Source organism: Chenopodium album, chromosome 19, assembly GCF_948465745.1.
Source record: "Chenopodium album chromosome 19, dcCheAlbu1.1, whole genome shotgun sequence".
Taxonomy (NCBI): Eukaryota; Viridiplantae; Streptophyta; class Magnoliopsida; order Caryophyllales; family Amaranthaceae; genus Chenopodium; species Chenopodium album.
Genome location: NC_137852.1, coordinates 15,437,863 through 15,509,951, shown reverse-complemented (window position 1 = coordinate 15,509,951; position 72,089 = coordinate 15,437,863). Strand labels below are relative to the sequence as shown.

The 72,089-nt window shown below is 36.8% G+C and overlaps 3 protein-coding genes, 1 non-coding gene and 1 pseudogene across 4 annotated transcripts; 1 reads left to right on the top strand and 4 right to left on the bottom strand.

The window, feature by feature from the left end:
• Positions 1 to 26,744: 26,744 nt before the first annotated feature.
• On the bottom strand, positions 26,745 to 27,308 carry LOC145594099 (uncharacterized). Its single transcript, XM_081650436.1, has one exon. The coding sequence runs from the start codon at positions 27,306 to 27,308 to the stop codon at positions 26,745 to 26,747; it is 564 nt and encodes a 187-aa protein (XP_081506562.1).
• Positions 27,309 to 29,499: 2,191 nt separating this feature from the next.
• LOC145594098 (uncharacterized) lies at positions 29,500 to 30,246 on the bottom strand. Its single transcript, XM_081650435.1, has 2 exons — positions 30,080 to 30,246; positions 29,500 to 29,977 (listed from the first exon to the last, which is right to left on the bottom strand). The coding sequence occupies exons 1-2, from the start codon at positions 30,244 to 30,246 to the stop codon at positions 29,500 to 29,502; spliced, it is 645 nt and encodes a 214-aa protein (XP_081506561.1).
• Positions 30,247 to 31,545: 1,299 nt separating this feature from the next.
• Positions 31,546 to 31,977, bottom strand: LOC145594097 (uncharacterized). The gene has a single exon (XM_081650434.1). It carries the CDS (start codon positions 31,975 to 31,977, stop codon positions 31,546 to 31,548), a length of 432 nt encoding a protein of 143 aa, XP_081506560.1.
• A 19,199-nt stretch (positions 31,978 to 51,176) lies between these two features.
• Positions 51,177 to 51,275, top strand: LOC145596204 (small nucleolar RNA R71; annotated as a pseudogene).
• A 2,762-nt stretch (positions 51,276 to 54,037) lies between these two features.
• TRNAD-GUC (transfer RNA aspartic acid (anticodon GUC)) lies at positions 54,038 to 54,109 on the bottom strand. The gene has a single exon. It is a non-coding gene; the product is annotated as a tRNA-Asp (tRNA).
• Positions 54,110 to 72,089: the final 17,980 nt, after the last annotated feature.

The following is a 72,089-nucleotide window of genomic DNA, read 5'->3' as shown; positions in this document are numbered from 1 at the left end:
GAGGTAAGTCAAGGGTCGAACCCAAAGGAACGGTAATGTCTAAGTGCTTCCAATTATATACCTAAGCTAGGTCGAAGACAAGAGATAAAAGGTGGCTCTAACAACTACTAAAACGAGAAAACCAACCAAATATAAGAGCTAGGGATTAGGATCCGCAAATAATGGCAATGAACGATGCAAATTGGAATGGAAAGTCGACTAAGTCAAGCAATGTGAGGGAAAGTCAATCATGCAACCAAAAGAGCATGTCAAGCTATTCTCCTAGAGGTCTAACTAGCGTCAACTACGATAAACTCTAGCTAGGAAACATCACAAGACACCTCAATCGTGTAAATGCAAGCCACAAATCAATGGTCTGTATCAATGTGAACTTACAATGCAATCTAGTGCAATAATCAAAGTTAGCTACTCTCTAATTAATTACACACATGCACATGATCAATTAACCAAGTTTAATCACATCATCAACTCCATCAATTATCCCCAATTTACATCAATTCATTACATCAAAGCTTCACCAAATCCCTAACCAAACAACTACTCAAACATGATCATCAAATCTACCAATACAAACATCAATATCCAAAATCAATCATCAATTCATCAAAATCCAATCAAAATCAACAATCAAAACAATGAATATTAAACAAAGCAATAAATGAGATAGAGTTTAGAAATGCTCATTGATGATAGAGTAAATCTCCAATACAATTGTCACATTTGAATCTTCAATCTCTCAATCACCATTGAAATTCCTCACTTTCTCTCTCTAAAATCTTCTCCTAATATTAACCCTAAACTAGAGAGAGAAGCTCTCCACTAAGCTAGGAAAAATGATCTAATTGTAATTGTTACTTGTTGCTACAAAAATAGAAGGGAAAAACTATATATACAAAGGAGAAAGTCGGTATTGATGCCCAAGAAGAGACCCACGCAGGTGCGGGCGCTCGGAGGAGAGAGAACGGTGCGCACGGGAGCACACCCAGGTATGTGCGCCCGCACATACCAGATGTGCGCCCGCACACACCAGATGTGCGGCCGCACAAGACTGATGTGCGGCCGCACACGACTGATGTGCGGCCGCACACTCCTCATGTGCGCCCGCACATAGCTGCAGCGCCCTCCTTTCTTCTTTGCCCTTGCTCACGAGGTGCACGCATCCTAGATGATGATGATGGGGGACAAGGTAGGCAGCAACTTCCTTGAATTTCTTGAAGAAAATGAGCCATGAGGAAGGCATTTATAAGGCCTTGAAGCATGCCCCTTTTATCCCTCTTTTGACTTGAAACTTCTTGCACAAGCTTTAGGCATGAAAACAATGAAAGATCATGGAGAGGAAGCTCGGGAATCCTTGGACAATCAATCACAACCTACAAACAAAGGAGAAAAAGAAAATAAAAGGGAAAAAAAACAAATAAACTAGAAAAAGCACAAAATAGAGAAACTAACTACAAAATGCATAAAATGAAGAAAACAAGAATAAAACTAAGGAAAACTAAAGAAAGGAGAGATAAAATGGAATAAAAATCATCCAAAAAGGAACCAAATGAGTGCCAAAAATGTCACTCATCATTTCATCCTCTATCTTTTTGGTTTTTTTGAAGCAAGGGTCAATGTTTGGTGATTGTGGTGTATGAAGTTGGGGTTTGGTTCGATTTGGTACACATATTTGAGTCGTTTTTGTGAATAATGGTAAATGCTTTTGTAAAAGCCGTCCGAATTGAGAAAGAGGCAAGGACTAATGCTTTAAAGGTGTATGAGAAATTTCAAAAAAAAAAAAAAATATTACTCCAAGTGTCTTTCACCTCTCTTTGCATTGAGCACAATGCTTCCTTTAGCTTGGGTGGGGAAAGCGTTAAGTGTTCACGCTTTTTGGTCTTATTTTAGTAGAGTATTGCTTTGAATAAGCTTGGGGGTGTTAATACATTTTTGTTTGGTGATTACTTAAGTTTAAAGTTGAGATTTGGCCAGTCTTTGCTTCACATTTTAGGAAAACCACCAAATTTTAAATTTTTAGCCTACCTTAACCCTTCTTGCCTTACGTTACAACCTTGGGGAAGACCTTTGGACCTAGGAGTTGAGTCTTTCATTGGTGGAGGGAATCATAGGTCGTGGACTAAGAAAAGGGGATGCGAAATCAAGATGTCGAGTAGCCTAAAAACTTCGATCTTTTTCCGGTTCCTTCGCGGGATCTATGAGATGCTCACTAAGGGGAGATATGAGATTAGTAGGGGGAACGCGGTAATACTGTTTGGGATGAAGGTGGAGTGTGATAACTAGTTCCTATGCTTAGCATATTTATGTTTCAATCAACCTTAGGTATCTTATAACGTGCATACCATAATTCACTTTAGATAGGTTGCTATTCATTTGAATTATAGTCTCTTTGTAAAGTCCATTTCGTAAAGATTTTTTTTCCTTTTTCCTCTTTCTTTTCTTTCTTTGGTTTGCCTCTTGGGGGTTTGGTGGAGAGTTATGGGTAAACTCTTAGGATACCCTTACGAGAGCATCACTCGTCCTCTAGAGCGATCTAGGGGTTAAAAATGGCTTGTTGTAACTAAAAACAACCGTGATTCCTATGACAGTGAGTCCTAGTGTAAATTCTTACCCCTCTTTTTCTTTTTATTTGTCCCTTCTTATTCCTTCTTGGCCTTTGTTTTGCTCGGGACGAGCAAAAGTCTAGCTTGGGGGAATTTGAAGAGTGTCATTTATGGCAGTCATAGGGTAGTCTTTTAGGTTATTTCTTTCCCTTTTTGTTGTTTTCTTCTCTTAGTTTTGGTCCTTTTTCCTTTAGTTTCTCCTTTTTCCTCTTTTCTTTATGATTTTCGTTTTTTATCGTGTTTTCCTTTATTTTGCTCTTTTTCCCTTTTATTTCATTCCTTTGTTTACTTGTGTAGGTATTGTGAGATTCACCTTGGCAAAGGATACAATTCGGGACCTCAATGATCAAGCAAGGAAGAAGCAATTGGCTAGAGAGGGCTTAGAGAAGCCTTGAAGAGGCCTCAGAGAAGTCTCCAAGGCATTACCACCAGGCCGCGGGCGCGGGTCATCAAGCCGCGGGCGCGGGCCTATGATGCTCAAAATTGCCAAAAGTTGGCAGGAACTAGCCGCGGTTGCCCCGAGGGCTTCCCGCGGACGCGGGCAAAATGGAGAGGCCTCTCCACTCAGAGAGACTGCGGCCCCCAGATCAGCCTTTGGGAGCAGGGGATCTTGCCGCGGGCGCGGATCATCTCCCCGCGGGCGCGGGCCCCTAATGCCGCGGGCGCGGGTGCTGCCCAGACAGCCCGCGGAGGGTTCCGTACCCATTTTTCCGCGGGCGCAGGGCTATCGGGAGAGGGCGCGGGAGCTGCCGATTTCTTCTTAGTTTATAAATAGAATTGTATTTCCCTTTTGAATCCAACTTTTTGATAATTTTTCATTAGCTTAGTTTTAGAGAGAGAAGTTCGAGAGAAGTTAGAGAGAAGTTCTTGATTTTGGATTTGTAACTCAACATTTGATCAATCAAGTTTGGATTTCTTCATTTTCAATCATCAATATTAGTGAGAATCTCTTCCTTCATTCATCTCTTACTTACTTTCTATTTGATTTTTTTTGCTTGATGCTTGTTTTTCTTGGATTTGAGTTTGATAATATTAAATACTTTGATTTCTATTAGATTTTAATATAGAATGATGATCAATACAATTTCTAGTTATTTGGTTTTGAATCTCACCATGATTAGTGAGTAGATTAGTTGCTAGGGAAAGGGGGAAGCATGTTTGATTAATGGAAATGCTAGTTGATGCTGTTTGATTGGTTGATTTGTTGCAATTAAATTGGTTGACATAGTTTTGCATGAGATTGATTAGATTAGGATTGACCACCCTATAAGATTAATCTAGATTGCATTGCAACTCTTAATGACATGACCAATTGATTTGAAGGTTGCTCTAATTGATTGAGTTTGCTTGTGATTCTTCTTGGTTTGCCTTTCATAGTGACCACTAGATTGGCCTATAGGAGATAGCATTTGAACTCTCTTGATTGCTACTATTGTTTGTCCATTGCAATACTTGAATTAATTGATTGAGCTTTAATCTAGCATTATCATTGATCTTGCATGTGAAACCCATATCCCTAGTGTTTAGACCCTTGATTACTTGTTGAATTTGATCTAGTTCATTTTAGCACCAACCATAATCTCATTTTCGACTTCGAGGTAGCTTGACTTAGACTTTAGTTTTCATCATTGCATTCCCTTGGGATCGACCCTTAACTTTCCCTATATTCATATAAGGTTGGTTAGGTGTATACAAATTTAGTTTGGCTTGGGGAAAGGGTAGATAACGACATGCATTTTCCTCTTGTCACTTTTTTTAAAGACAGAGTTGAGAATGATTCCCCACCACCACGGATGAGTGGTGAGGACATTTGGAATCGAGTATCTTTATTTCCAAAAACTGTTGAGCAAATAAGGGGTGATGATAATGATGAGTGACATTTATGGCACTCATTTGATCTCTTTTTGGATGAATTTTATTTCATTTTATAGCTCTTTGCCTTAGTTTTCCTTAGTTTTGCTCTTTATTTCTTTACATTTATTTCTTTACTTTGTGTTTGTTTTCCTTTGTTTATAGGTTATGATCGATCATCGAAAGATTTCCGAGCTTCCCTTCAACATTTATCATCACATTGGATGCCTTGTGCATAGCATTTTGAGCTTCAAGTCTAGAGGAACTCGAAGGGCAAGTTTCAAGACCGGTACACGCATGCGGTGGGGGCATTATCTATGCTTCAAACCCGCCAAAATGCTCATATACTTGCTGCCTACTTTGATGTTCATCACCATCACCAAGTTGTGTGAACAAGGGGAAGGAAGAGACCCTCCTAGGTGCAGGCGCACAGGGGGTTTGAACGAATTTGACTTTCATTTGATTCTAAAAGCTTTGTTGAAAGTGTTTGACTTTAATTTGAATCAATTAGCTTTGTTGAATGCATTTCACTTTCATTTAATTAAAAAAGCTTTGTTTGAATGTGTTTGACTTTTATTTGACTCAATTAGCTTTGTAGAATGCATTTGACTTTCATTTGACTCCATTAGCTTTGTATGAATATGTTTGACTTTCATTTGATTCTAAAAGCTTTGTTGAATGTGTTTGACTTTCATTTTACTCAATTAGCTTTGTTGAAGGCATTTGACTTTCATTTGATTCAAAAAGCTATGAATGTGACTTTCATTTGATTCAAAAAGCTTTGTTTGAATGTGTTTGATTTTCATTGACTCAATTAGCTTTATTGAATGCATTTGACTTTCTTTTGATTCAAACACCTTTATTTGAATGCATTTGACTAAATTAGCTTTGTAGAATGCATTTGACTTTCATTTGACTCAATTAGCTTTGTATGAATGTGTTTGGCTTTCATTTGACTCAATTAGCTTTGTTAATTCCGTTTCGCTTTCATTTAATTCAAAAAGCTTTGTTTGAATGTGTTTGACTTTCATTTGACTCAATTAGCTTTGTTTAATGCATTTTACTTTCATTTCAGTCAAAAAGCTTTGTTAAATACAGTTGACTTTCATTTAATTTAAAAAGCTTTGTTTCATGTGTTTGACTTTCATTTGACTAAATTATCTTTGTTGAATGAATTTAACTTTCATTTGACTCAAATAGCTTTTTATGAATATGTTTGACTTTCATTTGACTCAATTAGCTTTGTTAATTGCATTTCACATTCATTTAATTCAAAAAGCTTTGTTTGAATGTTTTTGACTTTTATTTGACTATATTATCTTTGTTGAAAGCATTTGATTTTCATTTATCTTTGTTTGACTTTCATTTGATACAAAAAGCTTTGTTTGAATGTGTTTGACTTTCAATTAACTAAATTAGCTTTGTTGAATGCATTTGACTTTCATTTAATTCAAAAAGCTTTGTTTGAATGTGTTTGACTTTCATTTGACTCAATTAGCTTTGTTGAATGCATTTTATTTTCATTTTATTCAAAAAGCATTGTTTGAATGTGTTTGACTTTTATTTGACTCTATCAGCTTTGTTGAATGCATTTGACTTTCATTTAATTCAAAAATCTTTGTTTGAATGTGTTTGACTATCATTTGACTCAAGTAGCTTTGTTGAATGCATTTGACTTTCATTTGATTCAAAAATCTTTGTTTAAATGTGTTTGATTATCATTTGACTCAATTAGTTTTGTTGAATGCTTTTGACTTTGATTTGATTAAAAAAGCTTTGTTTGAATGTGTTTGACTTTCGTTTGATGCAAAAAGCTTTGTTTGAATGTGTTTGACTTTCAATTAACTCAATTAGCTTTGTTGAATGCATTTGACTTTCATTTGATTCAAAAAGCTTTGTTTGAATGTGTTTAACTTTCATTTGACTCAATTAGCTTTGTTGAATGCATTTTATTATCATTTGATTCAAAAAGCATTGTTTGGATGTGTTTGGCTTTTTTTTGGTAACTAAAGGCTTACATTGAGCAATAGTAAGCTTTTTAGAAGAAAGAGGCACTCCCAGATATCTAAAAGGCAAAGAACCCCTAGCAACCCCCAGAACAGACTGAAGATCAACTTGATCCTGCTCACTTATCCCACCAAAATAAACATCACTCTTATCCAGATTAGCAGCCAAGCCAGAAGCACCAGAGAACTTCTGAAAAGCTTGAAAGATCAATTGAATAGAGACAAGATCAGCTCTAGAGAAGAGAAGCAAATCATCTGCAAACATCATATGAGTAATCTCCAATTTTGCACATCTTGGATGAAAATTAAAATCAGGATTCAGAGTCATCACTTTTAAGCACCTTGACAGATATTCCATACAAATAGCAAAGAGAAAAGGGGACATAGGATCACCTTGTCTCAGACCCTTTTTAGCAGAAAATGGGAGAGAAGGATACCCATTAATCAAGATTGAAAAGGAGACAGTTGTAACACATCCCATAATCCAAGAAATAAATCTGTTAGGGAATCCTAATTCAGCAAGAATAACTTCCAAAAATTTCCACTCAACAGAATCATAGGCTTTCCTGAGATCAATCTTAAGTAAGCATCTAGGGGTAATGAATTTATGAGAATAACCTTTGATAAGCTCAGTAGCAAGAAGAATATGATCACCAATATGCTTACCAGGAATAAAGCCAGCCTGAGCATCATTAACAACACCACCAATAACCTTTGAGAGCCTAGCTGTAATAATTTTAGATATAATCTTATAAACCAAAGTACAACAAGCAATAGGTCTGTAATCCTTTGCATAAGAGGGGTTAGCAACTTTAGGGACAAGAGTAATGGTAGTACAATTCCATTGCCTAGCCATCTTACCATTAGAAAAGAACCCCAGAACAGCAGCATACACATCAGTTTTAACAATATCCCAAGATTGCTTGAAAAATACAGCATTGAAACCATCAATTCCAGGAGCTTTATCATTACCAATACCCTTTAGAGCAAGATCAATTTCACTGAAAGTAACATCAGCTAGAAGAAGATCCTTAGTACTTTGATCAACCTGAGGGCCAATTCTCTTTACAGCTAAATCAACTCCAGGGAGAGAGGAAGAAGCAGAACCTAGTAGAGTCTTATAAAAGTCTAGGATTTCAGCAGCAATGAGACCAGGATCCCTAAGCAGAACCCCTTGACTATTATAAATAGAGTCAATTCTGTTCTTGTTCTGCCTCTGCTTCATCACAGAGAAAAAGAAATGAGAGCCAGCATCTCCAAGCTTGATCCAATCAATTCTGGATTTTTGCCTGTAAATACTACTTTGGATATGAATCCAATGCTTCACCTTGTCAATAGCAGTTTTCTCAAGAGCCTGAAACTGAGTATTAGTCCAATCTCCAGCCAACTGATTTTGAATATCACTAAGATCCCTATAAGCTTGTTCCAAGTTTTCAGTGACATTAGCAAAATGTCTGATATTCAAAGCCTTCAAACCTAACTTGACAGCCTTTAATTTATTCCAGACAGATAGCATTGGGGAATCAAGTTGCCCACAAGAGTCCCAGGAATCCCTAACTGTCTTCTGAAAATCTTTATGATCAGCAAGGCAATTAAGAAATCTGAAAGGCCTACCCTTCCCTGGTTCAGCAGTAAAAATATCAACCAAGAGAGGACAATGATCAGAGAGGGAAGGAGGGAGATAAATGATTTCAGTTTGACCATAATCATTGATCCAAGCTTCATTAACAATTCCCCTATCAATTCTAGTAGCAGTTATACTAGCACCTTCACCCTTATTAGACCAAGAATAAAAGGAGCCTTTACTCTTAATCTCAGTGAAGTCCATTGAGTCCATACAGTCCTTAAAGTCCTTCACTTCAGCATCAGTCACAGGATTGCCATTGTATCTGTCTTCAGAACAAAGGACAAAATTAAAATCTCCCATACAAATCCAGGGAACATGAGACATCCCAAAAGACTGCAAACCAAGCCACAAAGGTTTCCTATCATGAACAGAGTGCAGCCCATACACAAAAGTACACAGGAGAATATGATGCAAATCTTTAGAACTAATCTGAACATGAACAAATTGCTCATGATCAGCAAGAATATCAACATTAACCTTATCAGCTTTCCAACCAACCCAAATTCTTCCCTTCACAGAATGATTATAGTTACAGTGCCATGACCAGAATCTACCAAATTTCTTCTGAATAGAATTTTGATTATGAATTTTGACTTTAGTTTCTAGAATAGCAATGACATCCACATTATGATTCTTTAGAAGCTGCTTAACAGCAGCTACCTTATCAGGGTCATTAAGTCCCCTGATATTCCATGAAACCACAATCATTTAACCAGAGAGGGATTTCCATCACCCCCAATAGGATTCACTCCAATAATTTCATCTTCTAGGAGTGCAGAATAAGCATTATTAGTTCTTGGGATTTTCTAGGATGTGTTTGGCTTTCATTTGACTCTATTAGCTTTGTTGAATGCATTTGACTTTCATTTAATTCAAAAAGTTTTGTTTGAATGTGTTTGACTATCATTTGACTCTATAAGCTTTTTTGAATGCATTTGATTTTCATTTGATTCAAAAAGCTTTGTTTGTATACGTTTGACTATCATTTGACTCAATTAGCTTTGTTGAATGCATTTGCCTTTGATTTAATTCTAAAATCTTTGTTTGAATGTGTTTGACTTTCACTTGATGCAAAACGCTTTGTTTGAATGTGTTTGACTTCCAATTAACTCAATTAGCTTTGTTGAATGCATTTGACTTTCATTTTATTCAAAAAACTTTGTTTGAATGTGTTTGACTTCCATTTGACTGAATTAGCTTTGTTGATTGCATTTTATTTTCATTTGATTATAAAAGCATTGTTTGAATGTGTTTGACTTTCATTAGACTCTATTAGCTTTGTTGAATGCCTTTGACTTTCATTTGATTTAAAAATCTTTGCTTGAATGTGTTTGACTATCATTTGACTCAATTAGCTTTGTTGAATGCATTTGACTTTCATTTGATTCAAAAAGCTTTGTTTGAATGTGTTTGACTATCATTTGACTCAATTAGCTTTGTTGAGTGCATTTGACTTTGATTTGATTAAAAAAGCTTTGTTTGAATGTGTTTGACTTTCATTTGATGCAAAAAGCTTTGTTTGAATGTGTTTGACTTTCAAATAACTCAATTTGCTTTGTTGAATGCATTTTACTTTCATTTGATTCAAAAAGCTTTGTTTGAATGTGTTTGACTTTCATTTGACTCAATTAGCTTTGTTGAATGCATTTTCTTTTCATTTGATTCAAAAAGCATTGTTTAAATGTGTTTGACTTTCATTTGACTCTATAAGCTTTGTTGAATGCATTTGACTTTCATTTGATTCAAAAAGCTTTGTTTGAATGTGTTTGACTTTCATTTGACTTAATAATCTTTGTTGAATGAATTTAACTTTCATTTGATTCAAAAGCTTTGTATGAATGTGTTTGACTTTCATTTGGCTCAATTATCTTTATTGAATGCATTTGACTGTCATTTGAATCAAAAAGCTTTGTTTGAATGTGTTTGACTTTCATTTGACTCAATTAGGTTTGTTGAATGCATTTGAATTTCATTTGATTCAAAAAGATTTGTTGAATGAGTTTCACTTTCATTTGACCCATTTAGCTTTGTTGAATTGATTTGACTTTCTTTTGACTTAATTAGCTTTGATGAATGCATATGATTTTCATTTGATATAAAAAGTTTTGTTTAAACGTGTTTGTCTTTAATTTGACTCAATTTGCTTTCTTGAACGCATTTATCTTTCATTTGATTCAAAATGCTTTGTTTCAATGTGTTTGACTTTCATTTGACTCAAATAGCTTTGTAGAATGCATTTTACTTTCATTAGACTCAAAAAGCTTTGTATGAATGTGTTTGACTTTCATTTGACTCAATTAGCTTTGTTAATTGCATTTCACTTACATTTAATTTAAAAAGCTTTGTTTGAATGTGTTTGACTTTCATTTGACTTTATTAGATTTGTTGAATGCATTTTACTTTCATTTGATTCAAAAAGATTTTTTTAAATGCGTTAGACTTTTCATTTAACTCAATTAGCTTTGTTGAACGCATTTGACTGTCATTTGATTCAAAAAGCTTTGTTTGAATGTGTTTGACTTTCATTTGAATCAATTAGCTTTGTTGAATGCATTTGACTTTCATTTGATTCCAAAAGCTTTGGTTGAATTTGTTTGACTTTCATTTGTGGCAATTAGTTTTATAGAATGCATTTGACTTGCATTTGACTCAATTAGCTATTTATGGATGTGTTTGACTTTCATTTGACTCAATTAGCTTTGTTTGAATGTGTTTGACTTTCATTTGAATCAATTAGCTTTGTTGAATGCATTGGACTATCAATTGATTCAAATAGCTTTGTATAAATGTGCTTGACTTTTATTTGACTCAATTAGCTTCGTTGAATGCATTTGATTTTCATTTGATTTTAAAATCTTTGTTCGAATGTGTTTCACTTTCATTTGATTCAAAAAGCTTTGTTGAATAAGATTGACTTTCATTTGACTCAACTAGCTTTGTTAAATGCATTAGACTATCATTTGATTAAAAAAGCATTTTTTGAATGTGTTTGACTGTTATTTGACTCAATTAATATTTTTGAATGCGTTTTACTTTCATTTGACTCAATTAGCTTTGATGAATTCATTTGATTTTCACTACAAAATTGAGAGCATTTTAGCTACAAATTTTGACAACAAATTTCAAAATTGTTGCTAAATAGCAACTAAAAGAGTTTTTTTCGTTGCCTAATTAATAGCAATCAATTACGCTTCTGTTTTCAAACGATTAATGGCAATATATCTCTTTTTTGTTGCTATTGAAAACAAGTTGTCTGACTAGTTGTTGCTAGATTTCATCAAATTTTGTCTTTTTTCCATATATCAACAAATTCTGACAACTAATTTTTTATTGGAAAAATTACCCGGAATAATCCTACCTTTGGGCCGTCCGCCAAAAATAATCCCATCTTTGGATTATTTTTAAATAATCCGACCTGTATAGCTAATCCGCTCTCAATGGTCCCAAGTGACCGATAACCGGTTAAGTAGGTAAATGTTTTTTTTTTTTTTATTTACACATGTCACAACCTGATTTGTCCAAGATTAAAAAAAATAAAAATAAAAAATAAAATCAAAGTTTCAGCCACCACCATCCCCGCCACCACCCAAACCCAGAACCACCACTGCCACGAAAACAAACCACAGCCAACCTAGAAACCACTGCCACGGCTCCCCCAAACCAGACTTTAAACCAGATCCTGGAACCACCGCCACTGACCAAGACCAGCAACGAAAACAATCCCACAACCAGAGGGGTCGGAATCACGACGGAGGAAGAAGAGGGAGATGTCGGAATGGCGTGAAGGAGAGAGTGCCAAATTCGCGTTAGGGGGCTGGAATCGGGACGGAATTTGGACGGGGCAGGGAAGGGGGACTGGGATCGGGACGGGGGAAGGGGTTTTTGAGGGTGGTTGGTGGTTTCAGGGTGAGGTTGGAGTCGTGCTGGGGTTGGGTTTGGGTTGGGGCTAGAGTCGCGGTGGGGTTGGAGTCGCGGTCGATGTGGTGTTTGGGTTGGACCCTAACGCCGGCACAGGGGTGGGTTCTGGTGGCCGGAGCCGCGGTGGGGGGGCCTCAGGCGGTGCTGGGGTAGGTGTTTTTTTTTTTTGGATTTTTTCTTTAAAAATTGTTATTTTTTTTTTGTTAAAAATTTATTTTATTTTTTTTTTAGACCAATCACAGGCCGCCACGTGTCAAGTAACTTGTTATAACAAGTTACATGACCGGTTGGGACCATTGGTGGCGGATTGGCTACAAAGGTCGGATTATTTAAAAATAATCCAAAGGTGGGATTATTTTGGGCGGATGGTCCAAAGATGGGATTATTCCGGGCAATTTTTCCTTTTTTATTTGTAGCGATTTAGATGACAAATTTTTTATTTGTTGTCATTTTGCAATGCCATTTTACAAAACGTTTGGCAACAAAATTTCCAGTTGTTGCTATTGGGGACACTTGTTTTACTATTTATTGCTAAAATGACATTACATTTGAATTTGTGGCCATTAGAAACAAGTTGTGCTATAGTTTGTTGCTAATTTATTAAGAGTCATTGAAGTAATTTACATAATATGTAGTAATAAATAAAACGAAAATAAGTCGTTTTGTTCTATACAAAAGAAATATTAGAAGGAATTAATAATCGTTCAATCACTTTTAGCAATCAAACGAAGGCGATAAATAATTTATATTATTTTATAAGTTCATTAGAAAAAGCATGTAGAAAATGGGAATGCTTCTTACTATTTTGCCCGAATTTGCTTGATTTTGGTACGTTCTACAAGACATTAAAACCTTATGAATTGCTTTGTTTTTGTGATTTCTTTTGTGAGGAGGTTATGAATACATATATTTGACATGACTCAAGTCTTTTCAAGTTCATTAGAAAGAGCATGTAGAAAATGGGAATGCTTCTTCCCATTTTAACATGAATCAAGCCTTTTGAAGTTATAAATACATATATTTGACATAAATCAAGCCTTTTGAAGTTCATTAGAACGAGCATGGAGAAAATGGGAACGCTTCTTCTCATTTTGCCCGAATTCGCTTGATTTCGGTTCTAGCAGACCTTAAAACCTTATAACTTGCTTTGTCATAGTGATTTCTATGCTTAGGAAGTTACAAATACATATATTTGACATGATTCAAGCCTTTATAAGTTCATTAGAAAGAGCATGTAGAAAATGGGAACGCTTCTTCCCATTTGGGCCGAATTTGCTTGATTTTGGTTCAACTAGACCTTAAAACCTTATAACATGCTCTGTTTTGTGATTTCTTTTCTTAGGAATTTATAAATACGTATATTTGACCTGAATCAAGACATTTCAAGTTCATTAGAAAGAGCATGTAGAAAATTGGAACGCTTCTTCCCATTTTGCCCGAATTTGCTTGATTTCGGTGCTACTAGACCTTAAAACCTTATAACTTGCTTTGTATTAGTGATTTCTATGCTTAGGGAAGTTACTAATACATATATTTGAAATTATTCAAGCCTTTATAAGTTCATTAGAAAGAGCACGTAGAAAATGGGAACGTTTCTTCCCATTTGGGCTGAATTTGGTTGATTTTTTTACTTCTACAAGACCTTAAATCCATATAACATTCTTTTTTTTTGTGATTTCTTTTGTTAGGAAGTTAAAAATACATTTATTTTACATGAATTAAGCCTTTTCAAGTTCATTAGAAAGAGCATGTAAAAAATGGGTGCTTCTTCCTATTTTGCTCGAATATGCTTGATTTCGGTTTTACCAGTCCTTAAAACAATATAACTTACTTTGTTTTTATTATTTCTATGATTAGAAATTATAAATACATATATTTAACATTATTCATGTTTTTTTCAGTTCATTAGAAAGAGCATGTAGAAAATGGGAATGCTTCTTACTATTTTACCCGAATTTGCTTGATTTTGGTTCTACAAGACCTTAAAACTTTATAAATTGCTTTGTTTTTGTGATTTCTTTTGTTAAGAAGTTATAAATACATATATTAGACATGAATCAAGTCTTTTCAAGTTCATTAGAAAGAGCATGTTGAAAATGGTTACGCTTTTTCCCATTTTGAACGAATTTGCTTGATTTTGGTTCTACAACACCTTAAAACCTTATAACTTGCTTTGTTATTGTGATTTATATGCTTAGAAAATTATAAATACGTATATTTGATATGATTCAAGAATTTATAAGTTCATTATAAAGAGCATGTAGAGAATGGAAAGGCTTCTTACTATTTTGCCCGAATTTGTTTGATTTTGGTTCTACAAGACCTTAAAACCTTATAACTTGCTTTGTTGTTGTGATTTATTTTGTTAGGCAGTTATAAATACATATATTTGACATGAATCAAGACTTTTCAAGTTTATTAAAAAGAGCATGTAGAAAAAGGGAATGCTTCTTACTATTTTGCCCGAATTTGCTTGATTTTGGTTCTACATAAATCCTCATAACTTGCTTTGTTTTTGTGATTTGTTTTCTTATGGTGTTATAAATACATATATTTGACATGATCCAAGAATTTATAAGTTGATTAGAAAAAGCATGTAGAAAATGGGAACGTTTCTTTTTATTTTACCCGAATTTGCTTGATATTGGTTCTACAAGACCTTAAAACCTTAATACATGCTTTTTTTTGTGATTTATTTTCTTAGGCAGTTATAAATACATATATTTGACATGAATCAATCCATTTCAAGTTCATTAGAAAGAGCGTGTAGAAAATGGGAACGCTTCTTCTCATTTTGCCTGAATTTGCTTGATTTCGGTTCTACCAGACCAAAGAACCGTATAAATTGCTTTCTCTGTGTTATTTATTTGCTTAGGCATTTACAAATACAAATATTTGACATGATTCAATCCTTTATAATTTCATTAGAAGGAGCATGTAGAAAATGGGAACGCTTCTTCCCATTCTGGACGAATTTGCTTAATTTTGGTTCTACAAGACCTTAAAACCTTATAACATGCTTTTTTGTGATTTCTTTTCTTAAGAAGTTATAAATACATATATTAGACATGAATCAAGCCTTTTCATCTTCACTAGAAAGAGCGTGTAGAAAATAGGAACACTTCTTCTCATTTTGCCTGAATTTGCTTGATTTCGGTTCTACTAGACCTTAAAACCTTATAACTTGCTTTGTTTTTGTGATTTCTATGCATAGGCAGTCACAAATAAATACATTTGACATGAGTCAAGCATTTATAAGTTCATTAGAATGAGCATGTAGAAAATGGGAACGCTTTTTACCATTTTGCCCAAATATGCTTAATTTTGGTTCTACAAGACCTTAAAACCTTATAAAATCCTTTTTTTTTGTGATTTATTTTTTTATGAAGTTATCAATACATATATTTGACATGACTCAAGCCTTTTCATGTTTATCAGAAAGAGCATGTTAAAAATGGGAATGCTTCTTACCATTTTGCTCGAATTTGCTTGATTTTGGTTCTATAAGACCTTAAAACCTTATAACTTGCTTTTTTTTTTGTGATATCTATGATTAGGCATTTATAAATACATATATTTGAAATGATTCAAGCATTTATAAGCTCATTAAAAAGAGCATGTAGAAAATGGGAATGCTTCTTACAATTTTTCCCGAATATGATTGATTTTGGTTCTACAAGACCTTAAAACCTTATAACATCCTTTTTTGTGATTTATTTTTTTAGGAAGTTATAAATACATATATTTGACATGAATCAAGCTTTTTCAAGTTAATTACAAAGAGCATTTATAAAATGGGAACGTTCTTCTCATTTTGACCAAATTTGCTTGATTTCGGTTCTACCAGACCTTAAAACTTTAAAACCTTATAACTTGCTTTTGCTTTGTTATTAATTTTATTAGGCAGTTATTAATATGTACTTTTGACATGATTCAAGAATTTATAATTTCATTAGAAAGAGCAAGTAGAAAATGGGAATGCTTCTTACTATTTTGCCCGAATTTGCTCTATATTGGTTCTACAAGACCTTAAAACCTTAATACATGCTTTCTCTTTTTTATTTATTTGCTTAGGCAGTTACAAATACATATATTTGACATGATTCAAGACTTTATAAGTTCATTAGAAGGAGCATGTAGAAAATGGGAACGCTTCTTCCCATTTTGGCCAAATTTGCTTGATTTTGGTTCTACAAGATCTTAAAACCTTATAACATGCTTATTTTTTGTGATTTCTTTCCTTAAGAATTCATAAATACATATATTAGACATGAATCAAGCCTTTTCAAGTTCATTAGAAAGAGCGTGTAGAAAATGGGAACGCTTCTTCTCATATGATGTTAATTGGTAACAATAATTTTCATTTTGATGACCTTAAATAGTTAAATGACCTAAAAGAATGTCATTCTTCTAAGTGACTTACTTACTTTGTTTATGCTTTTTGTATCATTTATTTTTTAGTGAAACTGCTATATAATGAGAGAGGATCGAGCATGGATGTATTATATTTGCTAGAAGAAAAATTCCATTTGCTACCACACAAGATAAATGTCAAATATTCCTTAGTCCAACACAAGACAAATGTCAAAATTCAATTTGCTACCACACAAGACAAATGTCAAACATTTGCTAGAAGGAAAATTCCATTTGCTACATTTGGTTAGAAGAAATATTCCTTAGTCCAACCTTTGCCGAAAAGGTCAATGAATTTATTACATTTGCTACCACACATGACAATTTCGTGATAGATGGTGTGATGAAATGTCCATGTGCACAGTGTCAAAATATTCCTTATCAAGATCTTGATACCGTTAAGTAGCATCTCTATAGGCATGGTTTTTTGCCTAACTATTTCCAATGGGTTTTTCATGGTGAACTGCACTTCCAAAGAGAATCCCAAAGTAGCAGCTCCATATCCACCGAGGATGCATTGAACCCATATAGAAACATAGTATTAGATGCCTTTTGAGTAGAAGGCGGTTTAGAAAATATTGAAAAAGAGCCACATGCTAGTTATAAGAAGTTCTTTGACATGTTGAAGGCAGCGGAAGAGCCATTGTATGATGGCGGCAAGTTGTATGTATTGTCTGCTGCTGCAAGGATGGCAAACATCAAGTGCGAGTATAATATTCCACATAAAGATATAGATGGTGTTGCTTCCTTAATGAAAGATATGTGCCCAGATGAAAACAAGATGACAAATAGTTTTTACAAGACTAAGAAATTACTTGAATGGCTAAAACTTCCGCACCAAAAGATTCATGTATGTCCAAATGGATGTATGTTATTTTGGAAGGAATACAAAGATCTCAAATAATGTATATATTGCAAAGGTGACAAGAGGAAAATGCATGTCGTTTTCTACCCTTTCCCCAAACCAAACTAAATTTGTAAACACCTAACCAACCTTATATGAATATAGGGTAAGTTAAGGGTCGGTCCCAAGGGAATGCAATGATGAAAACTAAAGTCTAAGTCAAGCTACCTCGGAGTCGAAAATGAGATATTGGTTGGTACAAAAATGAACTAGATCAAATTCAACAAATAATCAAAGGTCTACACTAGGGATATGGGTTCCACATGCAAAATAAATGATAATGCTAGATTAAAGCTCAATCAATTAATTCAAGTATTGAAATGGACAAACAATAGTAGCAATCAAGAGAGTTCAAATACTATCTCCTATAGGCCAATCTAGTGGTCACTATGAAAGGCAAACCAAGAAGAATCATAAGAAAACTCAATCAATTAGAGCAACCTTTAAATCAATTGGTCATGTCATTAAGAGTTGCAATGCAATCTAGGTTAATCTTATAGGGTGATCAATCCTAATCTAATCAATCTCATGCAAAACTATGTCAACCAATTTAATTGCAACAAATCAACCAATCAAAGAGCATCAATTAGCATTTCCATTAATCAAACATGCTTCCCCCTTTCCCTAGCAACTAATCTACTCACTAATCATGGTGAAATTCAAGAACAAATAACTAGAAATTGCATTGATCATCATTCTATATCAAAATCCAATAGAAATCAAAGTATTCAATATTATCAAACTCCAATCCAAGTAAAACAAACATCAAGCAAAAGAATCAAATAACAAGTAAGTAAAAGATGAAAGAAAGAAGAGAATCTCACTAAAATTGATGATTGAAATTGAAGAAATCCAAACTTGATTGATCAAATGTTGAGTTACAAATCCAAAACCAAGAACTTCTCTCTAACTTCTCTCTAACTTCTCTCTCTAAAACTAAGCTAATGAAAATTATCAAAAAGTTGGATTCAAAAAGGAAATACAATTCTATTTATAGGCTAAGAAGAAAACGGCAGCTCCCGCGGTCTCTCTCGATAAGCCCGCGCCCGCGGAAAAATGGGTACAGAACCCTCCGCGGGCTGCCTGGGCAGCACCCGCGCCCGCGGCGAAGTCCCCTGCTCCCAAAGGCTGATCAGGGGAGCCGCGGTCTCTCTGAGCGGAGAGACCTCTCCAAATTGCCCGCGCCCGCGGAGAGACCGCAGGGCAACCGCGGCTAGTTCCTGCCAACTTTTAGCATTTTTGAACTATAAGAGCCCGCGCCCGCGGCCTGGTGGAATGCCATGGAGACCTCTCCGAGGTCTCTCCAAGGCCTCTCTAAGCCCTCTCTAGCCAAATGCTTCTTCCTTGCTTGATCATTGAGGTCCGGAATTGCATCCTTTGCCAAGGTGAATCTCACAATACCTACACAAGTAAACAAAGGAAGGAAATAAAAGGGAAAAAGAGAAAAATAAAGGAAAAACACGATAAAAACACGAGAAACATAAAGAAAGAGGAAAAAGGAGAAACTAAAGGAAAAAGGGCCAAAACTAAGAGAAGAAAGCAACAAAAAGGGAAAGAAATAACCTAAAAGACTACCTTATGAGTGCCATAAATGACACTCATCAAAAGGAAGTCATTATAAGACACTTAGAGAAAGTGGCAACAATTTTCCTCATAGTTCTCTTATTTACTTTCCTAAAGGCCAGAGATTACAAAGATTTGACAAGGGAATAAACGCGTCGTCAATTGTCTATCCCTAGATCAAATATAATTTATACACCCAAACAAACCTAATACAAGTATAAGGCAAGCATAGGGGTCGAACCACAAGGAGACATGCATAAACACCATATTCATTACTTAATACTTAAGCTACCTTAAAACAAGAAGTGTGAATAACTAAGAGAATAAACTAGAGATTAAGAATGATTAAAAATCAATATAACTAAGCACCAAGGGAAGTAGGTAGATGTAGTTGCCATTTGATCATGCAATAACACGGAAGCAAAGCAATGGTAAACTAAGCATGCAAGAATATCGAATTAAAGCTCAATCTAACCGCCTTCCGGGGTTAATCAATTTCTCCTAACATAGCCTCTATGTTTCCACACTTGAACAATATATTAGAAGGTGCAATCAAAGAACTATTGATAACAATGAACCTCAACTAAGTCAACTTCCGTTTCTTGTTAGCAAAGATTCACCTTTAATCAACTAACAATGTGCACTTGCAGGAAGATTAAAAAACATACAAAGACTTTAATCACCATTAACAAAACCCCAACATCATAAGCATGAATCAATAAACAACTACACCATCCCCACACCCTTGGCTAGGTGACTACTCACAAACCATATTGAAGACAATATCAATCATCAAATCAATAAGCATCAACATGATCAATAAGCAAAGAAGGAAAATCAAAATAAGCAAACAAAACTAAATACAAAAGTAAAGAAAGAGAGTAAGAGATTCCTCATTAATTGAAGATGAAGATTTACAAAGATTCAATCAAGCTCCTTCTTCAATATCCAAGTTCATCAATGGAAATCCACACTTTCTCTCTCTACTAATGAAGTTTCTCTCACTAGATTAGGGCTAAAAAATGTTTCTAAGTAATGATAGAAGATAATACAAACTGGAATAGGAGGCTATATATATGAAGCATGAAAGACGGAAATAATAAGCCTTCGAGAGCCTTCTAGCTTGCAGCTGCGCCCTCTACATCGTTGGTTTCGGGGATGCTAAACCTAGACAGCCGCGCCCGCGGCATGGACATCCGCGCCCAAGGCTCCAAGGAGATGGCATCTCCTTCTGAAGAGAGGCCGCGGCACAGCAACAGGTCTTCAAGTCAGCTCGTACAGCCGCGCCCGCGGCTTAGGGAGAAGAGCCCTCTCCTGAGGCGCGGCGCGGCATCTACTGAATGATTGAGAAGCTGCCCTGCTCAGGTCCCCGCGCCCGCGGCATCAGGCTCCGCGCCCGCGGCTCCCCTGCTCTTCCAATCTTCCATCTTTGATCAACATCATCCCCCATCTAAGTCTAGCCAAGCCTTCAATGGTTCATCCGGAAGGGCCAAAGTCCTACAAAACAAAAGAAAAAGCTAGAAAAGACAAGAAGGGAACGAAAGAAAGAAAACACGAGAAAAGCAAACAAAGAAAAGGAAAATAACGAGCGGAGGAAAAAGGGGCAAACAAACTACAAGTGGGAGGAAAAACCCGTAAAAGGAGCACTAAACCGTGGCATAAATGCCACTCATCAAATTCCCCCACACTTGCTTCTTGCTTGTCCTCAAGCAAAGGAAGCCTAAGAACAAGAAAACACAACACAACAATCATGACATGACAAGGTTTGAGAAAATCAGTCAAGTACCATGGTGAGAAATGGTCGGTTTGGACTCAAGTATAGGGACACCAATCAAAGAATACTTACCTTTCTAAATTCAAGAGGGAAAACACGCTATAAGATGCTCAAGGTTGAAAAAGACAAACCTAAGCTAAGCATAGAGAACTAAAGACAAACCCTAGCCCCATCCAAGACGGTCCACGTTCTCTCCGCTGGCTTCAATTCATCCCCTAGTTGGCTCCTCATGATTCCTCGAGGGAAACGGAAAAAAAAATAATTCTATGTGGAACAATGAGGCAATCCCGACATCTCAACCATGCGTACTCTCTCCATAGGGTTGAAATCCATCTCCCTCCACCGTTTCCTTGACCACGCCCCTCTAAAGTCCAAGGGTCTTAGTTACGGTTGTAATGTCATGGCTAAAGGCGCTTTGTTTAAATGTGTTTGACTTTCATTTGACTCAATTATCTTTGTTAAATGCATTTGACTTTCATTTGATTCATTAAGGTTTGTATAAATGTGTTTGACTTTTATTGGACTCAATTATCTTTATTGAATGCATTTGACATTCATTTGATTCAAAAAGCTTTGTTTGAATGTGTTTGACTTTCATTTGACTCAATTAGCTTTGTTGAATGCATTTAATTTTTATTTGATTTAAAAAGCTTTGTTTAAATGTATTTGACATTCATTTGACTCAATTATCTTTGTTGAACGCATTTGACTTTCATTTGATTTAAAAAGTTTTGTTGAAAGCATTTGACTTTCATTTGATTCAAGAAGCTTTGTTTGAAAGTGTTTGACTTTCATTTAACTCAATTAGCTTTGTTGAATGCATTTGAATTTGGTTTGATTCAAAAAGAATTGTTTGAATGTATTTGACTTTGATTTGACTCAATTAGCTTTGTTGAATGCTTTTAACTTTAATTTGACTCAATTAGCATTGTTGAATGCAATTTACATTCACTGGATTCAAAAAGCTTTGTTTAAGTGTGTTTGACTTTCATTTGACTCAATTACCTTTGCGGAATGCATTTTACTGTCATTTGAATCAAAAAGCTTTGTTTAAATGTGTTTGACTTTCATTTGACTCTATTAGCTTTATAGAATGCATTTGACTTTTATTTGACTCAATTAGCTTTTTATGAATATGTTTGACTTTCATTTGACTCCATTAGGTTTGTTAATTACATTTCACTTTCGTTTAATTCAAAAAGCTTTATTTGAATGTGTTTGACTTTCATTTGACTCAATTAGCTTTGTTGAATGCATTTGACTGCCATTTGATTCAAAAATCTTTGTTTGAATGTGTTTGACTTTCATTTGACTCAATTGGCTTTGTATGAATGTTTTTGACTTTCATTTGACTCAATTGCATTTCACTTTCATTTAATTCAAAAAGCTTTGTTTGAATGTGTTAAACCTTCATTTGACTCAATTAGTTTTGTTTAAAGCATTTGACTTTCATTTGACTCAATTATCTTTGTTGAATGCATTGGACTTTCTTTTGATTCAAAAAGCTTTGTATTAATGCGTTTGACTTTCATTTGACTCAATTAGCTTTGTTGAATGCATTTGACTTTCATTTGATTTAAAAAATTTTATTTGAATGTGTTTGACTTTCATTTGACTCAATTAGCTTTGTTGAATGAATTTAACTTTCATTTGATTCAAAAAGCTTTGTTTTAATGTGTTTTGACTTTCATTTGTTTAAAAAAAGCTTTGTTGAATGAGTTTGAATTTCATTTGACTCAATTAGCTTTGTTTAATGCATTGGACTTTCAATTGATTGAAAAAGCTTTGTATGAATGTGTCTGACTTTCATTTGACTCAATTAGCTTCGTTGAATGCATTTGACTTTGATTTGATTTTAAAAGCTTTGTTTGAATGTGTTTGATTTTCATTTGGTTCAAAAAGTTTTGTTGAATGAGTTTGACTTTTATTTTACTCAATTAGCTTTGTTGATTGCATTTGACTTTCATTTTACTCAATTACCTATGATGAATGCATTTGACTTTCATTTGATTCAAAAAGCATTGTTTGAATGTTTTGACTTTCATTAGACTCAATTAGCTTTGTTGAATGCATTTGACTTTATTTGATTGAAAAAGCTTTGTATGAATGTGTTTGACTTTCATTTCACTCAAATATCTTTGTTGAATGCATTCGACTTTATTTGATTCTTGGATGAATGTGTTTGACTTTCATTTGACCCAATTATCTATGTTGAATGCATTCGAGTTCCATTTGGCATAAAAAGCTTTGTTTGAATGTGTGTGACTTTTATTAGAGTCAAAAAGCTTTGTTGAATGCATTTGATTTTATTTTATTCAAAAAGCTTTGTTTGAATGTGTTTAGCTTTCATTTGACTCAATTATCTTTGTTAAATGCATTTGACTTTCATTTGGTTCAAAAAGCTTTGTTTGAATGTGTTTGACATTCATTTGATTCAAAAAGCTTTGTATGAATGTGTTTCACTTTCATTTGACTTTGATTTGATTTATAAAGCATTGTTTGATTGTGTTTGACTTTTATTTGACTCAATTAGCTTTGTTGAATGCATTTGACTTTCATTTGATTCAAAAAGCTTTATTTGAATGTGTTTGACTTTCATTTGACTCAATTAGCTTTGTTGAATGAATGTAACTTTCATTTGATTCAAAAAGCTTTGTTTTAATTTGTTTGATTTTCATTTGAGAAGAAAAATCTTGGTTGAATGAGTTTGAATTTCATTTGACTCAATTAGCATTGTATGAATGTGTCTGACTTTCATTTGACTCAATTAACTTCGTTGAATGCATTTGACTTTAATTTGATTTTAAAAGCTTTGTTTGAATGTGTTTAACTTTTATTTGCTTCAAAAAGCATTGTTGAATGAGTTTGACTTTCATTTTACTGAATTAGCTTTGTTTAATGCATTTGACTTTCATTTGATTTTAAAAGCTTTGTTTGAATGTGTTTGACTTTCAATTGGTCCAAAAAGCTTCGTTGAATGAGTTTGACTTTCATTTTACTTAATTAGCTTTGTTGAATGCATTTGACATTTATTTGATTAAAAAAGCATTGTTTGAATGTGTTTGACTTTCATTTGACTCAATTAGCTTTGTTGAATGCATTTGACTTTCATTTGATTCAAAAAGTATTATTTGAATGTTTGACTTTCATTTGATTCAATTGGCTTTGATGAATGCATTTGAATTTCATTTGATTTACAAAGCTTTGTTTGAATGTGTTTGACATTAATTTGACTCAATTAGCTTTGTTGAATGCATTTGACTTTCATTTTATTCAAAAGATTTGGTTGAATGTGTTTGCCTTTATTTGACTTAATTAGCTTTGTAGAATGCATTTGACTTTCATTTTACTCAATTAGATTTGTATGAATGTGTTTCACTTTCATTTGACTCAATTAGATTTATTATTTTATAAGTTCATTAGAAAGAGCATGTAGAAAATGGGAATGTTTCTAACTAGTTTGCCCGAATTTGTTTGATTTTGGTTCTACAAGATCTTAAAACCTTATAATATGCTTTGGTTTTGTGATATTTTTTCTTAGGAAGTCATAAATATGTATATTTGACATGAATCAAGCCTTTTCAAGTTCATTAGAAAGAGCATGTTGAAAATGGTTACGTTTTTTCCCATTTTGGCCGAATTTGCTTGATTTCAGTTCTACTAGACCTTAAAACCTTATAAGTTGCTTTGTCTTAGTGATTTCTTTGCTAAGGCAGTGATTTCTTGACATGATTCAAGCCTTTATAAGTTCATTAGAAAGAGCTTGTAGAAAATGGGAACGCTTTTTACCATTTGGGCCGAATTTGGTTTATTTTGGTTCTGCAAGACCTTAAAACCTTATAACATCCTTTGTTATTGTGATTTCTTTTGTTAGGAAGTTATAAATACATATATTTGACATGAATCAAACATTTTCAAGTTGATTAGAAAGAGCATGTATAAAATTGGTGCTGCTTCCTATTTTGCTCGAATTTGCTTGATTTCGGTTCTACCATTCCTTAGATCCTTATAACTTGCTTTGTTTTTGTTTTTTTTATGATTAGGAATTATAAATAGATATATTTAACATTATTCAAGTTTTTTTTATTTCATTAGAAAGAGCATGTAGAAAATGGGAATGTTTCTTACTATTTTGCCCAAATTTGCTTGATTTTGGTTGTACAAGACCTTAAAACCTTATAACTTGCTTTGTTTTTGTGATTTCTTTTGTTAGGCATTTATAAATACATATACATGAATCAAGATTTTTCAAGTTCATTATAAAGAGCATGTAGAAAATGGGTACGCTTTTTCCCATTTTGCCCGAATTTGCTTGATTTTTGTTCTACAACACCTTAAAACCTTATACCATGCCTTTTTTTTTTGTGATTAATACGCTTAGAAAATTATAAATACATATATTTGATATGATTCAAGAATTTATAAGTTCATTAGAAAGAGCATGAAGAAAATGGAAAGGCTTCTTACTATTTTGCCCGAATTTGCTTGATTTTGGTTCTACGAGACCTTAAAATCTTATGAATTGCTTTATTTTTGTGATTTATTTTCTTAGGAAGTTATAAATACATATGTTTGAAATGAATCAAGTCTTTTCAAGTTCATTAGAAAGAGCATGTAGACTATGGGAACGCTTCTTCTCATTTTGCCCGAATTTGCTTGATTTCGGTTCTACCAGACCTTAAAGCCTTATAACTTGCTTTGTCTTAGTGATTTCTATGCTTAAGCAGTTACAAATACATATATTTGACATGATTCAAGTTATTATTAGTTCATTAGAAAGAGCATGTAGAAATTGGAAATGCTTCTTCCCATTTAGGTCGAATTTGCTTGATTTTGGTTCTACAAGACCTTAAAACCTTTTAACATGCTTTGTTTTTGTGAATTTTTTTTAGGAAGTTATAAAAACATATATTTGACATGAATCAAACTTTTTCAAGTTCATTTGAAAGAGCATGTAGAAAATGGGAACGCTTCTTCCCATTTTGCCCGAATTTGCTTGACTTCGGTTCTACTAGACATTGAAACTTTATATCTTGCTTTGTCTTAGTGATTTCTATGCTAAGGCAGTTACTAATACATATATTTGACATGATTCAAGCCTTTATAAGCTCATTAGAAAGAGCATGTAGAAAATGGGAAAGCTTTTTACCATTTGGGTTGAATTTGGTTGATTTTGGTTCTACGAGACCTTAAAACCTTATGACATCCTTTTTTTTATGATTTCTGTTTTTAGGAACTTATAAATACATATATTTGACATGAATCAAGCCTTTTCAAGTTCATTAGAATGAGCATGTAAAAAATAGGTGCTTCTTCCTATTTTGCTCGAATTTGCTTGATTTCGGTTCTACCAGTCCTTAAAACCTTATAACTTGCTTTGTTTTTGTTATTTCTATGATTAGGCATTATAAATACATATATTTAACATTATTCAAGTTTTTTTAGTTTATTAGAAAGAGCATGAAGAAAATGGGAATGCTTCTTACTATTTTGCCCGAATTTGCTTTATTTTGGTTTTCTACGAGACCTTAAAACTTTATAACTTGCCTTGTTTTTGTGATTTCTTTTGTTACGCAGTTATAAATACATATATTTGACATGAATCAAGCCTTTTCAAGTTCATTAGAAAGAGCATGTTGAAAATGGGTACGTTTTTTCCCATTTTGCCAGAATTTGCTTGATTTTGGTTCTACGACACCTTAAAACCTTATAACTTGCTTTGTTTTTGTGATTTATATGCTTCGAAAATTTTAAATACATATATTTGATATAATTCAAGAATTTATAAGTTTATTAGAAAGAGCATGTAGAAAATGGAAAGGCTTCTTACTATTTTGCTCGAATTTGCTTGATTTTGGTTCTACAAGACCTTAAAACCTTATAACTTGCTTTGTTTTTGTGATTTATTTTGTTAGGAAGTTATAAATACATGTATTTGACATGAATCAAGCCTTTTCAAGTTTATTAGAAAGAGCATGTTGAAAATGGGTACGCTTTTTCCCATTTTGCTCGAATTTGCTTGATTTTGGTTCTACAACACCTTAAAACCTTATATTTTTTTTTGACAGAAACCATCGCTTAGCCTTTATTAAATCATCAAAAGTTCAGCATCATTACAAATAACCTCATGGAGCTCCGGAGGATATTCCTCAAGCCACACTCGGTACTCATTAAAACTAGTACTTAACAAAGCTAAGTTATGAGCAGCGCCATTCCCTAATCTCTTGACAAAAGAGAAAGCACAAGAAAGACACTCCCTAGACATACACAAAATATCCTTCACGACATTCCCAAAAGCATTAGGAGGTGTGATTCCTTTCTTCATATGATGGAATAACTTAATGTTATCCGTTTCGAGCACCAACTTTCTGAATCCAGCGTCAAGAGCTACTCTCATACTTTGCCTCATTGCAATGGCTTCACCAACATAAACCTCGAAGCTTCCCCTTAGTGTTGAGCAATGCGCAACGAGGACCTCCCCAACATTGTCTCTGAGGATACCTCCCACACCAAGGCTTTGATGCTGCTTGAAGCATGCATCCGAGTTCAACTTCAAAAGTCCCTCTGCCGGTGCTTTCCAGACCGAACCCAACTGCTGCACAGGGGCAGCAGCATTCCCCATCTCCCTTGCTAGTTCAAATTCACCAACCATACCATTTTCTTTGTGGAGTATATCACACTCCAACTTGCATTTCCTCTCAAATACCCATGAGTTTCTCTTCAGCCATACTCCCCACGCCAAACTCTAGAAATTATCCCACCACCTAGCATCTTTAATTTTCTCAAACATCAATGAAACCCACCCACGCAGATTGCTTGCTTCTTCACACCCAGGGTCAAGCCTTAAAACAAAATGCTGCCAAATATTCTTCACAGATGAGCAATGTAGCAGCATATGAATGGTAGACCCCTCTCATTCACCACACATCGGGTACAAGGGATCAACCTCCATCCCTCGAGCAATTAAGCGCATTCTAACCGGCAAGGCTTCCTTCATACATCTCCACGCAAAGAATTTAATCTTTGGGGGAAGATTCATTTTCCATATGTTTCTCTATTTGAAAGGTAAAATGTCCGCCGAAGTGGACGCCCTGTTTAAAATATCATCTTCAATTAGAAGATTATAAGCACTTTTCACCTTATATTGGCCGCCGTTGGAGAAATGCCAACACCATTCATCATTATCATCATAAAAAGGGATCGGTATACTACAAATATCATCAATTTCTCTCTGTGTCAACAGCTCCATCATAGCAGTCAGATTCCACCATTTATTATCCCATAGCTCTTTCACAAAAATTGGAGCATTCTCCCTGGTATCTCTTGGTGAAAAGATACGAAAGCTTGGGAGATTAGGCACCCAAGGGTCCTTCCAAATATTAATACTACTCCCTCCCCCAATAATTTTCCTTGCCCCTTTTTCAATCACACTTTTTACACTCAAAATTGTCCTCCGAGTAAAGCTCATTCCCGAGATAGCTTTTGCATCAAAATAATTTGAGGTAGGAAAATATTTACCTTTGAGAACCTGGGACATCAAAGATTTCTCATTGGTAATTATCCTCCAAGCTTGTTTAGCTAACATAGCTTTATTAAAAACTTGCATATTTCGGGAACCCATACCTCCATTATCTTTTGATCGATACATCTTATTCCAAGCCACCCAACACGTCTTCCGTTCTTCACCTTTTTGACCCCAAAAGAAATTTCGGCACATTTTTTCTACCTCATTTATAATGCTCAAGGGATAGAAAAACATTGCATCGCATAAATAGGGATCGCTTGAGCAACAGATTTGATCAAAATCTCCCGTCCTGCCCGAGAAAGATTATTTTCCTTCCAACCCTTGAGTTTTTTCCACACTCTATATTGAATACTCTAAAAAACCTGTTTTTTAGACCCTCCAATGTAAGTTGGAAAACCTAAATATTTATCATGTCCATCGACAGCCTTAAAAGATAACTTCATCTAAAGCATATTTTTCTCTCACGATTAATGTTTTGGCTGAAAGACACTTCTGATTTTTCCATATTTAATTTCTGTCCGGAAGCCAACTCATAGGTCGATAGGATCTCAAGAACTCTATCTGTCTCCTCTTCATTTGAACGAACAAATAAGAGACTATCATCTGCAAAAAAAAGGTGAGTAATGGGCTCCACATGTCTCCTAATTTTCACTCCATGAATAATACTTCTCCTTTCTGCGTCCCTGAGAAGAGCAGAGAGGCCCTCTACACACATAATAAATAAGAAACGAGATAAGGGATCTCCATGCCGGAGCCCTCTACTTGGCTTGAAACTACGAGATGGTTGGCCATTAACAAGCACATCAAAAGACACTGATAAAACACATCTCATAATGTTATTCACAAACCCCTCCGGAAAGCCAAATTTTACCATCATTTTTTCCAGAAAGACCCATTCAACTCTATCATACGCTTTGCTCATATCAACTTTTAGACCCAGAAAGCCTTTTTTCCAGTTTTCGTTTTTCGCAGACAATGAAAACACTCGTAAGCCACTAAAATATTATCAGTAATCGGTCTTCCAGGAACAAACCCGCTATGTGACTCACTAATAATAGAGGGAATAATTTTTTTAAGTCTGTTTGCGAACACCTTTGAAACAATTTTGTATAACACGTTGCACAGACTAATAGGTCTATAATCAACAGGAGACTCACACTCTTTTTTTTTCGGAATCACGCACTTCCTCTCCATCGAAAGGGGCAGCAAGCTCACAAAATTGATCCTCCGAAATAGCATAATCAACCTTATCAATCACATTTTCAACCTCCACCAAGCCCGTCGATGAAAACAAGTCATCAAAATGCCTCACCATGACTTATGAGATTTGCTCCTCTTCTTCATATTTATTGCCGGCAGCATCTTGAATTTCTTTGATGTGATTTCTCGATTTCCACTGACTTGCCTTCGTATGGAAAAAGGTGGTGTTCTTGTCCCCATACTTAAGCCAGTCTTGTCTGCTTCGTTGCCTCCAATGTAACTCCTCCCGGTTCTCTAATTCATCCATTCTATCATCCAGAGCTCGCATTTGGGCAATAATTTCATCAGTTTGGGTCTCCACCATTAAACTCTCCATACTAGCTCTGCACTCCTTCAATTCTTTGACAAAATCCCCAAATTTATTTCTACTCCAAGCACTCAAGTTCAAATAAGTATGAGCAATTTTTAAGCAAATATCTCCACCCCCATCCCAAGTATTCTTTACAATATCACCACACGTTTCATCTCTAAGCCACATTTCTTCAAATCTATAATTTTTCCTCTTTTTTTTCTTTTTCTGTTTCCAAACACCCTCACTAATACAGAGTAAAATTGGAAGATGATCAGATTTTCATTTTAATAAATGTGACACAAAAGAAACCGAGAATAGCTCTCTCCACTCCTTGTTTGCCAAAAACCTGTCAAGCAGTTCCTGCAAGTTGCGATCCCCACCCCTGTTGTTTGTCCAGGTGAAAGGGTGTCCTACATACCCCATATCTTCCAAGTCACAGAAAGCCACTGCTTGTCTAAGAATATTTGCTTCGGCAATATTGAAATCATTCCCACCTTTCTTCTCAGACGACATAAGCATTAAGTTAAGGTCACCACCACAAATCAAGGGAGTATTTTGGTTGTCTCGAAGACTTTTCATCAAATCTCCTGTCTTCTGTTTGTTTTCTTCCTCCGGATGGCCGTATATTCAAGTGAACCTCCACCCTTGCATACTTGGAATCTTAACCCAAGAGTCAATATGGTGAAGAGAAAAAGATTTGATTTCCACTTCAGAGCTGTTCTTCCATAGCATAGCAATCCCTCCACTCCTTTTCCTCCCCTCCCCCATGCAACTTACTGCAAGCATGTTGTGAAACTTGAGTTTTATTTTAATTCTCTCCATCTCATTATTTTTCAATCTAGTTTCCGACAGAAAAATTATTTGAGGATTTTCTAAGAACACAACATTTTTCAATGCCGTGATCGCGGAGGTGTTCCCCAACCCCATACAGTTCCATGAGATGGTGTATATCATTGTTCACCGAGAGCCCATGGTGTGGGGCCCGCCACATTAACAGAAGGAACATTGATTTTTCTTTTTTTTATTCATATCTGCAGCTTCCTGCTCATCCACCAACATAGCATCATCATCAATTTCATCCTCCCTGCTCCCCCTCTTAACTCCTACAACATTCTGCCCACTTCCTATGTTTCCTTCCTTAGCACCCCTTAAGATAGTCACAGCTCTCAATTTTCTTTTCTCACATTCTTTTCCCTCTCCCATTTTAACATTCACCTCCAGACTTCCCTCCCCCTTATTTTTTTTCTTTTTCATTCACACTCTCCCCCTCTATCCCATCCCATACTGTTTACTTTGCCTCATCCTTCTCTTTTTCCTCCCTTATATCTTCATCCTTCTCCTCTAAATGCTCCATTTTGTTACCCGAACCTGCTGCCTCCTTCTCCTCATTCAATGCTGTGCTTACTGCTCTCAAAACCATCTTCGAGCCACTACTATCCAGAACAGTAAGTAGCTCTGCTTCTTTTGCCTTTAGGTTGTACTTTTTGACTTTATTTACCTCCTTTGATGGGGTGGAAAAGGACAATCTTCGAGAAGCCCCTACAGGACCGAGTTTAATTGTATCCGGATCATTGTAGGATAGAGCTTTCTTTGTTCTTGCCAAGGATCGCATCTTCTCCATGCATATCTTTTCTTTTTCCTTTTCTGCCAAATCAATTCTCATCTTCTTCTTTGGAGTTGCTCGAAGCCAAGGTCCATATTGATAGACCAACTCCGACTCATCTTCTTCTTGCTGCTCTTTGCATTGACATTCCTTTTCCGTATGTTCCATTCTCCCACAAAAGAAACAAAAGTCCGCTAAGTGCTCATACTTCAAACCAACCCATCGAGATTGATTCCACCATCTGCCAGAAACAAGCCACGTCTTAAAGGTTTGTGAATGTCAATGAGAACCTTGATCCTCAAACAATCACCCCACCCCAAAGGATCATCCTCATCTGCTTCTAAGAAACCACCAAGCAATTCACCCACATCATACATAACCTCCAAAGATCGCTTATTCAAGGGTACATCCAAAAGCCGCACCAACATCGGAGTCTGCTTGAACACTATTTCGGAAGGTTGCTCAGTTCCATGAACCTCTTGCAAGAACAATAGCTTTTCATCGAAAAACCATGGCCTACCCTCTAGCACACGCTCCTTATCTTCCTCGCAAAAAAATTGAAAGACAAACAAATTTTTCTCCACAACCCTAACTGCAAACTTCTCATTTAATTTCCACACATTAGTCAGAGTTCTCTTCATCGCTTCAATGTTATACGGTTTCACCGTCCATAATTTTCCTACGAGAGTGAGGTTCAATTTGGTTTTTGTGTCCTCACTCACAATCTCGACATAGTCTCCACCTAGAACAACCCCTTTGTCTTCTATTAGTCTAAACTTTTCCCAATCTTTGATTAAATCCTCTGCCACCCTCTGTTAATTGCTTAATCAACTAGGAAGAAATTTCTCTAATTTAATTGAAAATCGATCAGAATTCTGGACGAAAACGCACAAACTCACTCACGAACCCTAGCTTGGGACTTACTCACCCTAGAGAGGGACTTTTTGGTTACCTTAAAACCTTATAACTTGCTCTGTTTTTGTGATTTCTATACATATGCATTTATAAATACATATATTTCACATGATTCAAACAATTATAAGTTCATTAGAAAGAGCATGTAGAATTTGGGAATGCTTCTTACTATTTTGCCCGAATTTGCTTGATTTTGGTTTTACAAGACCTTAAAACCTCATAACATGCTTTGTTTTTGTGATTTATTTTCTTATGGAGTTATAAATACACATGTTTGACATGATACAAGAATTTATAAGTTCATTGGAAAGAGCATGTAGAAAATGGGAATGTTTCTTCCCATTTTTCCCGAATTTGTTTGATTTTGGTTCTACAAGACCTTAAAACCTTATAAATTGTTTTTGCTTTGTTATTTATTTGCTTAGGCAGTTATAAATATGCATATTTGACATGATTCAAGAATTTATAATTTCATTAGAAAGAACATGTAGGAAATGGGAATGCTTCTTCTCATTTTGCCCGAATTTGCTTGATATTGGTTCTACAAGACCTTAAAACCTTAATACATGCTTTGTTTTTGTGATTTATTTTCTTAGGCAGTTATAAATACATATATTTGACATGAATCAATCCTTTTCAAGTTCATTAGAAAGAGCGCGTAGAAAATGGGAACGCTTCTTCTCATTTTGCCTGAATTTGCTTGATTTCAGTTCTACCAGACCTTAAAACATTATAAATTGGTTTCTCTTTGTTATTTATTTTCTTAGGCAGTTAAAAATACATATATTAGATATGATTGAAGCCTTTATAATTTCATTAGAAGGATCATGTAGAAAACGGGAACGCTTCTTCCCATTTTGGCCGAATTAGCTTGATTTTGGTTCTACAACACCTTAAAACCTTATAACATGCTTTTTTTGTGATTTCTTTTCTTAGCAAGTTATAAATACATATGATGTTAATTGGTAATAATAATTTTCATTTTGATGACCTTAAATAGTTAAATGACCAAAAAGAATGTCATTCTTCTAAGTGCTTTACTTACTTTGTCTATGCTTTTTGTATCATTTATTTTTTAGTGAAATTGCTATATAATAAGGGAGGATCGAGCATGGATGTATAAACGGCTAGAAGGAAAATTCCTTAGTCTAGCCTTTGCTAAAAACGTCAATGAAATTATTACATTTGCTACCACACAAGACAATGTCGTGATAGATGGTGTGATGAAATGTCCATGTGCACAGTGTCAAAATATTCCTTATCAAGATCTTGATACCGTTAAGTAGCATCTCTATAGGCATGGTTTTTTGCCTAACTATTTCCAATGGGTTTTTCATGGTGAACGGCACTTCCAAAGAGAATCCCAAAGTAGCAGCTCCATATCCACCGAGGATGCATTGAACCCATATAGAAACATAGTATTAGATGCCTTTGGAGTAGAAGGCGGTTTAGAAAATATTGAAAAAGAGCCACATGCTAGTTATAAGAAGTTCTTTGACATGTTGAAGGCAGCGGAAGAGCCATTGTATGATGGCTGCAAGTTGTCTGTATTGTCTGCTGCTGCAAGGATGGCAAACATCAAGTGCGAGTATAATATTCCACATCAAGCTATAGATGGTGTTGCTTCCTTAATGAAAGACATGTGCCTAGAAGAAAACAAGATGACAAATAATTTTTACAAGACTAAGAAATTGCTTGAAGGGCTAGAACTTCCGCACCAAAAGATTCATGTATGTCCAAATGGATGTATGTTATTTTGGAAAGAACACAAAGATCTCAAAGAATGTCTATATTGCAAAGGAAGTCGTTATAAGACACTTAGAGAAAGTGGCAACAATTCTCCTCATAGTGCTCTTATTTACTTTCCTATAGGTCCGAGATTACAAAGATTATATGCAACAAGATCTACTGCGGAGCAGATGAGGTGGCATAAAGATAATCCTCGAGTTCATGGCCTTATGTCTCATCCAAGTGATGGAGAGGCGTGGAAACACCTAGATGATGAGTACCCTTCTTTTGCTGCGGAGCCTAGAAATGTCCGACTAGGTCTTTGTACCGACGGATTTTCAACATTTGGAAATTAAAGACAGGAAGGCAATATTCTTGTTGGCCCGTCATTTTAACTCCTTATAATCTTCCACCTGAATTGTGCATGAAGAAACCTTTTATGTTTCCAAGTTTGAAAATTCCAGGTCCGAAGAATCCTAAAGGGAATCTTGATGTGTACTTGCAACCTCTTATTGAAGAGTTAAAGAAATTATGGGAGGTTGGGTTACCGACTTACGACATCTCGCAAAAACAAAATTTACAATTGAAGGCTGCATTGCTTTGGACTATTAGTAATTTTCCAGCTTATGGCATGCTTTCAGGATGGACCACGTCGGGTAGATTAGCTTGTCCATATTGTATGGAAAACACTAAGGCTTTCACTCTTAAAAATGGTGGAAAACAAAGTTGGTTTGATTGTCACCGTCAATTTTTACCCCATGATCATAATTTTCGAAAAAATAAGAGTGCTTTTTTTAAAGTCAGAGTAGAGAATGATTCCCCACCACCACGAATGAGTGGTGAGGACATTTGGAATAGAGTATCTTTATTTTCAAAAATTGTTGAGTAAATAAGGGGTGATGATAATGAGGCAGAAGGATATGGAAAGTTCCACCATTGGACAAAGCAAAGCGTCTTTTGGGAGCTTCCATATTGGAGCAAGCTCTTGATACGCCACAATCTTGAGGTCATGCACATTGAAAAAATGTATTTGATAATGTGTTTCACACTGTAATGGATGCTAAGGGTAAAACTAAAGATAATGTGAAAGCAAGAAGAGACTTGGGGGAGTATTGTAAAGGACGAAAATTGGAGGCGCAAGATGTTGTTACTAGTAAAGGGGAAAAACGGACTTTAAAACCGAATGCTCCTTTTGTGTTGCCTAAAGAGAAAAGGAAACTTATTTGTGAATGAGTGAAGAAATTAAAGTTTCCTGATGGATATGCTTCTAATTTAGGTAGATGCGTTGATTTAAAGGAGTGTAAGCTATTCGGTATGAAAAGTCATGATTGTCATGTTTTTATGCAACGATTGCTACCAGCGATATTTAAAGACTTGTTATCCTTGAATGTGTGGAATGTTATTACTGAGGTGAGCCAATTTTTTGTAGATCTTTGCTCCACCACCTTAAAAATTACTAACATGGTGCAATTGGAAGAAAATATTCCTGAAATTATTTGCAAATTAGAGAGAATATTTCCGCCTGGTTTTTTTAATAGTATGGAGCAACTTCCTATTCATTTGCCATATGAGGCAAAAATTGGTGGGCCGATTCAATATAGGTAGATGTACCCTTTCGAGAGGTTATTATATAAAATTCATTGTTTACTTTCTTTTTTTAAAAAAATTAATTTGAAGATACTTAGCTTTTTTTATTATAGGTTTATATACCATTTAAAGAGGAAAGTGGTTAATAAAGCGCGAGTGGAAGCCTCAATTGTAATGCCTACCTACTCGAGGAGGTAACAAATTTTTGCTCCTTTTATTTTGAAGAAGAAGTTGACTCTAAGGTGAAGGATTTAGGATTGGGTGCACATGCTGAAAGTGAATTGAACAATAATCCTGACTTACATGAGATGTTCTCTTCAACTTTTGGACATAGTTCGTCAGAAGGTCAACTTTGTTACCTTGTTGAAAAATATTACAAAGTTGCTCACCGATATGTTCTAAGTAATTGTGAAACTCTACAGCAATATGAAAGGTAAATTTCTATAAAAGTACCATAACTTGTTGCTTGTAACATATCTATATGTTTACATACTAATATAATTAACAGTTTGTTTAAAGAACAAATGATCAGAGAACATAGATGCCAAAGTTCAGATGAAGTTGGGGTCAAATATGAAGACACATATCCTAATTGGTTCAAAGATTATGTAAGTCACTTAACTAATATAAAATAATAATTAAATATATGATTAACTAGTGTTTTTAGCATGTTTGTATATGACCGTAATGACATTTTGAACCTTTGATTAATATAGGTATTGGAAAAGGGCATCAAAAATGACATTGTTCGCTCGTTAGCATTTGGACCACTAACAAGAGTTAGAAAATTTAATCACTATCACATCAATAGCTATAATTTTCATACTCTTTCTCATGGAAAAAACAAGTCAACTATGAGTTATGGTATATGTGTGAAAAGTGTCCAAGGAAATGATTATTATGGAATTCTACAAGAAATAATAGAGTTAACTTATGTTGGAGCAAGAAAGCGTTATACAACAATGTTGTTTAAGTGTGAGTGGTTTGATGTTGGACCTGGCATTAGGATACATGATAAGTATAATCTTGTTGAGGTGAACCATTCAAAACGATATCCAAAATATGATCCGTTTGTACTGGCATATCAAGCCGAACAAGTACATTATGCTGCTTGTCCTAGTAGTAGTAGTAGTAGTAGTAGTAGTAATGAAAGAAATCAGTGGTGGTTTGTTTTCAACATTAAGGCAAGAGGAGTTATTGATGCGCCCGTTAAGCCTAATGCATTCCAAGTTGCTTCAATTGAAAATACTCCTTTGTTATCTGAATTTGAAGTAGGTGAGGAAGAAGCCTAAGAGCTTTCTTGTAATGAATATGAGGAAGTGGAAGAGGGAGAGGATGAGGAATTAGAGGAAGATGATGATGAAGAGGAAGATGATGATGAAGAGGAAGATGAAGAAAATAGTTCATTTTATATTAGACATTTTACTTTTTACTTTGGTTTATCTTAATTTTCAAATATTTTTAATGCCTTTAACTTCTTGTTATTGTAATTTTGATAATTAAATTTTATATTTGATGTGGCTAGGAATGGTAGGTCGTTGGGCTACCAGCTTGCCCTATCAAACAATATTTATATGCTTAACCAACCCCTAATAGTCTAGCGGCAAGTCAAGGTCGAATCCCAAGGGAATGATGTTAAGTGCACGAAGTCTAGATTAAGCTATTTCGGAAACAAAAGGGGTTTGAAGTAGGACTAGGTCTAAACTAGGTATGCAAACTTGTATTTAATCGATCTAAAACACTAGGGCAATGGATCCACATACATTCACAATGGAATTGGTAATTTGGGAGGTCAAACCGACTAAGTCAATCGATATGAGGGAAAACTATCATGTATCCAAAAGAGCATGCTAAGGTGGTTCACCTAGAGGTCTAACTAGCGTCAACTATGCTAAACACTAACTAGGGAACATAACAAAGCACCTCAATCGTGAAATTGCAAGTCTACTAATCAATTGTCCGTGTCATAGCATACTTACAATGCAATCTAGTGTATTAATCAAAGATGGCCAAACCTCAATTAATCAAACACATGCACATGAAAAATCAACCAATTTAATCATATCATCAACTCCATCAATTATCCCCAAATTACACTATTCCATCACTCAAACATGCTTCACCATTTCCCTAGCGAGAAAACTACTCATTTGGATATGATTGGCACTCATTTGGTTTGTTTTTGGATGATTTTTATTTCATTTTATCTCTCTTTTCTTTAGTTTTCCTTGGTTTTATTCTTGTTTTCCTCATTTTATGCTTTTTGTAGTTTATTTCTCTTTTTCATGTCTTTTTCTAGTTTATTTGTTATTTTTCTCTTTTACTTGTTTTTTATCTTTTGCTTGTAAGTGGTAATCGATTGTCCAAGAATTCCCGAGCCTCCTCTCTACTATTTTTCATTGCTTTTATGCCTAGAAAAGGTGCAAGAAGTGTTAAGTCAAAGGTGGATCCAAGGGGCAAGCTTCAAGGCTTTGTTTGTGCCTTATTCATGGCTTTCATTCTTCAAGAAGTTCAAGAAAGTTTCTGCCTACCTTGTCCTCCATCATCATCATCATAGGTGCGTGCATCACTTGAGCTAGGACGAAGAGAAGAAGGGGAGGAAACCCAGGAACGTGCGGGCGCACACAGGGAGTGTGCGGCCGCACAGTGGTCGTGTGCGGCCGCACACCAGGCACGTGCGGGCGCACATGCCTGGGTATGTCCCGTGCGTGCCTTTCTCCCCCCTCCGAGCGCCCGCACTTACGAGGGTCTATTTTTGGGCGTCTTTACCGACCTCCTCCTTGTATATATAGTTATTTCTACCTTTTTTTAGAGGGGAAGTTTTAGATTGAATTATATAGTTAGTTTTTGGAGAATTTTTAGAGAGAGAAACTCAAGAACTAGAGAGAGAAACTCATGATCTTTGGTGTTTGTTCAAGAATTCATCATTGTATTTGATCTTTTGATCAAAGTTTTGTAAGGATCTTCTTCTTAATCTCAATTCAATTTTGATTTTAGTTGATTTCATTAGTTTTTCATATTGTTGATGATTGATTTGGTTATTGATTGAATTTTGATTGATTTTGATTGATTGTTGGTTTAATCTTTGAATTCAAGCATGTTGATGATTAATTTGATGAATGTTGTAGTTTTGATCTCCATTTCTATGGCTAGTGAGTAGTTCTCTAGCTAGGGAGATGGTGAAGCATGCATGAATGATGGAAAAGTGTAATTTGGGGATAATTGATGGAGTTGATGATATGATTAAATTGGTTGATTTTTCATGTGCATGTGTGTGATTAATTGAGGTTTGGCCATCTTTGATTAATACACTAGATTGCATTGTAAGTACGCTATGACACGGACAATTGATTAGTAGATGACGTGAGGAAAATGCATGTCGTTATCTACCCTTTCCCCAAGTCAAACTAAATTTGTAAACACCTAACCAACCTTATATGAATATAGGGTAAGTTAAGGGTCGATCCCAAGGGAATGCAATGATGAAAACTAAAGTCTAAGTCAAGCTACCTCGAAGTCGAAAATGAGGTTATGGTTGGTACCTAAGTGAACTAGATCGAATTTAACTAGTAATCAAGGGGTCTAAACACTAGGGATATGGGTTCCACATGCAAGATCAATGATAATGCTAGAACAAATCTCAATCAATTAGCTCAAGTATTGCAATGGACAAACAATAGTAGTGATCAAGAGAGCTCAAATGCTATCTCCTATAGGCCAATCTAGTGGTCACTAAGAAAGGCAAACCAAGAAGAATCACAAGCAAACCCAATCAATTAGAGCAACCTTCAAATCAATTGGTCATGTCATTAAGAGTTGCAATGCAATCTAGATTAATCTTATAGGGTGATCAATCCTAATCTAATCAATCTCATGAAAAACTATGTCAACCAAATTAATTGCAACAAATCAACCAATCAAAGAGCATCAACTAGCATTTCCATTAACCGAACATGCTTCCCCCTTTCCCTAGCAACTAATCTACTCACTAAACATGGTGAGATTCAAAACCAAATAACTAGAAATTGCATTGATCATCGTATCTATATCAAAATCTAATAGGAATCAAGGTATTCAATAATATCAAACTCAAATCCAAGAAAAACAAACATTGAACATAAATAAAATAGCAAGTAAGTAAGAGATGAAAGAAAGAAAAGATTCTCACTAATATTGAAGATTGAAAATGAAGAAATCCAAACTTGAGTGATCAAATGTTGAGTTACAATCCAAAACTAAGAACTTCTCTCTAATTTCTCTCTAGAATCTCTCTCTAAAACTAAGCTAAAAAATGAAAATATTATCAAAAGTTACATCCAAAAAGGAAATACAATTCTATTTATAGGCAAAGAAGAAAACGGCAGCACCCGCGGTCTCTCTCGAAAAACCCGCGCCCGCGGAAAAATGGGTACGGAACCCTCCGCGGGCTGCCTGGGCAGAACCCGCGCCCGCGGCCTCAAAGGCCCGCGCCCGCGGCCTCAAAGGCCCGCGCCCGCGGCTTGATGACCCGCGCCCGCGGCGAAGTCCCCTGCTCCCAAAGGCTTATCAGGGGAGCCGCGGTCTCTCTGAGGGAGAGACCTCTCCAAAATGCCCGCGCCCGCGGAGAGACCGCGGGGCAACCGCGGCTAGTTCCTGCCAACTTTTTGGCATTTTTGAACAAAAGAGCCCGCGCCCGCGGCTTGATGGAAAACCATGGAGACCTCTCCGAGGTCTCTCCAAGGTCTCTCTAAGCCCTCTCTAGCCAATTGCTCCTTCCTTGCTTGATCATTGAGGTCCCGAATTGCATCATTTGCCAAGGTGGATCTCACAATACCTACACAAGTAAACAAAGAAAGGAAATAAAAGGGAAAAAGAGCAAAATAAAGGAAAAACACGAGAAACACGAAGAAAGAGGAAAAAGGAGAAACTAAAGGAAAAAGGGCCAAAGCTAAAAGAAGAAAGCAACAAAAAGGGAAAGAAAAAACCTAAAAGACAACCTAATGAGTGCCATAAATGACACTCATCAAATTCCCCCAAGCTAGACTTTTGCTCGTCCCGAGCAAAACAAAGGCCAAGAAGGAATAAGAAAGGACAAATCGAAATAAAAAGAAAAAGAGGGGTAAGAATTTACACTAGGACTCACTGTCGTAGGAATCACGGTTGTTTTTAGCTACAACAAGCCATTTTGAACCTCTAGATCGCTCTAGAGGACGAGTGATGCTCTCGTAAGGGTATCCTAAGAGTTTACCCATAACTCTCCACCAAACCCCCAAGAGGCAAACTAAGGAAAGAAAAGAAAAAGAAAGAAAGGAAACAAAAATCTTTATGAAATGGACTTTACAAAGAGACTATAATTCAAATGAATAACAAACTTTCTAAAGTGAATTATGGTATGCACGCTATAAGATACCTAAGGTTGATTGAAACATAAATATGCTAAGCATAGGAACTAGTTATCACACTTCACCTTCATCCCAAACAATCTTACTGCGTTCCCCCTACTAATCTCATATCTCCCCTTAGTGAGCACCTCATAGATTCCACGAAGGAACCGGAAAAAGATCAAAGTTTTAGGCTACTCGACATCTTGATTTCGCATCCCCTTTCCTTAGTCCACAACCTATGATTCCCTCCACCGATGAAAGACTCAACTCCTAGGTCCAAAGGTCTTTCCCCAAGGTTGTAACGTAAGGCAAGAAGGGTTAAGGTAGGCTAAGAATTTAAAATTTGGTGGTTATCCTAAAATTGTGAAGCAAAGACCGACCAAATCTCAACACCAAACTTAAGTAATCACCAAACAAAAATGTATTAACACCCCCAAGCTTATTCAAAACAATACTCTACTAAAATAGAAACAAAAAGCGTGAACATATAACGCTTCTCCCCCCAAGCTAAAGGAAACATTGTCCTCAATGCAAAGAGAGGTAAAAGATTTTTTTTTTTTTTTTTTTTTTGAAAGTTCTCATAAACCTTTAAAGCATTAGTCCTTGCCTCTTTCTCAATTCGGACGGCTTTTACAGAAGCATTTACCATTATTCACCAAAAACAACTCAAATATGCTTACCAAATCGAACCAAACTCCAACTTCATACACCACAATCTCCAAACATTGACCCTTGCTTCAAAAAAACCAAAAAGAAAGAGAACGAAACAAAAGGCTCAAAATGTCTAAATATGCGGCTTGAAAAGAGGGAAGAAGGCTCAAAGGGGTAACAAGTAGGCAAATGTATCCCCAAATCCAAGAAGTAAACATAAAATGGACTATCCTAACCTAAAAAAAAAAGAAAATACCTCCCCGAAAGAGTTGCCTTTGTCCTTCCTAGGTAGTTCGGTCACGGTCTTAGGAATCATATGCTAAGATTCTAGATTAGGTTTGCGAAAATCAAGGATCCATGCCGCTCATGCAAGTATTTGATGAAAGCTTGAACAATTATACATCTCACATGGTTGTAGCAAAAACACACTAAGGTTGTCAAATCAAAGATAGGGAGCAACTACCAACATGCCACAAACGAGTAGAATCCGGTTTCATGATCCCCCTAGTTCTAGACATCTATCTTAGCATGCTTTATCCTAGAATCAACCAAACGTAATCTCAAACCATGCATACCATAATTACCTAGGAAGACTATTATTCAAAAGCAAGAGTCCATTGCATATAAGTCCAATATTCAAAAAGAGAAAGAGTAAAAAGAAGGCCTCAAAAAGATATGCACACCACAAGAATCAAAAGAAAAGTGAAAGAAAAGAAAAGATGGTAAACTAAGATAAAGATAGGAAAGGGAAAGAGGAAAGGGCAAAGATGCAATCATAACACATTTATCCCAATCGACAAACAAGTGGTCTAATGGCCACATCGCCAAAGACCCCAAACACACTAGGTGTTAAATTCATACGTCCTCGAACCGTTCAACTTCCCCTAAGTCTATTCCTAATCTAAGCAACCAAGAAGATAAAAAGGTGAAAATAAATAAAAAAAAGTAAAATAAGAAAGACCTCACCAAGCATCCGTGCTAGACTAAAGTACCCAAAGAGTTCGCAGAAGCTTCTCCAAAGGGCTCCGCAATCCAAAGCATGAGCTACGAACAAGGTGAGTAAAAGAAAAGAAAGATATATATATACAAAGTGAAATTGTTAGTAACTTCCAAAAAAAAGCAAACAATAAAGAAAACGAAAACACTAACTATTTACAAAAACCTAAAAGAAACCATCATCATCAAAAAAAAATTATATAGAAGATCCCAAAAACATCATCCAAAGAAATAATCAACAACAAGCAACACAACAACGAGACCAATAGCCAAAATCCACCAAAAACCTTATCAAAAACTTCCCACCGAGCCAAAGGTGCCGTTCCCATGCTAACACATCCTTTTGACCCTCCCCCCTCACAAAATGAAAGCATCGACCCCGATGCCGACAATCATGCAAAAATAGGGAAAAGGGGAGAACAAAAGGGAGACAAATATGCAAATAAAAGGACTAATGGCCACTCGGGCCGGCACCATCATCACCCCCAAAACCATCACCCCCATCCCAACCTCCGGTGAAACCGGGAGGAAAACCGTAATAACCCCTAAAAAGGTCTTGTTGGGATGGGGTCAATTGGTCAAAGGGCGGTTGTTGAACGAGGGGCTCGGGGTGACGGGGGTCAACATAATAATAAGCGGGGTCACCCCTATAATCACTCCCCCCCGGGGCCCTATAGTCATAAGGCGGGAAGTTGCGCCTTGGAACATCGGGGGTCTCAACCCCTTGCCAATAAGGGTACGTAGGGAGGCCATCACCACCCCGGGAAGGTACCGGCCCTTGTTGGGGCGGCACATAAGGGTAGTTGACCGGGGGTGCGACCTCCCCCCTACGTACACTAGCATCATATAAGGCACTAGTTTGATAAGAAAGAGTTTGGTGGTCGGAATACTTACCATGCATGGAAAGTCTCATGCGGTCCATTTGCGCCCACATAGCCGCCATATCTTGCTCAATGTCATATGGCGGTTGTTGTTGTTGTTCTTGTTGTTGTTGTTGTTGTTGTTGTCGTTGTTGTCTTCTTCTTCTTCCTTGGTGTTGTTGTTGTTGAAATGGTTGTTGGTGTTGTGCCTCTTGTTCCTATCCTCGTCCTACCTCCTCCTCATTCACATCCTCTAACCCGACTCCCTCAATAAAATTAACATCTTCCTCCATCTCATCCTCATCAACCCTACCATTGTCCCTAGGGATCATCCAAACATTCCTAGCCTCGCGAAAAATGGAGGTAGCGGCCGGGTTAGGTAAAAGGCAGTGGTGGGTATTCCTTACTAGCCAAGAGTAGGTACCGGCTCTCTTAGTACTAGTAATGAAGCGGAGGGTGTTAACTTGCCTCAAATTGATCCAAATGTCCTCACTCCCTCCAACCGGAGTGCAAGACTCCAAGAACCGCTCTTGGTTGAAATATCTCACCAACCGGGTCACCATGCCCCCACAATGAACCTCCCCCGTCTTCACCCCATGCATTATCTCCTTGCACCCTTCCATGAAGATGTACCCAAAGTTAATCCTAGAACCCAATTCCGGCTTAGTAGCCATCCACAAAACCATTATCTCCTCCCGAGATAACTTACCCAAATCTTGCTTACTATAAACCGAGTACCCAAGAATTCTATGAAGGATCCTAAGGGCCGGATGAATGATCTCACTAGCAAGGGAAGTTTTGGAGTCAAATTGCTTTTTGTGGGCTATGGTTCTCCACCAAGCAACCTCATTATACTCACTTTTGGCATGGGAGATAAGGGGTTCGAAAATATCCCCATCGGGGTTGAAACCTAAGGCCACATTAAACTCGGCTAGGTTCATGGTGTGTTTGATGTTGAAGAGTTGGAAGGAGATGATGTAGTCGGTGTCCCCAACCCTATTGAACTCGAAAGTGGAGAAAAACTCGATCGAGGGTTCCAAGTAAGTACGGGGGTTAAACTTCAAGAATTCACCTAAGCTTAGGTTGTTTAGAAGCACCTCAAGATCATTATCTATCCCTAGCTTGGCCATATCGTCACGGAAATAGTGGCGAGAGGGTCTAAACCTACGGTCCTTCATTTTGTTGTAAATGGGCAATTTCTTGGACCGGTTCCACAATTTTAGAGGAGGGAGAGGAGGAGGGGCGTCATCTTGGTTAGTAGAGTGTGTTTGGGGGTTAGGGGTATGTGTTTGGGGGTTAGGGGTAGAGGATTGGCCTTGAGAAGATTGGCCGGGAGATTGGGTTGAGCGGTTCTTGCTACTCTTTGATCGCCTCAACAAATTCATCTTTTTTTTTTATCACACAAGTTCACAAAAAATGCACAAGAAATAGTCCAACTCCCTCAATCAAACAACAAACACCTCAAACACTCACAATCCTCCTTCAAATCCAACCAAAACCCCCAAAAACTACAAGGTACCTGTTTCAATCAACACAACAACCAAAATTCCAACAACAAATACCAATATGAACAATCATCCATCAAATATATGCAAGATTTTTCTAGAGAAATCAATCATCACTCAAAAATACCAAATTTCACAAAAATAATCATGAAACACAAAAATCATGCTCAAAATCAAGATAAACCAACCAATGTAAAGAAATCAATTGAAATTGACAAGAATAATACAAAGGTTAGAAGTATACCAAGATTAGAGACTCAAAACAAGCGAAGAGCACCACACACTACCGGAATTTGCCGAAAAATCACGAGAAACTTGAGTAGAAGTGATGAAAATGGAGAAATAAGGTAGATTTTGTGAAAATTTGATGGAAAAATAGAAGAAAGGAGTAAGGATTTGATGATTTGGGGTTAGGGTTTGAGTGTATGTAGAGAGAGAAAGGGGAAAATTAGAGAGGAGATGAGAAAATAAGAGAGGAGAGAGAAGGAGAGGGGTGCGTCCGGGTTTAAGAAACCCGGATCCCCGCGCCCTCTCCCGAAATTGCCGCGGTCTCGGGAACTCTCCCGCGCCCGCGGAGAGACCGCGGGGCAACAGCGGGGAGTTCCTGACCAATTTTACGATTTCTTACCTGATGGGGGCCGCGCCCTCTCCAAAACAGCCGCGCCCTCTCCAGAACTTCCCGCGCCCGCGAGGAGACCGCGGGGCAACCGCGGGAAGTTCCTGATCCAATTCCTTCATTTTGGCTGATTTAAGGGTCGCGCCCTCTCCTATTTGCCGCGCCCTCTCCAAACTCACCCGCGCCCGCGGAGAGACCGCGGGGCAACCGCAGGGAGTTCCTGATTGGAATTCTCTTTGAAAGCTGGAGAGGCCCCCGAGGTCTCTCCAAGCCCTCGGGGAGCCCTCTCCCCTACTCTCTAAACTCTACATAAAACCCCTTCTTTCCAACAGGTGATGACAATGGGCAACCTACAAAACAAACACAAAACCAACACAACATAAGAGCGAAAACTAAACAAAGAAAAAGAAAAGAAAAGAAAAATGAGATTAGAATCCGGGTTGCCTCCCGTAAGCGCTTTTGGTTAACGTCGTTAGCTCGACGTGCTTCACCCACTCAAAGTGGCTTGATAAGAATCATTTTATGAACAAGACCAACAAACACTCCATCAAAGTACTTCTTGAGCCGATGACCATCAACCTTAAATGAAGAAGAGGAATCCAAAGGAGAGATTTCCACTGCACCATTACCAAAAACATCCTTCACCAAGAACGGACCACTCCATCTTGACATGAGTTTTTCGGGGAACAACTTCAATCTAGAATTATAGAGGAGGACTTTGTCACCTACACAAAACTCCTTTTTCTCAATCAACTTGTCATGAACCTCTTTGGATCGAGCTTTGTAGGTGCTAGCACAATCGTAAGCATCAAGTCGAAGCTCCTCTAATTCATGAAGGTCCAACCACCTCTTCTCTCCCGCACTTGCTAAGTCAAAATTGATCTTCTTGATGGCCCACAAGGCACGATGTTCAAGCTCAACCGGGAGATGGCATGATTTGCCATAGACAAGGCGATATGGAGTGGTACCAATGGGTGTCTTAAAAGCCGTCCTATAAGCCCATAGAGCATCATCCAATTTGTCCGATCAATCCTTTCTATTGCGAGCAACCGTCTTCTCAAGAATAAGCTTGATTTGACGATTTGAAACCTCAACTTGGCCACTCGTTTGAGGATGGTAAGGAAGCCCAAATCGTTGATGCACACCATGTTTCCTCAACATCTTTTTGAAGGCGTTATGGACAAAATGAGACCCATTATCACTTATCACCGCTTTTGGGACACCAAACCTTGGAAAGATGATCTTCTTAAACAACTTCAACACAACCTTGTGATCATTTGTTGGAGAGGCAATGGCCTCAACCCACTTAGAAACATAGTCCACCGCCACAAGGATATATTGATTCCCATACGAAGAGGGGAATGGTCCCATGAAGTCAATTCCCCACACATCGAACACCTCCAATTCAAGGATAGGTTGTTGAGGCATCTCATTTCGCTTGGAAATGTTCCCAACTCGTTGACATCGGTCGCACGACTTAACAAAGCCCCATGAGTCCTTGAAGAGATGTGGCCACCAAAAACCACTTTGAAGAACCTTGGTAGCGGTCTTGGAAACACCCATTTGCCCACCGCTTGGGTCCGAGTGGCACATTTTTAAAACACTAGGCACCTCTTCATTTGGAACACAACGCCGAAGTAAGCCATCAACCCCACGTTTGTATAAGATAGGATCATCCCACAAATAGTGTCGTGCCTCTCGTTTGATCTTCTTCCTTTGGTTCTTGGAGAATGAGGGTGGAAACTCCCCACATGCTAGAAAATTCACCAAATCGGCATACCATGGGAGTTCCCTCACCTCTATGGCATACAAGAAATCATCAAGCATTCCATCTTCTATTGGTAGACCATCATCATGAATTTGATCCCCTTCAAGGCGAGAAAGATGGTCCGCCACAACATTCTCCGCACCCTTCTTGTCTCTAATCTCAATCTCAAAGGCTTGCAATTCAAGCACCCATCGGATCAACCTTGGCTTGGATTCTTTCTTGGCAAAGAGATACTTGAGGGCCGCGTGATCCGTGAAGACTATGGTTTTGGAACCCAACAAGTAACACCGGAATTTCTCAAAAGAGTGCACAATTGCCAAAAATTCTTTTTCCGTTGTTGTGTAGTTCTTTTGAGCCCCATTGAGAGTCTTGGACATATAGTAGATCACATGAAGCTTCTTGTCTACCCGTTGTCCCAAAACACCTCCAATCGCCCAATCGCTCGCATCACACATCAACTCAAAAGGAAGATCCCACCTTGGGCCTTGAACAATAGGAGTAGAGATTAGGGCCTTCTTCAATCTATCAAATGCTTTCAAGCACTTGCCATCAAAATTGAACTCAACATCTTTTTGAAGAAGGTCATTTAAGGTCTTAGCAATGAGTGAAAAATCTTTGATGAATCTTCTATAGAAACCCGCATGACCAAGGAACGATCTCACTCCTTTGACATTCACCGGACGTGGAAGTTTCTCAATCACGTCAATCTTGGCCTTATCCACCTCAATGCCTCTATTTGAAATCTTGTGCCCAAGCACTATACCGTCCTCCACCATGAAGTGGCATTTCTCCCAATTCAAAACAAGATTGACTTTCTCACATCTTGCCAAACACTTCTCAAGATTCACAAGGCACTCCTCAAAAGAAACACCCCCCACCGAAAAATCATCCATAAAGACCTCCATTTCCTCTTCCAACATATCCCCGAAGATACTCATCATGCACCTTTGGAAAGTAGCGGGTGCATTGCATAACCCAAAGGGCATTCTCCGGTAGGCAAAGGTCCCATAAGGACAAGTAAATGTGGTCTTTTCTTGATCATTAGGGTGGATGGGGATTTGGAAGAATCCGGAATACCCATCGAGGAAACAATAAAACTTGTGCCTTGTTAGTCTCTCAAGCATTTGATCAATAAACGGAAGAGGAAAGTGATCCTTCTTGGTGGATGTGTTTAGACGTCTATAGTCTATACACATCCGCCAACCGGTGACCGTCCTAGTTGGAATGAGCTCACCCTTCTCATTCTCAACCACGGTCATGCCCCCCTTCTTTGGAACGACATGGACGGGGGAGACCCAACTAGAGCTAGAGATGGGGAATATTATTCCCGCATCCAATAGCTTGGGGATCTCTTTCTTAACTACTTCTCCCATTTGGGGATGTAGTTTCCTTTGTCGTTCAATAGAAGGAAGGGCGCCTTCCTCAAGCGTTATGTGGTGTTGGCACAAAGCGGGGCTTATACCTTTAAGGTCATCAATTGTGTACCCCAAAGCACCTTGGTGTTTTCTCAAAACACCACATAACGCTTGAGCTTGGCTCTCGCTCAAGGATGCACTAACTATCACGGGGTAAGTGGAATGAGGGCCCAAGAATTCATACCTCAGGTGTGATGGTAGAGGTTTGAGCTCCACCATAGGCACACCATTACCTTCTTGTGATGTGGCCACTTGCAAAGCCTCATTGCTTGAGATTTTCAAACATATTTGCTCATCCACTTCCTCCACACTTCCATCAAGTAACTCCTCATAGAAAGTCATCTCCTTGCTCGAAGCACCTACCTTGTCTTTGTTCATCAAAACATTCTCAAGAGCATCGTTAGAAGTGAGCAAGTGCTCATGCATGGAGGACACAACAATATCAAGTGAATCAATCATCATGCAATTTTCCAAAGAAGAACATGGATACTTCATGCTCTCATTCAAATCAAATTCTATAACCTCTTCTCCTACCTTAAGGGAGATCTTAGCACTTCTCACATCAATCATGGCTCCCGAGGTAGCAAGAAAGGGTCTACCTAAAATGATTGGAATGTTGGCATCCTCATCCATTTCAAGAAAAACAAAATCCACGGGAAACACAAACTTCCCAACCCTCAAAGGGACATATTCTACCTTACCTTTTGGAAATTTGATAGACCTATCCGCCAATTGCAAGGTAATGTTAGAAGGTAAGAGTTCCCCTAGCTCAAGTCTTTGATAAACCGAATATAGCATTAAGCTCACACTAGCTCCTAAGTCACATAAGGCATTATCAATTTGCATTTTATTAATGGCACAAGGGATGGAGAAGTTTCCGGGGTCTTTCAACTTGGGTGGCATTTTGTTCATGATGATAGCACTACAATTTTCGGTCAAATTGATGGTCTCCACAACCTCACAAGTTCTTCTCCCACTCAAAATGTCTTTGAGGAATTTGGCATAATTTGGCATTTGGTTGATCACATCGGTGAAAGGTAGAGAAAGGTGGAGTTGTTTTAGCATCTCAATAAATCTCCCAAATTGTTCATCCAATTTGTGTCTCATGAATTTTTGTGGGTAGGGGAGCTTGGGTTTCACAATCTCTTTCTCTACACTCACCTCTCTAGGTGTCTCAACCACCACCTCATCCAATGATTCCCTATTCCCCTCATCCTCAACCAAAACCTCCCTAGGAATCTCCTTATCTACACCCTTCCTAGGCAATCTCTCCTCAAGAACCTTTCCACTCCTTGTAACAATATAGCATTCACGGGCTTCTTGGGATCAAGGCCTTGGGAAGGTAAAGAAGAAGGGCTTGCATGATCTTTCAAGGAATTAGCAAGTTGAGAGATTTGGTTTTCAAGCATTTTATTGTGGGTCATCATTTCATTGAATTTTTTATCACTCATGGCCATGTATGTGTTCAACAACTTAGTTTGATTCTCAATTATCTCTTCCAAATTAGTTCTAGGTGAAGAAGGTTGAGAATAGGAACTTTCACCTTGAGTCTTTGGAACAAACCCGGGTGGGGGACCTCTTTGAGAATTATTTTGAAAATTTCCCCGTCCTTGATTGTTCCAATTACCCCTATTTTGACTTTGGCCATAGCTTTGATTATGGTTTCCCCCACCTTGATTATGATTACCACTACCTTGGTTATGATTTCCATAACCTTGGTTTTGGTTACCATAATTTGGGCTTTGATTACCATAATTTTGGCCTTGATTTTGGCCGCTATAACCTTGATTATTATAGCTACCACGAGAACCTTGGTTCCCTTGGTTTCTATAACCACCACCTTGGTTATAGTTGTCAAAATTGTCTTGGCCTTGGTAGTTCCTATTCCATTGACCTCTTTGATTATCAAACCGTTGACCATTGTTATTCGACACATAATTCACATGTTCACTCTCATGGTTATCAAACTCATCAACACATTCATTAGGACAAGTACTAGAGTCATGATCATAAGATCCACATGCATCACAAAATAAACAACCCATAGGCATATTATGTGAAGAGGGAGGGGGTTGAGAGTTAGAAGGAGTACCTCTCCCCTTAAATTGGGAGGGAAGATTCGAGGTTTGAGAAGAGGAAGAAGTGCTCTCCAACTTAGCTTTGATTGCGGTGACCTCCTTTCCTAAGTTTGTCATTTGGGAGGAAAGGTTGTTGATTGCATTTAGATGGTCCACCGAATATAATGAAGATTGCTTGCTTGAAGAGTCCCTCTCCCCATCTTGCCAATCCCTATAGTATGTCACCACGTCCTCGATGATGTCCACAACTTCTTCTTCGGTTTTGTTCATGATAGGGCCACCGGCTCCTCCATCAAGGCATGACTTGCCTTGGGGACTTAAACCGCCATAGAAGATTTGGATCACTTGGTATGTGGGGATTCCGTGGTGAGGGCACTCCCTTTGATACTCTTTGAATCTCTCCCATGCTTCGTAAAGGCTTTCACTTGGCTTTTGCTTGAACCCTTGAATCAAGGCTCTTGCCTCCGCCGTCTTCTTTTGGGGGTAGAAGCGGGACAAGAAAGCCTTTGTGACATCGTCCCAAGTTCTCAAGGAGTTGGGCTTCACCTCTTTGTCTAGCCACTCCAAAGATCTTCCTATTAGAGAGAAAGGGAACAACTTGAGGCGGATGAATTCTTGAGAAACCCCATTGACTTTGATGGTGTTGCAATATTTTTCAAATTCTTTCAAATGGTTCAATGGGCTCTCATTCTTGGCCCCACTATATTGCCTTCTCTCGATCAAGGTGATCATTGCCGGACGGATTTCGAAGTCATTTACCGGGGTAGTGGGAGGAGCTATTCCACTTTCAAATCTATATGCCCCGGGCACTCCAAGCTCCTTCAAGGACACTCTAGGATTTTCACCCATGCCTTGTTCTTCTTGAATTTCTTCCTCGCTTGAAGAGCTATAAGCCAAAGATCTAATATCCACTCTTCTTCTTGAAATAGTCCTTTCTATTTCCGGATCAAGGGGAACAAGGGGACGATCACGGGTTCTGTGCATGCAAAAACTCAAACAAAAATATTAGTAGCACGGCTACAAGTGTAGCCTAAAGAAAAAAAAAATCTTTTTTTGTTTTTTTTTTATAAAATGAAGTAGACTCAACAACAAAAGCTAAGCACCAATAGCACTCCCCGGCAACGGCGCCATTTTGACGTGAGGAAAATGCATGTCGTTATCTACCCTTTCCCCAAGTCAAACTAAATTTGTAAACACCTAACCAACCTTATATGAATATAGGGTAAGTTAAGGGTCGATCCCAAGGGAATGCAATGATGAAAACTAAAGTCTAAGTCAAGCTACCTCGAAGTCGAAAATGAGGTTATGGTTGGTACCTAAGTGAACTAGATCGAATTTAACTAGTAATCAAGGGGTCTAAACACTAGGGATATGGGTTCCACATGCAAGATCAATGATAATGCTAGAACAAATCTCAATCAATTAGCTCAAGTATTGCAATGGACAAACAATAGTAGTGATCAAGAGAGCTCAAATGCTATCTCCTATAGGCCAATCTAGTGGTCACTAAGAAAGGCAAACCAAGAAGAATCACAAGCAAACCCAATCAATTAGAGCAACCTTCAAATCAATTGGTCATGTCATTAAGAGTTGCAATGCAATCTAGATTAATCTTATAGGGTGATCAATCCTAATCTAATCAATCTCATGCAAAACTATGTCAACCAAATTAATTGCAACAAATCAACCAATCAAAGAGCATCAACTAGCATTTCCATTAACCAAACATGCTTCCCCCTTTCCCTAGCAACTAATCTACTCACTAAACATGGTGAGATTCAAAACCAAATAACTAGAAATTGCATTGATCATCGTATCTATATCAAAATCTAATAGGAATCAAGGTATTCAATAATATCAAACTCAAATCCAAGAAAAACAAACATTGAACATAAATAAAATAGCAAGTAAGTAAGAGATGAAAGAAAGAAAAGATTCTCACTAATATTGAAGATTGAAAATGAAGAAATCCAAACTTGAGTGATCAAATGTTGAGTTACAATCCAAAACCAAGAACTTCTCTCTAATTTCTCTCTAGAATCTCTCTCTAAAACTAAGCTAAAAAATGAAAATATTATCAAAAGTTACATCCAAAAAGGAAATACAATTCTATTTATAGGCAAAGAAGAAAACGGCAGCACCCGTGGTCTCTCTCGAAAAACCCGCGCCCGCGGAAAAATGGGTACGGAACCCTCCGCGGGCTGCCTGGGCAGAACCCGCGCCCGCGGCCTCAAAGGCCTGCGCCCGCGGCTTGATGACCCGCGCCCGCGGCGAAGTCCCCTGCTCCCTAAGGCTGATCAGGGGAGCCGCGGTCTCTCTGAGGGAGAGACCTCTCCAAAATGCCCGCGCCCGCGGAGAGACCGCGGGGCAACCGCGGCTAGTTCCTGCCAACTTTTTGGCATTTTTGAACAAAAGAGCCCGCGCCCGCGGCTTGAAGTCCCGCGCCCGCGGCTTGATGGAAAACCATGGAGACCTCTCCGAGGTCTCTCCAAGGTCTCTCTAAGCCCTCTCTAGCCAAATGCTCCTTCCTTGCTTGATCATTGAGGTCCCGAATTGCATCCTTTGCCAAGGTGGATCTCACAATACCTACACAAGTAAACAAAGAAAGGAAATAAAAGGGAAAAAGAGCAAAATAAAGGAAAAACACGAGAAACACGAAGAAAGAGGAAAAAGGAGAAACTAAAGGAAAAAGGGCCAAAGCTAAAAGAAGAAAGAAACAAAAAGGGAAAGAAAAAACCTAAAAGACTACCTAATGAGTGCCATAAATGACACTCATCAGTAGACTTGCAATTTCACGATTGAGGTGCTTTGTTATGTTCCCTAGTTAGTGTTTAGCATAGTTGACGCTAGTTAGACCTCTAGGTGAACCACCTTAGCATGCTCTTTTGGATACATGACAGTTTTCCCTCATATCGATTGACTTAGTCGGTTTGACCTCCCAAATTACCAATTCCATTGTGAATGTATGTGGATCCATTGCCCTAGTGTTTTAGATCGATTAAATACAAGCTTGCATACCTAGTTTAGACCTAGTCCTACTTCAAACCCCTTTTGTTTCCGAAATAGCTTAATCTAGACTTCGTGCACTTAACATCATTCCCTTGGGATTCGACCTTGACTTGCCGCTAGACTATTAGGGGTTGGTTAAGCATATAAATATTGTTTGATAGGGCAAGGTGGTAGCCCAACGACCTACCATTCCTAGCCACGTCAAAATGGCGCCGTTGCCGGGGATCGAACCCGGGTCACCCGCGTGACAGGCGGGAATACTTACCACTATACTACAACGACTATTCGATGCTTACCGTACTTACAAGGAGCCAACCTTGGAATTTTTGGCTACCTTGGAGCTAGTACCCATTGGAGGGGTATATAGAGTGCGGTTCCAATTATTCAACCAAGTTTTTGACCAATCTTTGGAGGAGTTCAACGCTGCTCTGGAATTTGATCCCCATGGGGATATTATTAACGTTGAACACTTCATCTTCCCGGATTATGATCAAGATTCTTGGTGGGAAGACATCTCCGGTGGTAGTGAGTTCATTGCCAACAAGGCCAAGATCTCGGACGTGTTCCAACCTTGCCTTAGGGTTGTGCATCGTCTATTGGGGTATGTCTTGTTCCCCAAGCAAGAGATGGGGAAATTGAGCAAATTGGAGCTCAAGGTACTTTGGCTTTCTACTCGCCCGGAGTTTGTGGGCCGGTTGAACTTGGGCTACATCTTTGCCCAATATTGCTTGGAACTCCGCAAGAGAAGGTCGGGAGAGATCCCTTGTGGGGGTATGGTGACTAGGCTCGTGACTCGCCTTCGCCTCAATGATTATCTTCCATTTTGTAGGGAGATAGGGGATGCGGCCTCCATCTATCTTGATATGCAACAGTTGGGCCAAATCCAATTTATCTCCAAGGGTTTCAGTGAAGGGAGATATGAGTGGCTAAGGGGCAACGAGCATTGGTGCTTCTTGCCTAACCCTCGATTGACTTCTTTGGCTAGGGTTGCCAACAATGTGTGGCATGTTCCAAGGTCCTTCCGGCATCCCAACTTTGATTCCGAGGAGGATGAAGAAGAAGAAGAAGATGAAGAAGAACAACAAGATCAACAACAACAACAACAACAACAACAAAAACATTTCTCTCCACTCCAACAAGCTTCCCATGAGCAAGAACAAGACCAAGGGCAACATGCTTTTGCCAATGATGACTTGAGAGCTCTTAGTGAGCAAATGAGTGGATTGAAAATCCACATTGATGGCATGTACGATCAAGATTTTGGGGCACTCTATGACCAAGTAAGAGGTATTCAAGAAGTGCAACAAGGTATGTTTTCACAACAACAACAACTTTATGATATGGAAGTTAACCGTGGGAACATCACTCCCCCGGTTAACTATCCATACTTCCCGCCCCAACAAGGTCCTCTACCTTCGTTTGGGCATCCTTATTGGTCGGGGCCTCCTAACCCCGACACCGAGCGTCGCTACTACCCGGATGAGCATGGAAACTATGATTACAAGGCTCCGGGTGGTAGTGACTATAAGGGGGATCCTAACTACCCCCATGTCCATCCCAACCACCCTTTTGAGCTCACTTTGCCCGATAGCTACACCCCTCTTGCTCCTTGGCAACAAGATCTTTTCAAGGGGCATTATGGGTGGCCCGATGGGTACACCGGAGGATGGGACCCTTACCCTCATCCCTTCAATGACCCCGAGCGCAACAGAGACCCCGATGGGGCCGGGCCTAGTGGGAGTGGTGGTGGTGGTGGTAGTAGTTATTAGTTCCCTTTTAGCTTCTCATGCTTTTTACCTCCATCCCTTATATTTTTGATACTTGCTTTGTTTTGATTTGGGATGTTGAGATGTATTTTCTATCTAGCTTGGGGGAACTAGTAACTTGCTCGGTGATCTTGTTGTTGTTGTGTACATATCTTAGTTGCTTGCATGTTTATTTTCTTTCCTCTTTTTGGTTTCCCCACTTTTCATGATCTCTAGGCTACCTTCCTTGTAGCTAGCTTGTTTGCCCTATTCGCTTGGATGTTTGTTGTTTGTGGAGATGCTTTGCTTGACATGTTGTTGTTGATATTCCCTTCAATCCAAATCCCTCAATCCAAATCCCTTTAATCCAAATCTTGTAGCTTAGAGTAGTTCTTTAGTTAGTTTAGTTTTAGTTTTTCTTTCCCTTAGTTGTATATATTTCTTGCTTTGTTTATTTTCTTTTATTTGTTGTTTTCTTTTCTTTGTTTTGAAGTTACTAACCATTTTCTTTGTTCATAGTTTCTTTTATTTCTTTTTCTCACTTGGTTCCTTGAAGAGCTTATGGATATGGAATGCTACGAGGTGGTTTCTTATTGCTTCGTTTATTTTGCTATGCTTGGAATCCCGGTGAGACCTTTCTTATTTTTCTCTTTATTTTACTTGGTTGCATAGAATAGGATTAGTTTAGGAGAAGTTGAATGGTTCGAGGATGGATGCTTGTTAACACGTAATGTGTTTGGGATCGGTGACTTTGTTGTCTATCGATCACTTGTTTGTCGATTGGGATTTTTATGTGTTTAACATGCTTTCTAGATCTTTGCATGATTTTCTCCTATGTTTTCCTTTCCTATGTCTCCATTTTCTTTTCTTTTACTTTCTTTTATTTTACCTTTTTCTTTTATTTTCTTTTATTTTTCTTTTTGTTTTTGTTGTGATTTTGAGGCATTGTTTTTTTTTTTCTTTCATTTCTTTTCTTTTGAGATGAACATTGTACATTGGACTTGTCTTTTGCATGTCTTTTTTCCTAGGTTCTAAAGGAATGCACGGTTTGAGACTATGTTTGGTTGACTCTAGGATAGTGTATGCTAGGGTAGTTGGTTTGAACTAGGAGGATCATGAAGCCGGATTCTACTTGTTTGTGGTATATTGGTAGTTGCTTCCTATAGTTGATTTGACACCTTTGGTGAGTTTTTGCCACAACCTTGTGAGGTTACTTGTTTTTCTAGCCTTCAACATTCCTTGTATGAGCGGCGTGGATCCTTGACTATGCAAACCTAATCTAATAAAGCTTGATGTATGATTCTCAAACACGAGACCGAACTATCTAGGAAGGACAAAGGCACATTTTTCGGGGTGGTATTTTCATTTTTACTTTATTTTGCTATTTTCTTTTATTTTTGGGTTTACATTTGCCTTCTTGCAACCATTTGAGCCTATTCCCTTCTTTTCAAGCCACATCTTTAGTTATTTGACCTTTTGTTTCATTTTCTACTTTTCTTGATTTTTGTGAATCAATATGATCATTTGAGATGAAGTTTGTGGTGGTTAAGTTGGACATTTGGTTTTAATGAAAGCAAGATTGTGTTTTGATTTCTTTGTGAATAATGGCAAATGAGTTTGAGTAAAAGTCGTCCTATGTTAAAAAAGGCATGGACAAATAAGCGCAAAAGTTGTAAAAGCCGTCCCAAGTTACAAAAGGCAAGGACTTTGCAATTGCATTATAATAAAAAAAACAAAAAATGTGAAAAGTGAAAAATTCAAAAATATTTTGTTGTATTCTTTTCTCCTACTAAGCATTGAGGACAATGCTCCATTTGAGCTTGGGGGAGAAGCGTGTACGCTTTTTGTATATATTTTTGTGAGTATAGCTTCAAGTAAGCTTGGGGGTGTTGTTTTTGTTTGGTAATTTCTTGATTGTGGTGTTAAGGATTGATCACCCTTTTGCTTCACTTTTTAGGAATATCACCAAATTTTTAAATTTTTAGCCTACCTTCACCCTTTATGCCTTACGTTACAACCTTGGGGAAAGACCTTTCGACCTAGATAGTTGAGTCACTATTCGGGGGAGAGCATCATGGGTCATTGCCTAAGGAAAGGGGATGCATAGTCAAGATTTCCAGTAGCCTAAAATATTTCTTTTTCCGGTTCCTTCGAGGAATCGTTGGGACACTCACTAAAGGGAGATTTCAGACTAGTGGGAAGAACGCGGTAAGATTGTTTGGGATGAAAGTGAATTGTGATAACTAGTTCCTATGCCTAGCATACCCTATGTTTCAATCAACCTTGGATATCTTGAAACGTGCATACCTTAACTACTTGAGAAAGATTGTCATTCATTTGCTTTATAGTCTTTATGTTGATTCATTTCGTAAAGGTTTGTTTTTCTTTCTTTTAATTCTTTGGTTTGCCTCATTGATGTTTGGTTGAGAGTTATGGGTCAAACTCTTAGGATACCCTTACGAGACCTCACTCGTCCTCATAGGCGACTTTGGGGTTTAAAGGGCTTGTTGTAGCTAAAAACAACCGTGATTCCTACGACAATGAGTATTAGTGTATATTCTTATCTTGAGTCTTTCTTTTTCATTTTTAATAAAATTTTCATCCTCTCTTTTCCTTGCTTGGTTTTGCTCGAGGACAAGCAAAAGTTTAGCTTCGGGGAATTTGATGAGTGACATTTTTGGCACTCATTTGGTTTCTTTTTGGATGATTTTTATTTCATTTTATCTCTCTTTTCTTTAGTTTTCCTTGGTTTTATTCTTGTTTTCCTCATTTTATGCTTTTTGTAGTTTATTTCTCTTTTTCATGTCTTTTTCTAGTTTATTTGTTATTTTTCTGTTTTACTTGTTTTTTATCTTTTGCTTGTAGGTGGTAATCGATTGTCCAAGAATTCCCGAGCCTCCTCTCTACTATTTTTCATTGCTTTTATGCCTAGAGAAGGTGCAAGAAGTGTTAAGTCAAAGGTGGATCCAAGGGGCAAGCTTCAAGGCTTTGTTTGTGCCTTATTCATTGCTTTCATTCTTCAAGAAGTTCAAGAAAGTTTCTGCCTACCTTGTCCTCCATCATCATCATCATAGGTGCGTGCATCACTTGAGCTAGGACGAAGAGAAGAAGGGGAGGAAACCCAGGAACGTGTGGGCGCACACAGGGAGTGTGCGGCCGCACAGTGGTCGTGTGCGGCCGCACACCAGGCACGTGCGGGCGCACATGCCTGGGTATGTCCCGTGCGTACCTTTCTCCCCCCTCCGAGCGCCCGCACTTACGAGGGTCTATTTTTGGGCGTCTTTACCAACCTCCTCCTTGTATATATAGTTATTTCTACCTATTTTTAGAGGGGAAGTTTTAGATTGAATTATATAGTTAGTTTTTGGAGAATTTTTAGAGAGAGAAACTCAAGAACTAGAGAGAGAAACTCATGATCTTTGGTGTTTGTTCAATAATTCATCATTGTATTTGATCTTTTGATCAATGTTTTGTAAGGATCTTCTTCTTAATCTCAATTCAATTTTGATTTTAGTTGATTTCATTAGTTTTTCATATTGTTGATGATTGATTTGGTTATTGATTGAATTTTGATTGATTTTGATTGATTGTTGGTTTAATCTTTGAATTCAAGCATGTTGATGATTAATTTGATGAATGTTGTAGTTTTGATCTCCATTTCTATGGCTAGTGAGTAGTTCTCTAGCTAGGGAGATGGTGAAGCATGCATGAATGATGGAAAAGTGTAATTTGGGGATAATTGATGAAGTTGATGATATGATTAAATTGGTTGATTTTTCATGTGCATGTGTGTAATTAATTAAGGTTTGGCCATGCATTGTAAGTATGCTATGACACGGACAATTGATTAGTAGACTTGCAATTTCACGATTGAGGTGCTTTGTTATGTTCCCTAGTTAGTGTTTAGCATAGTTGACGCTAGTTAGACCTCTAGGTGAACCACCTTAGCATGTTCTTTTGGATACATGACAGTTTTCCCTCATATCGATTGACTTAGTCGGTTTGACCTCCCAAATTACCAATTCCATTGTGAATGTATGTGGATCCATTGCCCTAGTGTTTTAGATCGATTAAATACAAGCTTGCATACCTAGTTTAGACCTAGTCCTACTTCAAACCCCTTTTGTTTCAGAAATAGCTTAATCTAGACTTCGTGCACTTAACATCATTCCCTTGGGATTCGACCTTGACTTGCCGCTAGACTATTAGGGGTTGGTTAAGCATATAAATATTGTTTGATAGGGCAAGGTGGTAGCCCAACGACCTACCATTCCTAGCCACGTCACTCAATTAGCTTTGTTAATTGCATTTCACTTTCATTTAATTCAAAAAGCTTTGTTTGAATGTGTTTTACTTTCATTTGACTTAATTAGGTTTGTTCAATGCATTTTACTTTCATTTTATTCAAAAAGCTTTGTATGAATGTATTTGACTTTCATTTGACTCGATTATCTTCGTTGAATGCATTTGAATTTCACTTGATTTTAAAAGCTTTGTTTGAATGTGTTTAACTTTCATTTGGTTCAAAAAGCTTTTTTGAATGAGTTTGAGTTTCATTTTACTCAATTAGCTTTGTTGAATGCATTTGACATTCATTTGATTACAAAAGCATTGTTTGAATGTGTTTTACTTTCATTTGACTCAATTAACTATTATGAATGCATTTAACTTTCATTTGATTCAAAAAGCTTTGTCTGAATGTGTTTGACTTTCATTTGACTCAATTAGCTTTATTGAATGCATTTGACTTTCATTTGATTAAAAAAGCTTTGTATGAATGTGTTTCACATTCATTTGACTCAATTATCCTTGTTGAATTCATTTGACTTTCGTTCGATTTAAAAAGCTTTGTTTGAATGTGTTTGACTTTTATTTGAGTCAAAATCGTTGTTGAATGCATTTGACTTTATTTGGTTCAAAAAGCTTTGTTTGAATGAGTTTGACTTGCATTTGACTTAATTATCTTTGTTGAATGCATTTGACTTTCATTTGGTTGAAAAACTTTGTTTGAATGTGTTTGGCATTCATTTGATTCAAAATGCTTTGTACGAATGTGTTTGACTTTCATTTGACTCAATTATCTTTATTTAATGCATTTGACTTTCATTTGACTCAAAAAGCTTTGTTTGAATGTGTTTGACTTTCATTTGACTCAATGAATGCATTTGACTTTCTTGTTTGAATGTGTTTGACATTCATTTGATTCAAAAAGCTTTGTATGAATGTGTTTGACTTTCATTTGACTCAATTATCTTTATTAAATGCATTTGAATTTCATTTGATTTAAAAAGCTTTGTTTAAATGTGTTTGACTTTCATTTGAGGCAAAAAGTTTTGTTGAATGTAGTTGAATTTCATAAGATTCAAAAAACTTGTTTGAATGTGTTTGTGTAGGCGTCGTTTGAAGTGCGCCTACGTTAACCATGTTGTGAATATGCTTGGCACTCATAGGAAGTGGGAATTGACATATACGATTAGGGACACGATTAGGGACAAGGAAAGTAGGGAGCCACGAACAAGTTTTTAAGGAAATTGTAAACCGTTCACGGATCATTTAAGGCAACCACGAAAAGGGACAACGAAAGGCAACAACGATTGACCCGTGAAGGTTACACCCCATTCATAATCCATGAGATTACTAATTCCATTTGGTTCGGAACCACGAAAGGAGGATCGGGGATGATGGTACAAAGTGAGTCATGGAGTCACATTCGCCCGTATTGGCCTCTACTCGATTCTTATTGTGAAAAGTATTCATGTGATCACAAAGGCATACAAACAAAATATTCAATTTGCTCCAAACTATTATTATGCTAAATTGGTTGAATATTAATGCAACACATTATTCTAAGATATTGGTGATCACTTGATTAAATAACAAGATTAAAGGAACCTAAACCGGTTGTCCAAATTATCTTATTAGGCGTGATTTTCAATCCCATATTCCCTTTAAACATGCAATATGGTGATCATAATAATAATATAATAACATTAATATTGGAAGCAATTCAACAATAATATCGTTAGTCAAATCAAAACATAACCCTAATCATGATATTAGCAACAAAGAATAAAATAAGTAATTAATTAATTACTCACTTTCCGCGCGTTCCTTTAAATTGCTAATCATGAATAAATTGTTAGTAACTTCAATAAAAAATATAAATAAGATGGAAATTAAATAAAATAAAAGGTAGAGTTGATTTGGTCCAAACCCTCAGTTAATTCTACCTTTCACGCCTTAGTTTAAGTATAGAACTTCGGGTATTGTATGGACTCCTTAGACTGCTTAAGGGATATAAAAAGAGAGAATAGGGAGGCTAGGGTTTAGGCTAGAGCAAGAGAGAGAGGAAAGAATATTTTTGGTGTAGGGAGAGAGAATGATTTTTGGTGTAGAAGAGAGGAAGAGAGAATGATTTGATGATCAATCTTGTCGATGATTGAAAAAGGTGTGATATGACCTCTATTTTATAGGGAAAAAGAAGGGTCGAAGAATTAAGATAAGATCCGAATTTAGTCGGAATAAAACTCGATAGACAGCAATCTTTGCAGTTTTTGTTTTTATCATATCTTTTGATCCAAAAATTTAAATAAGATGAATAAAATATCATTGGAGAGCTCTAGAAGTCTACTTTCTAACCCAATTACAATCAGATTAAAATAATTTATAGAATAAAAGATATGGCCGAAATAGTGGGACGGTGTCAGTTTTGGATAGAGCTCATATCTTTTTCGTTATAGCTCAGAATTAATAATATAATATATAATTGGAAAATAATTTCAAGAGCCATCCAACCATATAAGAATTAGATAAAAAATATTAAGCACGAAAATAATATCTGACAATCTTTGAACGTCTTTCAATTCGAATAGAATTAGAACTTTCAAAAAGAAAAGTTTTATTCAATTTCAAATTCTTTAATCTTATCTTTTCAAAAAGGATAGTTAAGATATTTTAGAAACTCATAGAAGCTTCTAATTAATCCTAACTGAATTAGGAATGGGATTTAAGCCTTTGGACCCTCCACATGATCATTGGGTCGTAGGTAAGGTAGGCTTAGGTTCGATTTAGACTCAGTTTAGTATTTTGGCCATAACTTATTCGTTATAACTCGGGTTTGGGCTTATAATATATCGTTGGAAAGCTCTTTTAAATCCCAATCCAAATATTTAATCATTGGACCCAGATTATGGACCAAAATAAACTGGTATGAACGTTTTATAAAAAGGACACGAAATGAATGATTTTAATGGACACGAAATGAATTATTTTGGGTTTAAAGGCACAAAAATAAGTTATAGTTTGGTGAAATAGGCAAGGAATTGGTTTGGTTGATGAAATGTATTGGGAATGAAAATGGATTTAAGCACTCCAAAGATTAAATACTCAACCCGACCAATAATGGCGGTGAAAGGTGTTCATCATCGGGTTTGGTTTTGGGGAGACATTTTTAGGTGTCTACAGTTTGACTTTCATTTGACTCAATTAGTTTTATTGAATGCATTTGACTTTCATTTGATTCAAAAAGCTTTGTATGAATGTGTTTGAATTTCATTTGACTTAATTATCCTTGTAGAATGCATTTGACTTTCATTTGATTAAAAAAGCTTTGTTTGAATGTGTTTAACTTTTATTTGAATCAAAAATATTTGTTCAATGCATTTGACTTTCATATGATTCAAAAAGCTTTGTTTGAATATATTTGACATTCATTTGATTCAAAAAGCTTTGTATGAATGTGTTTGACTTTCATTTTACTCAATTAGCTTTGTTAATTGCATTTCACTTTCATTTAATTCAAAAAGCTTTGTTTGAATATGTTTGACTTTCTGATGAGTGGAATTTATGCCACGGTTTAGTGCTCATTTTACGAGGTTTTTCCTCCTACTTGTAGCTTGTTTGTCCCCTTTTTCTCACCCTTTTTGTTCTTCTTTTCTTTGTTTGCCTTTCTCGTGATTTCATTCTTTCGTTCCCTTTTTCTTGCCTTTTCTAGCTTTTTCTTTTGTTTTGTAGGTTTTTGGCCTTTTTGGATGAACCGTTGAACACTTGGCAAGTCATGGAGTGGAGATATGTTGATCAAAGACGGAGGTTTTGCAAAAAGAGGAGCCGCGGGCGCAGAGCCTCTAGCCGCGGGCGCGGGCACCTGAGCAGGGCGAAGCTTCAAACTTGCAGCAGATGCTGCGCCGCGCCTTAGGAGAGGGCTCTCCTCCCTGACCCGCGGGCGCGGCACCAGAAGCCGCGGGCGCGGCTGAGCGAGCCAGCTTTTCTCCCTGTTGCTGTGCCGCGGCCTCTCCTCAGCAGGAGAACGCATCTCCTAGGAGCCGCGGGCGCGGGTCTTGATGCCGCGGGCGCGGGTTGCTGGGTTAAGAAACTCCATCCGTACCCACGATGTAGAGGGCGCGGCTGCAAGTTAGAAGGCTCTCCGAGACATGTTATTTCCGTCTTTTATGCTTCTTATATATAGCCTCCTATTCAAGTTTTTATTATCATCTATCATTACATAGAAACAACTAAACCCTAATCTTAGAGAGAGAAAGTGTAGTATTACTCAAGCTATCTTCATGTATGCAACTTTTGTTCAAGTTTCATTTCAATCCATCAAGCAACTTTACAAGTTTCAATCTTTCTACTATTTCCTACATAGTAATCTCTAATCCTTTCTCTTAGCTTTGTTTATTTGCACTCTAGTTGTTTATTTCTATCTATTTTTTGGATAACTATATTTTGGTATTTTCATTGTTTTTGATCATGTTTGCTTTCATGTTTATTTTGTTTGAATGTGTTTCACATTCATTTGGATCAAAAAGCTTTGTTTAAATGTGTTTGACTTTCATTTGACTCAATTATCTTTGTTGAATGCATTTGATTTTCGTATGATTCGAAAAGTATTGTTTGAATGTGTTTGAATTTCATTTGACAGAATTAGCTTTGTTTGAATGCATTTGATTTTCATTTGATTTAAAAAGCTTTGTTTGAATGTGTTTGACATTCATTTGACTCAATTAGCTTTGTATGTATGTATTAGACTTTCATTTGACTCAATTAGCTTTGTTAATTACATTTCACATTCATTTATTTCAAAAAGCCTTGTTTGAATGTATTGACCTTCATTCAACTCAATTAGCTTTGTTGAATGCATTTAACTTTCATTTGATTCAAAAAGCTTTGTTTGAAAGTGTTTGACTTTCATTTGACTCAATTATCTTTAGTGAATGCATTTGACTTTCATTTGATTTAAAAACCTTTGTAAGAATGTGTTTGACTTTCATTTGACTCAATTATCTTTATTGAATGCATTTGACTTTCATGTGATTTAAAAAACTTTATATAAATGTGTTTGATTTTCATTTGACTCAATTAGCATTGTAGAATGCATTTAACTTTCATTTGACTCAATTAGCTTTTTATAAATGTGTTTGACTTTGATTTGACTCAATTAGCTTTTTAGAATGCATTTGACTTTCAATTTATTTAAAAAGCTTTGTTTGAATATGTTTAACATTTACTTGAGTCAAAAAGCTTTGTTGAATGCATTTGACTTTCATTTGATTCAAAAAGCTTTATTTGAATGTGTTTGACTTTCATTTGACTCAATTATCATTGTTGAATGAATTTGACTTTCTTTTGATTTAAAAAGCTTTGTTTGAATATAATTAATTTTAATTTGAGTCAATTATCTTTGTTCAATGCATTCGACTTTCATTTGATACTAAAAGTTTTGTTTCAATGTGTTTGACTTTCATTTGACTCAATTAGCTTTGTAGAATGCTTTAGACTTTCATTTCACTCAATTAGCTTTGTATGAATGTGTTTGACATTCGTTTGACTCAATTAGCTTTGTTGAATGCATTTGACATTCTTTTGATTCAAAAAGCTTTGATTGAATGTGTTTAACTTTCATTTGACTTAATTATCTTTGTTGAATTCATTTGACTTTCATTTTACCCAATTAGCTTTGTATAAATGTGTTTGAATTTCATTTGACTCAATTTGCTTTGTTGAATGCATTTGACATTCTTTTGATTCAAGAAGCTTTGTATGAATGTGTTTGACTTTCATTTGACTCAATTATCTTTGTTGAATGCATTTTCCTTTTATTTGATTCAAAAAGCTTTGTAAGAATGTGTTTGACTTTCCTTTGACTCAATTGTCTTTGTTAAATGCATTATACTTTCATTTGATTCAAAAATCTTTGTTGAATGTGTTTGACTATCTTTTGACTCAATTAGCTTTGATGAAGGCATTTGACTTTCATTTGATTTAAAAAGCTTTGTTTGAATGTGTTTGAATTTCATTTGACTCAATTAGCTTTCTGGAATACATTTGACTTTCACTTGACTCAATTAGCTTTTTATGAATGTGTTTGACATTCATTTGACTCAATTAGCTTTGTTGAATGCATTTGACTTTTATTTGATTCAAAAAGCTTTGTTTGAATGTCTTTGACTTTCATTTGAGTTAATTATCTTTGTTAAATGCATATGACTTTCATTTGATTCAAAAAGATTTGTGTGAATGTGTTTGACTTTCATTTGACTCACTTAGCTTTGTTAATTGCATTTCACTTTCATTTAATTCAAAAAGCTTTGTTTCAATGTGTTTGACTTTCATTTGACTCAATTATCTTTATTGAATGCATTTGACTTTCTTTTGATTCAAAAAGCATTATATGAATGTGTTTAACTTTCATTTGACTCAATTAGATTTGTAGAATGCATTTGACTTTCATTTGACTCAATTGGCTTTGTATGAATGTGTTTAACTTTCATTTGATTCAATTAGCTTTGTATGAATGTGTTTGACTTTCAATTGACTCAATTAGTTTTGTTGAATGCATTTGACTTTCATTTGATTCAAAAAGCTTAGTTTGAATGTGTTTGAATTTCAGTTGACTCAATTATCTTTGTGGAAGTATATGACTTTCATTTGATTCAAAAAGCTTTGTAAAAATGTGTTTGATTTTCATTTGACTCAATTATCTTTATTGAATGCATTTGACTTTCATTTGATTCAAAAAGCTTTGTTTAAATGTGTTTGATTTTCATTTAACTCAATTAGCTTTGTTGAATGCATTTTACTTTCATTTGATTCAAAAAGCTTTGTTAGAATGTGTTTGACTTTCATAAGACTCAATTAGCTTTGTAGAATGCATTTGACTTTCATTTGACTCAATTAGCTTAGTATGAATGTGTTTTATTTTCATTTGGCTCAATAAGCTTTGTTAAGACTTGAGACCCTAGGGGATACATCCTAGGGTCATATAATGACGTTTGGAACCATATATGACCCTTATATGTTGTACAAAATAGCCGTGGTAGGCTTCAGTTTAGGAAATCGGTGCAAATTTGGAAGGGGTAACTTGACCGTTTTGTGGCATATTGGATGGTTCCACCCACTCAATTGGACTCCCGGAGGGTATTAGGAACAATAGTAAACATCTCGGCAATTTTTTGGACTCCCGGAGGGTATTAGGAACAATGGTAAACATCTCGGCAATTTTTATTTCCGGGCGAAAAAAGGTCAAAAAATTCCAAAATTGAAGGCTATAATCCACGCTTCTTGAGGAATTTAGAGGTTACCGGACCCGGTGGTGAAAATTTTTGAGATCCTAGGGGATACATTATAGGGTCATATAATGACGTTTGGAACCATATATGACTCTTATATGTTGTACAAAAGAGCCGTGGTAGGCTTCAGTTTACGAAATCGGTGCAAATTTGGAACGGGTAAATTGACTGTTTAAAGACATATTGCATGGTTCCACCTACTCAATTGGACTCCCGGAGGGTATTAGGAACCATGGTAAAAATCTCAGCAATTTTTATTTCAGGCTGAAAAAAGGTCAAAATTTCCAAAATTGAAAGCTATAATCCACGCTTTCTGAGGAATTATGAGGTTACGGGGCCCGGTGGCGAAAAGTCTTGAGACCCTAGGGGATACATCTTAGGGTCATATAATGACGTTTGGAACCATACATGATAATTACATGTTGCCATAAATTTTCGTGGTAGGCTTGAGGTCACGATATCGGTGCAAGTTTGGAACGGGTAAATTGACTGTTTAAAGGCATATTGGATGGTTCCACCCACTCAATTGGACTTCCGGAGGGTATTAGGAACCATGATAAAAATCTCAGCAATTTTTATTTCTGGGCAAAAAAAGGTCAGAAAATTCCAAAATTGAAGGCTTTAATCCACGCTTTTTGAGGAATTTTGAGGTTACGGGGTCCAGTGGCGAAAAATTCTTGAGACCCTAGGGATACATCTTAGGGTCATATAATGACGTTTGGAACCATATATGACAATTATATGTTGCCACAAATGTCCGTAGTAGGCTTGAGGTCACGATATCGGTGCAAGTTTGGAACAGGTAAATTGACTGTTTAAAGGCATATTGGATGGTTCCACCTGAAGGACTTATGTCTTCGTCGTGTGCAATTACTAGATATATAATTGGTTCAAATTATGGAGATAATTAATTCAGGGATAGTCAAGTTATGTCTGGACATTTGGGTCGTCGTTTTGCTATAGCTAGAGGTACTTATGATCTTTGGACTAGTAAAATAGGCCAAAGCCCAATTGGACGGATCCTACAAGGTCACGCAAAGGGGCTAGATCGAGCATTAGAGGAAGAGGCCCATCATGGGCCTCATTACTCTAGGTGGCCGGCCATGTAGGGGAATTAAGAGGCTATTGGGCTTCGTGCACTAGTCTAATTGTAATGGGATTATAAATAGACTAGGTGCTTAGGTTTGCAAGTAAGAAATTTACTGATCTTTTTTATCAAACCTGAATTAGCAAACACGTAACCCAACCCATCTCAAAGTCCTTTCTCTCACGGCTCTCTCCTCTTCCCGATGCACGGTGGTGTCTTGTGGTGGTGGTGGTTCGTGCGGTGGTCGGTTGTCCGAAAAGGTGGTGATTGCGGTTTTCCTCAATCACTCGACTAATCTAGTATTGGTGGACGGCTCGTTCGAATCTCGTGGACTAAGTAGAGGAGCAACACTTGGGGATCTATTCTCTCCCTAATTTGCCTGTTGAATAGCTTCGTGGAATTCATGTTTCAAAGGTATGATTATGTGTCTTATGTGTTATGCATGTGATTCTTGGGATTAGGTACTTTGTTGAATATGATTCATATTATTTCCGCTGCGTAGTACCTGTAAACTCCTACAGTGGTATCAGTTAGCCTCGTGCATGAACGCGCTTGATCATAATAATACAATTACTTGATGTCCACGTTAATTTTATAATCAATTAAGAGGGAGAAATTAATTTAATTATGGTTCGATTATTATAATTAATGTGATTAAACTTTTGGAATCGATTAAATGTAATTTAATTATGCTCAAATAGCCATAAAGAGGCTTGAATTTATGCCCTAATATGTTCGAAAATTTCGAGCCCTAAACCCCTAATTTCGAATTATTCGAATAATCTAAGCCCTAAAATATGATTCTTGTGCTTGATTTTATTTTAATTCGATTTGTTTTATGTTTCATAATTTTAATTGGTTTGATTTATGCAAAAAAATGTTTTATGTACGATCATAGATTTAATTTTAAAAGTTAGAATTAAATTGGGATTAATTTTATGATGAACCCTAATTTAAAAGTTGAATGTGATTTAATTTTAATTTTATGGGCTAATTTAATTTAATTAGGATAAATGTAAATTTAATTAAATTGAAAACACATTAAAAAAAAATATTTTGGTCAGTCCAGAGAGAGGGAGGGGAGGGTGTCGGTCTAAGGTGGCCGTGGGCAGCAGCATGCAACCGTTGCACGGCTGCTGCCGCGGCTGCCAACGCCGGGGTGCTGCTACCTTATGTGGCAGTGGCTGCTGCAAGGCAGCCATCCACCATGGCTAGCCTTGGCTAGCCAACCACGGTGGCCGGCGTTGGTGGTTGCGGTGATTTCAAAAAAAAAAATCTGTTTTAAAAATTTATTTCAAGATAATTACGAATTATTTTAGGATAAAATCAGTTTTATTTTGGATAAGTTAAAATATTTTCAAAATATGATCTTTTAAAAGATAAAATTGTTTTTATTTGGATAAAATCTTTTATTTTAGGATAAAATCAAATATTCAAAAGTCGTTACATTTGATATTATCCATATTTAAGTTGTTAAATTGGTAATTATCCTAAATTAAAGTGGTTAATTATGGATAAGATTGACTAGGATATTCTGAGCATATTCCAAAAGGATAATAATTCGTTAGGATAATCATGGAATATTAAATATGATTTAACTTTCTAGATTAAAATATGATTTGATTCTATCTCATGACTAAATTAAATATATGTTATTTTATGAACCGTCATAAATAATATATGATATTATCTAATTAAGATTAAAAATATAAGATATTTTAGGAAATGCGTTGACTTTATTACGAACATTCGATGTTGTAGTTTATACAAGCATGTTGAGTAATTTATTATATGGCACTTTTCTAATATATGATATTATGTTGCTATATATAGACTAGTATGGCCCATAGATTCTTAAATACGATCTGCGCATCGTGAAGTAATTTTGTAATCTAAATACGGTCTGTGTACTATTAAGTATTTTTTTAACTTTTATTTAATGTAAATAGAATAGTTATTTAAATGGTGTTAGCCCAAAAGAATACCATGAAGTGAAGGCCCAAAGGAGCAAGGTGGATGAAGATCCATGATGATTCAAGTGGGAGCATTTTTTCATTTCTAGTTTTCTTAGGACTAAGGGGCCATACTACGTCATGTTTATTTTACTGCGTTAGTCGATTATGCATGTTTAGGTTTATTTATGTTGATTGATGATGCGCTAGATTTCACTAAATAATCACAATATAAATCTAGATCCTAGTAATATTGAGGAAGCTTTTCTAATTAAAAACCCGACGAAACCTTCGATTGTTTATGATGGGTCGGCCTCAGCAGAGCGTCATAATATATCTTGGGGAAGTGGGGGTAGATCATGTTCTACACTTTTAATTGGTTATACTCAACAAGGTTACCTAAGGATCAGTTTAGAACCTTGAAGCTAAGGGTAATAATTAAACATGTGATGGTGAATTATTCAACCAAGAGTTACAAGAGTTGTAATCAGTAAAGGGTTTACTCACCTTGAAAATGTAATGGTTGATGGTAGGGCCTCAGTCCGGTCAATTATTGCACAAATAAGGGATCTTGGAATCACTTAAAATTCAATTGGGATCATTTAATCATTGAATAAAGTATTTTAAAGTTACCAAATGAATGCGTTTTTATGGTACTTTAATTTATTAAACATAATTATTAAACTTTGCCTTATTTTGACATAGATGGGTAGCCGTAATAACAATGACAGCAACGTTTACAATTTGCGACCATTCCTTGTGAAGGATAGGTTAACAGGGGAAAAATTTTCAAACTGGGAAAGAATGCTAAGGCTTGTTCTGAAATCTGAAGGTAAGGAGGATGTCATTGATACCCCATTGCCAAGACCTCTGCTAGAAAATCCTACTGCGGCAGAGCTCAAGAAGCACAAGGAAGCTCATGATAGAGCTATGCCTATCACTTGCTTAATGATTGCTACCATGGAACCTAGTCTTCAAAAGCGTTTTGAGGACCAGGATGCCTACTCAATCATGGAAGAACTCAAAGCTTTGTTGAGAAACAAGCTAGAGTTGAAAGGTATGAGCTCCATCGTGAGATTCTGGATTGTAGAATGGAGAAGGGTGCCACAATTAATGATCATGTTTTCAAAATGATTGGCCTAATTCAAAGTATGGAGAAACTGGGGTACCCATATAGTGATGATTTGGCAACAAACATCATTCTCCACTCACTTCCAGAAAACTTCAACCAGTTTATCATGAATTTTAACATGACTACCAATGCAAAGACTATGAATCAATTGCATGCAATGCTGGTTAGTGCTGAGAAACAAATCCCTAAGGAACTTAAGAAGGAATTTCTTATGATTCAAAAGGGAAAGGGGTTCAAGAAGAAAGGGCAAAAGGCTAGTGCCAAGAGCAAGGGCAAGCAAGTTGCCAAGGCTCCTGAAAAGCCTAAGGTGAATCCAAAACCCAAGGCTGCAAGTGAAAGTGAATGCTTTTACTGCAAGAAGAAGGGGCATTGGAAACGCAATTGCCAGAAATACCTTGATTTCCTCAAGAAGAAGAATAGAGCATCAACCTCAAGTATAATGCTATAAACATTTTCACTTTCACTAAGGTATGTGATACCAAGTTGCAGTGCTTAACATTGTGATGTTGCGCAGGAACTGCAAACAATTGAAGCTAACATGGAGATAAAGCTTGAAGGTGCACTAGAAGTTTTAAATGGCCAGAGATAGCTTCATAGTTTTATTTTCTGATTAGGTTATCATGACATTTAGAACAATTTCCAGTATTTGATGAGACAATATTTCGGTTTGCTTGTTTTGAATACTGATTTGATTTTACTTGGCTTGGACAAATGTTGATCCATGACCAAGGTAATAAATTGTTTTATTTTTGCTAGATATGAGTTAATTTTGGTTTTAT

Coding starts and splice junctions, on each gene's coding strand:
- LOC145594099 (XM_081650436.1), bottom strand. CDS start 27,308: ATGGTTGGTGAATTTGAACTAGCAAGGGAGATGGGGAATGCTGCTGCC.
- LOC145594098 (XM_081650435.1), bottom strand. CDS start 30,246: ATGTCGTCTGAGAAGAAAGGTGGGAATGATTTCAATATTGCCGAAGCA. Junction 29,978..30,079: donor TTGCAGGAACTGCTTGACAG/GTTTTTGGCAAA, acceptor ACTCTGTATTAG/TGAGGGTGTTTGGAAACAGA.
- LOC145594097 (XM_081650434.1), bottom strand. CDS start 31,977: ATGAAGAGAACTCTGACTAATGTGTGGAAATTAAATGAGAAGTTTGCA.